We start from the raw sequence: 52,117 nt of genomic DNA, 5'->3' as shown, positions 1-52,117 counted from the left end.
TAACAAATAATAGCCTGAGGTCCCCAGGTAAACAAGATAGAGTTAATAAAATACTCCCCTGACGAGATATTGGCAAAAACTGTCTCGATCACGTGACATGACTATTATATGTAAGGAAGTTGGTCTAATTTCTCGTTAGGGTTAGGGTTTCAAATGCTTTTGTTAGGTATTGGGTTAGGGTCGGTTAAGGTTTGAGGTTGGGATCAGATAAGAGGGTTAGGGTTTCGAATAGTCATGCAGGGCCACATACCCCGGCAAACGCCACTAGAGAACGGGTTACAAAAGTCACGTGACAGTTGAGTTTAGAGTGATTAATCATTATCCAAATTCGATAGCAAATTTTCCGCTCTTTCTCTGAACCATCTTTTGCTTAACTTTAGTGTTACTGACAGTATGAGTGAAAAGCATAAACAAGGTTTTAGAATTAATTTAAGCGAGTAAGCAGCTATAGAATTACATCAAAAATCATACTATAAAAAACTTAAAACGTGCCTTGCCAATATAAATTGGTGTCTACGTCGCAGTCGCAAATTGAAAACTTTATACCGAAATTTCCATAATATTTGACGACTAGCGAAATATATGATTACAGATTAAGAGATTACCAGTCTTAAATTTAAAAGCGATGGAAGAAGCACTAAAATGCTTTACCATGTTTACATGAGAGGTACTGAAAATAACACCAAAAATATTGACTGGTATTTTTCTTGGTATTTAAAACAATACCAATTATCAGTTCTCTACTTGTATTGAATATCCTATAAAAATTATCAAAATTTAAGATTCGGTTTGCATAGCATGCATTTTATACAATAACAAATTCGCCCCAATTCCAATATAACATATTAATCATTAAACGGAGATCATAAACTGTGTTTACAATAACACTATCTTCTGAAAGTAAAATGATGTACTTTTCTTATAATTGCAGTCCTAACTTCGTGTCAGCAAAAATATCACTCAATTCAAAAATAAAAAGCAGCCTGGAATGGGCTCTGACAAATATTCATTATCTGACCATGTTCTAGATATAATGACTCAAGTACCAGTGTGAACCTGCACATCAGTAAACGTGTTAACTTTAGGGGGAGACATCCTAGCGGTGATGAGAGAGGCAATGTCTTCTTCATGGTCGGTGACACAAGTTTCGTGGTCTCCCTGAACACTGTCCACCATTATCCTCCCTGAGCATACCTTGCTCAGCCCGTAATCTTCTCCCACCTGAGTGTACTGTTCAACCTCAAATCACTGTGCTGGCAAGCACTTAGCGCGACCGTTGACTTTATATCCCCTTTAGTTTTACTGTATGTCCCCCCCCCCATCTCAACTTTTTTCTTTCATTTAGACTCATCAGAAGTCTTTCAGCAGGCATATTTTTAGTTCAAAACATTCTAAATACGCGCCAGCACTATATCTTATTTATAATTCAAAGAATTATGTTTGTCTGTAGAATGTATGTACGACCGCCCACGTGCAAATTAGGTAAAAAGCAAAAGGTTGCATAGTATTCATGGTAATACTAATACCTTCCTCCCTGTGGCCACGGGCTTTCTAGTCTTACTTATAATTCAAAGAATTATGTTTGTATGTCTGTATGTACGACCGCCCACGTGCAAATTAGGTAAACAAATAAAAGTTGCATAGTAACCATAGTAACGGTGTTGAACGTGCACGTGCAAAGATTGGCGAGCGACATTTTTTGGTAATTACGTTGTGTTCAGTGCGAGCTACAATTTAAATCGGCTGTATCTTCGGTGGGATAGATAATTTTTGATGCGATTAAAACTGACTGCCAAATAAATAAAAAAACTGCTAGCTTCATCCCTGTTACCAAGGGCTTTCTAGTATAATTATATACTTATAGTGTTAGTGCTAAATGCTAATGTTATACGGAATTTGGTAAAAACCCAAAATCTCCATATTCAGGTGCCTTAAAAACCAAGTTAAAATTCAGTTAGAGATCTGAAATTTTGCAGGGCGTCTAGACGTTGACCAAATCGACCTCAAAAAAGTTTCAAGTTGCAGGAGTATCGGGATTCTTCCCGATTCGGGAAGGGGGTTTTCTGGAACCCCTGTTTCACGACAGATTGTCGTGATATAGGGATATATTCATTATTCAGCATTCAGGGAGAATGCTTGCCAGTCAATATTAGTCCATATTCAAATCTCTGTACATTTAAAAGTATAAAAGATACAGACATTTCAGACCAAAGGTCTTGAAGATAATTGTCATCATGACCACTTGATGACGTTATCAAGGTAAGCACTTTTAAAGATTGACTTTTGACAACGTAACAAATTTTCAAATCGATTTCACACCATTAAGAAGTAATTTAATTCGAAAATTTGCACAAGTGGGGATACGCCCAAATCGATAGAAAATCACTAAAATCACAGAAAATTGTTATTTTCACGACTTTTTTTACAATGAAACTTTGCATCATTGCATGCTTAGCAAATAGCAACGAATCATAAACTACAAACATGCAAAAATTTACCTCCTTATAAATGAAGTTCTCAGTATTACATTTCTGAGGACACTGATATTAACCAAAAATAGATGATATTTTGCCAAAACTCATAATTGGGTAGGGTGAACCGTTGCCAGTGTCTCTCTTTCAAAGGAGAGATGATATCAATTTGAAATACCGTTCTAAAATGCAAAATGATACAGAAAATGAAATCGGTCGCTCTCTTTTCCCATTCATTTACAATTTTAATGAACTGAAGAACAGTACCTGACGCGGAGGCAGTACTCGGCAATACACTAGGTGTCGGGCCAAAAGCAACCCGAAGAGATTTCTACAGAGTGTGGTCGATGTAAGAAACCTAAACTCATTACAATTCGCAAGCCGTAAATGAATGGGAAAAAGGAGCGATCACCGAGTTCATTCTCGGCAGGGGTGTAGGAAGTGGGGGGGCAGGGGGGCCATCGCCCCCCCATGAAATCTGGGCAAGGGGCCAAAAAGGGCCAACTTTTTAATTTAGGTTTCTAAAAATTTTTGGGACAAATTTTTTTTCCCCCAAAAATTTTAAAGTCAAAAATTTTGTAAGTCAAACATTTTCAAAGTCAAAAATTTTTAAAGTTTTCTTGGAAACTACTTTTGTTCATGTTTCATGCTACCCTGATCATTCTGAGCCAAAAATATTTTGTTCGGTTTTCGAAGTTCGACATACGATTTTGGACTCGAGGGTTCCCCTTTGTAATGCGATCTCGGAAGGCAGGCCCCCGATTCGCAATACGAGCTCGGACGCGGGAGTTCTGTTTTCAGAGGTACGTATCGAGAATGACTCGGACCGAAAATTTTCTAAGTCAAAATTTTTCAAAGTTTTTCTGGAAACGACTTTTGTTCATGTTTCATGCTACCCTGATCATTCTGAGCCGAAAATATTTTTGTTCGGTTTTCGAAGTTCGATATACGATTTTGGACTCGAGGGTTTCCCTTTGTAATGCGATCTCGGAAGGCAGGCCTCCCCTTCGCAATATGAGCTCGGAAGCGGGAGCTCTGCTTTCAGAGGTACGTATCGAGAATGACTCCGACCGAAAATTTTTAAGTCAAAATTTTTCAAAGTTTTTCTGGAAACTACTTTTGTTCATGTTTCATGCTACCCTGATCATTATGAGCTGAAAATATTTTTTTCGGTTTTCGAAGTTCAATATACGATTTTGGACTCGAGGGTTCCCCTTTGTAATGCGATCTCGGAAGGCAGGCCTCCCCTTCGCAATACGAGCTCGGAAACGGGAGCTCTGCCTTCAGAGGTACGTATCGAGAACACCTCGGACCGAAAATTTTTTAAGTCGAAATTTTTCAAAGTTTTTCTGGAAGTTACTTTTGTTCATGTTTAATCCTACCCTGATCATTTTGGGCCGAAAATATATTTTTCGTTTTTTTTGAAGTCCGTACCTACATTCGGAAGGTTGTGGATGTGATACTGATCGGTTTCGTGTACTAATTATAGAAAACGTAATATTTGGCCCACAGATTTGAAGCAAAATACGCAATTTTGGTCCTCAGATTTAAAGGAAAATGCGCAATTTGACGCAAAGAAATGAAAAAATCGCGATTTGTCGTGAGGCCAGGATCTGAAAAATCGCGATTTGTTGCGGCAAACGTGAAAAATCGCGATACCGCACATGCTGCAATTTCCTTTTATCCTTACCCTCGAAATTCAGGCTTTGGCGCGAAGCGCCAACAAATTTAGGCGGTGGCGCGAAGCGCCAAAAAATATTTAGAATTTGGCCCCCCCATGAAGAAAATCATTCCTACACCCCTGATTCTCGGTATCATTGTGCATAACTTGAGAATGGTAATTCAAATTGATATCATTTCCTTTTGTTTTAAGGAAAGGGAGACTCTATCCAATTATGGGTTTTAACTTTTAGTAAAATATCAAGTTTTTTGGTATAATATCATGTTTTATGAGATTGTTTTATGAAATTGTTTTATGAGATTGTTTCACAATATCTGAAAATTTCGACAAAAATTAATAAGTACCTGATAACTATCAATAGCTTTGATGAGATGGACGGAACCAGAGAAGGTGCTCGTCGGAGAGTAGTTCATGGCTAAAATTATGAGTTTCGAGAAATACAGCATTTTGTACCCTGTATCCGCAGTCAGCATCCCAGGCATCTTTTCCTTCAGCACTGACATGGCAACCTAGGGATACGATGTAGACTAAGTTTTGCTGGATTATAAGACAAAAGCGAAGTTAACTCAAGCAATCGAATGCATTAGTATTTAACGACTTTACAAATTGCGTCATTTCAGAAATTATGAAATCAACTGGCGTCTGGCACACAAATACAAAAGAGTATTACCTTAACTTGAGCCTCAATGTCAGGAGAAAGAATTGACAGTTTCTCGTACAGTCCTTCAGGTTCCGAACCAAAAGCACGCCTAATGAATCCAAGCACAGTTTCAGTAGGCTTATCCAAACTTTCAGACCTCTTCGACTTGATATTTGCCTCCTTGTAGTCCTCAATCTGCCCATTTACCCAATTAGGAGATCCATCAATGAGGACAAGATACTCCATTAGCGATAGATCGTCTTCTTTAAATTGAAGTGCCATCTCGAACGCCAGAACGGCCCCAAACGAATACCCTCCTAATCGGAACTTGCCCTCTCCGCGATGTTTCTTAATCTCAGAGTTGTAGAAGGAAGATATAGATTCCAGAGATTCCAAGGGAGCCTTTTCAGTAAACTGCACCGCAATCACAGTTGAATCTAGATGCTTAGCTATATTTGCCAGAGGTTCTACGTCAAGGGTGATAGGGTGAATCAGGTAAAGAGGTACAGTACCAGCCACTGTTTTTAACACCACCAGAGACTCGGTTGCCTTTTCTTCCGTTTTGGTCTCTGTTTTACCAGAAGTATCCTCCCCACTTTGAAGTCTTGTGATGTCTGATAATGTGAGAGCTCTAATTTCTTTGCTCGAGAGTCTGATTTCAGCCCGCTCCAGGGCCTGTTTAACTTCCACTCCCATCAAGCTGTCCAGACCGAGGTCACCGAGGGAAATGTTGTGGTCGAGTTTACTTGGATCCGATGCTCCCATAATGTTGGCAACAACCACCACCAGATCACTGCCACCCTCAGCCTTTGCTTGGTTTTCTTTGTCAGCCAGGACTATAGAGGAGACTACTGGAGAGCTGAGCGTCATAGCGTGAGACATGGTGCTCAGACAATTCCATATTCTCTGGGGATAGGTTCCACCGATATTAGCATCGTTACCCACCATACTATGCGCCATCCCAACGTCTCCAATAGCTCCCCACTGTATAGCTAGTCCAGGATACCCACCCTTCATTCTCTCCTCGCATATCCTCTCCAGCACGCTGTTAGCAGCAGCGTAGTTGCTCTGCCCAGAGTTACCTCTACCACTGACTACACTGCTGAAACAGACGAAGTGTTGCAACTCAGGACAAACGTCACGTGACAGGGTGTCCAGATGTCGTGCTGTGTCTACTTTAGCCCGGTACACCTCCTCAAACTGCTGAACTGTAAGACTCTCCAACAGACCGTCCCTCAGGATCCCTGCCAGGTGGAATATGGCAGTGACCGGCTGAGAGGTAGCTCCCAACATCTCCGCTACACCCTGGACAGTGGTTGTGTCGTGTGTTGCTATAGTAACGTTAACTCCACTACCCCTGAGTCTGCTCACCACCCACTGCTGGTAGCTGGATTTAGCACCTGACCTACTTGTGACGGTCACGTTACGTGCCCCGTGTTCCGCCAACCATTGAACTAGCTCCAACCCGAACCCTCCTAGTCCACCGGTTACAATGTAACTTTTGTTGGGTTGACAGGAGAACTTAGGAAGCACGACTGCAGGAAGCTGACCCGCATCGTCGGTTGTGCTGATAACAACTTTTCCTATGTGTTTTCCTTGAGCCATGTATCTGAAGGCCTGCTCTAGCTGGTTGTTGAGGAAACAGGTTGTTGGGAGAGGTTTTACGACTCCTGACTTCATACCTGCCTCCAGCAACCCTCTTACCTGGAGATAGATGTACGGTTAATCATCTATCAGATTAGTTAATAGAATTTAACAATGGTGAAATCACAATGTAAGTGTCTGTAAAGGACTCGACGGAAACATTAGAAATTGGAACCTCTTCCCAGTCAGAGTTGTTGCCTTCAAACAGAGCGTCCAGTAGGATACCGTGGAACGAAACATTCTTCAGGAAAATAGCAAGGCCAATTGGATTGTTCTCGCTCATATCATACTTTCCAATCTCAAGGAATCTGCCGTGTCGACTGAGACATCGTACACTCGCCTGAAAAATCATGTGTCAGTCGTAAAATCTTCTTGATCTATTTTTTATAATTAAAGGTATCATTCAAGAGATGGATTAAGATATTACTTCTCAAACTATCCGACCTACTAAAATTCTTATATTATTTTTTATTACAGAAAACGAGAAGTCGATTATCGCGCATTTACTAGAGTGCGCGTGTATATCGTTCTGAAAAGACGATGATCTTTTATAGAATCGATAATCAGACAACTATCGTAATGATTTCTGATTATTGGCCGATCATCAGGTCTAAGGTTATAAATAATGCAGTATATAAAACGTCTGTTCACTCTGTATTCAAAAGCAGTACCAATCCCGATTGTCTACCGGGCTATTTTAAGTTTACTGTGTTGAACTAAAGCTTTTTAACTGCTAGAACCTCGGAAACAATACAACAAGTGACCAGCACAATTATTAAAAGAAATAAAACTACAAACCTGTAATTTATCTCCAGCCAGGGAGTTGAGAACCACGTTAACACCCTTAGACTTCGTCATGTTCATTATATCCTCCTCAAACTTAGCACTTCGGGAGTACAAAATGTGATCCCGCGACAACTGTGGAAACTTGGACATCAAGAAATCTATCTTCTGTTGCGATCCTACGGTTGTGAAGACTTCACATCCGAGACTGAGGGAGATGGAAATGGCTGCCTGTCCAACACCGCCACTACCACTGTGGATCAGTACACTCTCCCCTCGTCGGAGTCTCCCGCGAGTTATCAGGGAATAGTAAGCTGTGCAGTACACTACGGGGACGGAGGCGGCTTCTTCTAAACTCCAACTATCTGGTACCTGTGAGATATTGCTTGTAGTTTCCCGTTTAACTCGAGAAATATGAACGACTGTATTTCAACAACTAGAGAGAAATTTGTGGACAAGACAAGTCCATATTTAGAAAACAGCAAGTAGAAACTTTGATAACATAAACAACCAATGTCCAATAACCCACCTTCCAAGTAAAGTCCGGCTGAGTAACCACTCTAGTAGCGAGCGCTTTGACAGGGAGAATGCCCATGACACGTGATTTAGTTCCCTGCACGTGACCACTAAACTCAAGTCCCAGCACACAGTCGTTACTGCCCTGCATCTCCAGAGGCAAGGCGTCAGGCGGGAGCTTACCTGTTGCTATCATTATATCTCTGAAGTTCAGCGAGGCAAATGATACCTGGGAGAGAGTGGTCAAATGTTGTGAGGTTCAAAGGTGCTGAGTCCGTCATTTAATTTATATGAGTCCAAAGTAACTTAAAGTATGAAAAGTAATAACAAGTCGCGAAACAAGTTTTAAGAGAAAAAATATTAAATTTTAAATGTGACAGGGTTACCTCGCAGGTAATAGTATTCTGGGATTTGGGAGAGGCAGGAGCTTGTATCCAGGAGAGTGAGGACAAATCTCCCCGGGTAATCGTGTCTACATACGCTGAGCGTGACGTCACGTTATTATCTGATGACGTCACGTGAGCTTTTGATGACGTCACGTCGGAATGACGGTACGTTCCCCACACTCCGTTAACGAGAACATTGCTCACTAAATCATGTTCAACGACAGAGGCTAGTTCTTCTCTCGATAACTTCTCTGATGACAGACACGATCTGAAGATAGGGTGGTATTATTTCCAGACCTACTAAAGGAGAACCCGAGAAGCAAAACTTCTGGATAACAGACCACAGTCTGATGACAATTTCACTGAAAAACAATACTTCTTTAAATTATAATTTAATTCGCACCTTATCTTCTGGGCGCAATCCTCCTGTCTAAGAGCGTTGCACAACCCCTGAACTCCTGTAGAAGTGTTGCCTTGTAGCCAGATTCTGTCTACTGTGTCGTCTACTGCAGCTGACTGTAGTGTTTCTGACCAACTGAACGTTTCACTTGAAACTTGTATGTGCTTGCAGCGCAGTTCATCCTGGTGCAGTGGGGTTTATTGAAACGTTAGATGAACGTAAAGCTCCAAATATAGACGTTCGTTCAGTCGTGTGTTCAATTTAAAAAGTTGATTGCACTCATAATGGTTATCGTTATTGCAAGTTTGTTGTAATTAAAGTATAATTAACCTGCTGCTGTTTGCTTCTGATCAGAGAGAGCGTTGCAAACGAACAATCTCTACTGGCGACTATTTCTGCAGTTTCACTTGTCTCCAACTTATCTTCTGCGAGAGTCAACATGACCAAGAAACCTCCAGCTTTCAATGAGCCTAGAATATTATCCATCGCCTCCCTAGAGTTACACACGGTCGATGACGTCATGATGATATTATATTTGTCGGAGGTGGGCTGAGATAGTGCGTCCCACACGAAAGACTCCGTAAGGTGCTCGTAATCAGTGATTTCTTTTTCTCGTTCCGAGCTTACAGAGACGTTGTAGGTGCAGACGGGGCGGCCAGGATTTGAGTTCAGCACATTCTCCACGTAACTGTTATTTGTTAGCTGTTATTTCATAGAAATTATACCTTGATTCGAAGAAAACAAAAAGCTAATTTGTTATAGTTAGCTGTTATTTCTTAGAAATCATAGCAAATTTTGGAGAAAAGAAAAAGTATTTTCATTGTTTACATCGGATCAAGCCATTGTTCACCCGGCGTCAGCATATAATTTTGCAACTCAGCGCTTGCTATTACACATTACTACAACTGCCTGATATTAAACAGGAATAGAAAACTATGTACTGGTAATAAGATCAATAATCACTAGCTATAAAATCTTATTGCTATTTCAAAAACCTTTTCAAGTAAGAGACTCCTCCCGCTTCAAGAACAGAAAGAGCGTTCATTCCCAGTATGTTTTCTTGAGCAATATCAAGCATGTTACGAAGCGAAGAAGTTTCAATAAACTGCTGAGCACTGTCCACAGCCAGCGCGTGCGGGAACTTCGTCACGTCACCAGTGACGTCGCGTGAGCTGTTGGTGACGTCACGTTGCGCGGTCACGTGCTTGTAATAAGGAGCGAAATCGTAGGTCTCTAACATTACTGGCCTTAGGTCAGATCTACGCTGGGATAGCGTCGTGTGTAGACCTGCAAACGGTTTTATAAAATCATAGGGTCACTACAGATAAGCTAATTTGTTACCAAAAACTTGTTTTCAAACGACTTCAGTTCTCAAAATTTGGGATAAAACTAAGTTTTAGTTTCAATAATTATTGTTTGATCTAAACCGTATTATTCCAGTAAACGTACCAGAAATAAAAACACCACCAGCAGTGCACTGTTTGGTGTTGTGGTTCACAGTAAACTTCACGTCACATCCCACACCCGGCTGCTCGACAGGGTTTATCCTTAACTCTCGGATCCTAGTAGGAAGTCTGAGTGCTCGGCTCTTGTTACCGATCAGTTGAACCTGAAGTTGTGGGACTGTTATCAATCATTTGAAATAAGGTACACGAGAATTGTCTTTCAAGTTTCAAGAAGCTGAAATCATGTGACAAGAGAAGTACTAACATAATATTATATCAACCAGTACTATTAACCAGTACTACCAACCAGTACTACCAACTGACCTGTAACATGGTGTCGAGGAAACTGACCCAGTCCCCGGACCAGCTCAGTTCACCAGTCTCCCCTCCCTCTGTTGAGTGGAGTATTCCCTGATACAGGGGACCGTACTCGTAGCCCCGCAGTCTGAATTCCTGGGGGTGTAATGTGAAACTTAACTTGGATTGTTGCTTTAGCCAGTGTGGTTATGGCAATTATATGCTTCTCTGCATCTTTGAACAATTAACACATATAATATATTCTGTATTCTGATTGAATGAGGCAACTGAGGCTTTTCTGTGGGGTGTAGATGTTTTGTTGTTAGTTAGAAAGTTTGCTTGTTTACCGCCGACAATGATTGATAACTGCACCTCCTTTTCGATGTAAGGTTCTTTAATTCCGTTTTGTTTAGTAATAGTATGTACTCCTAAAAGCATAGCACTGTACATGTAGTACAGTCAACAATTTTTTCCATTTCACCCTTTTGTAAAAAGGCAATAGTAAAAGGTTACGAATGGTCGTTTTTGGAGAAAAACGTGGATTTTGGAGATAGCGGTAGGCGGGTCTGAATATAGTGTCATTCCTTCCGTTCGTTACCATGTCAACTAGCCGCGCGCGCGCGAGGATTGCTTGCGGAGATGTGGTGTATAGCTAGCCTGTGGTCAATGAATGCGCGGCGCGAGCGTATTTTAATGTATACTACATATGTAATGTATACAGTATAGTATTAGGTAATAAGCCCAATTTGTACGTGTCACACGTAGTGTACGAAACAACGGGCGCAATGCTTGTTAGTACTGGACCATCCCTTAATCAAGGATCAAAATAAGGATCAGTATTACCGTTGGGAATTGAACAACTTACCCAACTTTTTTGGATTCTCACGAAGTAGATTTATGATTTCAATCACTCTTAACTAATTCACTCTTGATCACTTCAAGCTTTTTATCCAACTATATTGTACTGGAGACCACTAAGAATCAAATAATAAAAAGGTTCCTTGCGAAAACTGCCGTTTTGAAAAATTTGCCAAAGCCCACGTCACTAAGGTTAATGGATGATGATTAATTACTATACACTCGACTGTCACGTGACTTTTTCAACCCGTTCTCTAGCTGGTCCTGAACGACTATTCGAAACCCTAACCCTCTAATCTGATCCCAACCCTAACCCTAACCCAATCCTTAGCAAAAGCATATGCTGAAACCCTAGCCCTAACGAGAAATTAGACTAACTTCCTTATACGGTCATATCACGTGATCGAGAGAGTGATTTAGCACGCTCGAAGGTTAATTTAGCGTAAATCAATTTTAAAGATTTCAATTCTGTAATGTCTCTTGGTAAGTATAATAAACTGCAAAACATTGTTTCATTCGGTAAAACTACTGTCTTATCTGTCAGTTCCTTGCACCCAAACCGGCCTTCTAGCCTTCTAGTCAAAGTTTGCATGAGGTACAGTTGCTCTTTGTTTCCAAGTCACTTGAAAGCCCTTCCCCAGGTAGCTTGCGTTGTACACATACGAAAAGTCCAATAACTAGTACTTGTATGTGGAATTGTAGAGATGCAATAACCAATAACCTCATCAAGTTGGAGATGATTGTTAGCTTTAGCTAGCTCTGTTTAGAGACAATTATAGAACTAAACGATCTCCTGAGTAAGAGGAAGACTGTACATGTTACCCTACCAGTGTGTTATGTAGGTACTAAGTGCAGGGTATTGATGTAGTCCTTCTTTATTTAAATTATTATTCACGCCACAATCCACAATCCGCAGTGCGCTGCAGCTTATACATTGTTATGTAAATATTTTATGTACTTTTACAGAGCCCTAATACTTGTGTGTGTCTGTGGGTAATTTACAAACGGCTTAAAACGGTAAGAGATATGGGCCTGGTATTTTTCGGTATAGTGATTTAGTGTCGACAAAACTCTTACGAAGTCGAATAGCTTAATTTATTTTTTAAATCGGCCGGTGGTAAGTGGTTTAATTGATGGTTTTGTACGGGCCCAACGTGATACTAAAGTGTCTCACTTTTTCTCTCCCCCATCTCTCCCTTTATACATAATGTAGATTCTGTAATTGCTCATAGTTTTAAAACTACTACAGTTAAAACTGTTTAAGTGTGAGATGTTCATCCTTTTATAATTTTGGGTTATGTGACATGTTCTTCTGTCACATGAAACGTATCTTGATCCCTTGAATATGCGTGTTTTCGACTTTATACTTTGGCATTAATCTGTGATAATGAAGACCCAGCCGTAGGCCTGGGTTACACTAGTAATTTATAATTAAGCCAGACCTTACTTGTGTACAAGTGTTGTGTGAGAGTGTTGTGTACGAGTTTTTCGGTACAATTGTTTAATTTCAATGATTAACGGTTATGAGATCCACTGCGTTCAAGATCATCCACTCTCCGTGTGGTCAGTCGTTACTACCTCTTCTTTCCCCCATTTCGTTTATTCCCAAATTCTTTTATTTGTAGAAACTATTTCTTTGTAGAACTACTCGATCGCGATGGAAGCGCTATATTAGTATGTTTTAATTTTGTTACTATGTGTCCGCCACGACAATAATAATTAATATGTACCGTACAACATTTTTTCTTATACGATTGTCAATCTTTCAGCAAAATGGACCAGAAAAATATATCAGAGGTGAAAAGTGTGATAAAGATTGAAGAGGGCAGCAATATCATTCCAGAATTGATAAAGATCGAAATGGAGGAAGGGAAAGGTGAATGTCTGGTCAAATCAGACGGACCTTACTGTCCAGACATTCAAACACAGTTTCCTTACAAAGGATTTTTCCTTGCAAATAATCAATACAACTATTCTCTTGGACTCGAAAACTTCTCATTTTCACAAGGCATCTACAACGACAATTTAAAAATTTGCAGAACTTCAGCGGACGCGAGAGCTGACGTTAACAGCATCAAAACTACATCAGTATGGACGGAGCTCGCCACCAAGCTAAGAGGAATTCCTGGTCAACGAGCTCGCAGAAATGTAACCCTTTACATATGTCCTGAATGTGCCTACACCGCAAAGCGAAAATATCACGTTGTTGTCCACCGTAGGATTCATACTGGAGAGAAACCTTATAAATGTCCTGAATGTTCCTACAGTGTGAGCCAAAAGTCAAATTTAAATTCCCATATGAAGATACATACCGGAGAAAAACCATACAAGTGTCCTGAATGTCCCTACAGGTCAAGAAGAAAATCATACCTTACTATTCACCATAGGCGTCATACCGGAGAAAAGCCTTATGAGTGCTCTGAATGCGACTTTAGTTCGGGCGAAAAATCACGATTGGTGAAACATATGAAACTCCACAGAGCTAGAGGAGAATTCGATATCAAGGCTTCTGTAGCCCAAGATATTAAACATACCATCCTTAAAAGTAAAAGTCAGGTCTCAACTCCAACTTCTACTTCAAAGCATCAGCTCGTCTCTGAAGGCCCTCTATTTGTGAAGCCAATAAATCTCGTAAAACCACTCACTCTGGTAGATCCTCCAACTTTTTTCAATCCCTTTATCTCAAAATCCAGTGCAATTCCAACTTCTTATCCCTCTCTATTTAGTTGCCTACCAGCGTTATCTACCATAACCGAGTTAACAGCTCCTCTTATCTTCTCACCTGGTGTGGCAACCTTCACATCTCCTCCCACCGCCTCACCTACCCACTCTACAACATTTCCTCCTCCCTACAATGGGTTTCAAATCTCCGGTCAGTGCAGTACTCTATATAGAGTTTAAACAACTATCATTGGAGAGGAGGCCGACAGTCATCTGGGATGTAGGACCAAGTGGGAAAGATAGATATGAGGTATAGTTTCTCTGTTTCTAAGTAAGTGTAATAAAGACTACACCAGACACCTAGCAGTACCAATAACAATCTTCATTTTAGGGTCCCATATAAATTTGGTATTTGTCATTAGCATCGATATTTCGATTATAGAATATAATTGTATGACAATTGTTTGAATCACTTTTGGTTTACAATATTATATATGCATGTTTAGTTTACTGTTTAGAAATGTTAATATTATTTAGACCGAACTAAGCGAACAATATTATGTATTATTATTGGTATAATATATTTTTTTTCATTTAAAAATGTTCGAAAAAATCAATATTATCAATTGACTATATCCCCTGGATTAACAGTACAGATCTAAAAATGAAAGTAGAAAATAAATGTACCTTGTAGATGCCATCTGGTTTAAGAATGAGCTGATCTCCTGAATCCCCCTCCTCGTTGTCTTTAGTAGTCGGTACTGCATCATCCAGTGAGTACTGTCCACTTACTACCAGACTGTCACCTGATGTCACTTCAAAGTTCCTGGAACCCGGACTCAGTGTCACCGTCATGGTAGTGGGCCCCAGAGTCGACAGAATGGTAGCCTGAAGAGGTCAGAGTCTTAATATAAACATAAACTACCAAGAACGGTAATATAAAAAGTGTATTTTCTTCTATTTAGCGTTTAACTCATATAATGATATAACTAACAATCGCTATTCAAATTTATATTTATAAATATAAATTTGAATAGCGATTGTTAGTTATGTTAAGTGAGCAACGAACCTGGTGCAGAGTAATGTGTTGGAGGGTTATAGGACACTTATCAACGGTAGAGTGAACAGCTGTAGCTATAGACCTCCAGGCGAGGTAGAGATAACCTGTAGCTGGGAGGAGGTTCCTGCTGTCAATCACGTGATCCTTCATTGTGTGGTAGGGGTTGGAGGAGTCGACTGTGTCTATCTTGTACGAGTACGAAACCTGGAGATGAACAATGCTAACATTTGATATACAGTTAAGGGAAATCATGTCCATTGTCCAAACTAAATACCATTATAAAACAATCGTTACTTCTGAGGAATATCCTGAGGAAATGTTCCAACTAAAATGACTCGGACGAACCTGAGAGCCACTTCCAGCACCACTTCCGTAGTCACTGAGCCCGGGCGTGTTGTACTGGACAGAGTGGTCCCAGTCCACCAGACCAGACATGGGAGGTAGATCTACCAGAGGGAGGGAGGGTGCCTCGTAAAACTTAGCAAACTTAGGGTTCACACCCAAGTTCCAGAGTTTTCCAATGCTGTTCAGGAAGAATTCTACACATTTAGGATCTTTTCGTTTCATGAGAGGGAGTATTGTGCAGGTAGGTAGGGCTCGTTTAAGTATGGATTGTAGGAGTCCACAAGCTGCTATCTCAACCACAATCGCATTATCAGGGATCTTGGCAAGGCTCTCGTGGAACCTGAACATATGGTTCAAGTTATTTCATAATTTACTTTTCAAAATTCTGGAACCTAGTCCATCATACTCGAGGTCAAAAATTGTTAATATTATGGCCATATTCTGAATATTCTAGGGAATTCTTTAGCGGCCATTGACACTTTATGTTCATGTTTTTAGCAATAAATAAGCATCCTGCATTTCTTTACTTCAATAATTCCATCTCTAATTTCCGGTTATCCTTTTATGCCAACCTAATAAATTCTAGCAAAATCTCTGGGGCTTAAATTAGCTCATTACTCTATTCTGAAGTTGCACCGAAGTATAAGCTGTTATAGGGCTACGAAAAATTAGAGCATATGGGCCGAAATAAACAAGGAGACATAAAGACTAGCGAAGGATGTAGATTTCGACTCATCAAACTTAAATGATAAAAATGAGTACAGAGGCTTGATTTAAACTATCTTCAGTACAGTATTTAGTGGAGAAAATCACTAAAATATCAAAGTTAACTAACAAACAACAAACAACACTAAAACACGTACAAAAGTTAACTAGGTCACTAAAACACGTACCAAACGGGGCTGACAAGATTATTAGACAGATAAGTAGCATCGCAGTATTTTGCTTTGTCCCACTCAGATTCTTTTCTTGAGGTACACACCCAACCTGTAAATAATATGATAAATGTATTTTACTTTTTCACGTTTAAAAAATTTTAAAGTCAAATACGCTTTCCGATGTCATGTTTCTTGTGAACTGATATCAAAAATCTCCCAACTCTTTGATTAGAATTGTGAAAAACAACTGGTAGTGCAGAAAACAGCCAAAGTACGAAAACAAATGCGTCAATATGTCGACAGTGCAATTCTGCAACCATCGGAATTATATCTTGCTTTTGAACAATAATAATAGAAACACAGACGGATCAGCTCGGATCACGATTCAGCACCCGACTTAAACTTTTTAATGTGCGGCAAAAACACCGCAATTCAGCTGAGCAATTCGCCAAATTTGCAACTTATTGTTTTATTAACTTCCAAGCCCCAAGGTGTCTTACACTGGTTCTTCTCAGTTCTCACAATTCAAGATTTATTTACTTGGAATTAACCTCATGGAGGGATCTACAATAATACATGGGTAGTTAAGCTGGCGATGCGCACAATTGAAGTAGAGAATTCAATATCATAACTTTATAACTTTACAACGTAAGATTCCAAAACATTGTGTGTATAAGCAATTATTAAAGACAAAGTGCCTCAATTTCAATCGTATGAAGGATTCCGTCATTGTGATCCAGCTTGACCAGTTATCCATTTGCCAAGACTCACTCTCGCTTTTATCAAATACCTAGTACCTAATAAAAGTCCGTAGAGTGCACTGTGGCGCACGTGACAATCGATAAGGCGTGCAGAACTTGAAAACTGCGCGCGCATATTAGGACGTGTCGCCGTCAATCTGTATTTGGTTTGGTTGTAGGTCACTTAATATGTTGCGCGGTTTTGTATTATAAAGAAAATATATAATATACATATTTTTTTTCTTGATTTTTCAGCGTTATTATATTTTCCGATGTTTTTAATGTTACGTCATGAAAAACATTTGACCCTAACCATAGTTGTGCAGTAAAGTTTGGTCACAGGTCCGGGTCGTTCATCGTTGGTGAACTGCTATTTCGAAAACAAGTTCCCCTCGGCCCCTAACAGAACTTATCTTATTTGTTGATAAAGTTATAGTAAAGAACTAATAAGTAAAAAGGAACTCATAACTATGTTCCAACTCTGAAAGTTGACCTCCCCATATCAGCTGATCTTGACAGGAGCAGACGCGACTCTGAAACCCTACAATCAGAAATAAGGATGTAATATACTCATTAAACTGATCAACCCTTCAACATTATAATCAATGCCATAATCCATATTTGTACGTTTATCTTCTTGAGATTTGCTTTTGTTTCTGAAAAGGAAGTGCTACTACCGCGTTTTTGCAAGGGTTCCTCTGTTAAATACTATGGCAATTTTCTCAGGCACATGGTTAAACGTCTGCTGTCACAAGTTAAAATAATAATCCGCTATTTTTGCCTCATTTTGTGACCATCTTCTGGCATGACACGGGAAAGTGAAACACTTAGCTTTTTATATGTTTTTATAAGCCGAACATTCTCGACCATCCCACTGTTTAACAGTTAGTTAGTTGGTAATATATATATATGTTTACTGAGTATTTATATAATGAATAATGGCTGTTGCCGAGCCTTTAGTCTAGACCATGTCATTCCCATAGGGACAGGATGTTTTGTATATTATCACCAGCAGACCGATGCTATTATCTTCGTATTTGACAGGGATGCTATCTTTAGGTGTTCAGGTACACATCATGATTACGTGGTATTATATGGTATGCACATCGAGCCGTTACAGTTCATATGGCGTAATGGCGTTACAATGGGTTTATTAGAAAGTGGCCCTACTGACGAGCTCATTATCGAATCATTACCTCTGGCATAACCTTACAATTTGTAGGCCCCTGAAATGTTTTTGTGTACCCATTGCTCATGAATGCTCAGTGGTAATTTGCCTTATGTTTCTGTTTAAGCATCGATTACAGCTTGTTTGTGCTTTTACTGACCAGCTTTTGATATCAAACAATATGTAATTCGTCACACAAAATCTCCTTTATTTGATCATGATGGAATTGCATACCTAAGATTCTTTTCTAGATGTTCTTCAGGCCTCTAGACGGTAATCCTACCGCAACCCAAGTTTTAAACCACATATTTGCAAACCTATCGTACGTTGTTATTTGCCGACGCCAGTAAACCTCTAATGATCTGTCAGATCACCTTAGGATGACAATTTTATTCTAATTTTATAAATTTAGACCCATTCTTGACATTAGCTTTCCCCTGTAATCATGGTGAAGACGTCTTGAATAAAGACTAAATCAAGCTCAGAGTGATCGGTCGAATGACTTTTATAATGGTCTTGATAAAGCGCAATGCTTTTCTATGAACCTAATTGTAGAATAGAGAATTCTAGACTATTCGCTAGGATATTCGCTGAGCAAGCAGTTAGTAGGGGAGACATGTTGGTCATCGCAGACAGTCTGTGAAATACAGCTTTATTATTTTCTTTGGCTAAAAGAATTGCCGAAATGTGTGCACCCACAAATTGACTTATAATAAGTGAAACGCTTTCTTCTAAACTTCTAATCTTCTAATCTTATAATCTCTTAATCTTATAATTATCTAATTTTCTAATCTTCTAATCTTTTAAACAATTTTCTCGGTTGCTACAGAGTTTTAGTTCGTCAAACAAGGTAAAATTGTCTGAGAAACATAAGTAACCATTGTTATTCCTGGAATTCACCACAATTGAGTGAAACAATGCCGCCCAATCTTTCAATCAGTCAATTATTGTTGCCTTAAATGTCGCTTTGTTAGCCTCCTCTTCTCGTTTTAGATCAGTTGTTACTGAAATTCAGCAGTTGTTCTCATTGATGAGTTCTTCTGCTTACTATTTCTAGTTGTTAATTTAAAGACTTAGGCTTACAAAAGTTTGCTCCTGAGTAACTCGTGTTTAAACTTGGTGTCAACGAGACGACTTACTCTAGTATATATTAAGGTTGCTGTTTTGGGGACAAATGCACATCATGATTACATGACCACACGAGTCGTGACGTGTAGGGTATAACCTTAGCCATTAAAGTATACACATACAATATGTTGTGGGCTCTTATCGCCCTGTTGTTGTTATCAATTGTGCTGCTCTTCTTATCTAGCTTCTTCAGTTCAAAGTAGGCTAGCATATTAGCATCAAAGGTTAAGGGTTTCTAGTATGGCCTTTCAAGTAACAAAGGATTTATTATGATCGTAATTGCACAGTTGTTAGTTTCCTAAAGTTTCTGTTCAAGGATCAGCTAGAACTCATTTGTTTGTTCATTATCCAGCTTTTGTCATCAAAATGATTATAATATTTGGATCTAGACTCTAAATTACGTGATATCAAGACTCTCTATTAACCATGACAAGATCACATGAGTCAATGACGCACCAAATGCGATAGTCTTATTATTACTAATTTCGGGGAGTAAAGAACTATCCTAATTATTATTGTAATTATTATCCTAAGCATCACTCTCCATAGGCATGGTGCCTACTGCCCGGGTACCACAATGGTGACCGGGTACCACAATGGTGCCGTGTAATGGTGCCGGGTACCACAATCCACAATTTGACCGCATATTTATAAGAACTTCAAAGCACCTAACGTCCGCAAAAAGTTGTCATTTTGGGAAGCCAGCACAGTGTTCCTGACTCTAATTTATATAAATAGGAATAAAATAAAACATAATATATGGTAATGATGTGACAAACGGGTACACCAACGCAAAATGAAAATTCCAGAGGTAAATTCAGCCCGTTCTTCTCATTAGTTCCTTCCTACTGTTACCTCCAGTATATTAATAAGTTTAACTAAAGAGTTTAGTGAGCTGTTTGTCAGTGCACGATATTTGTCTTGTGTAGTACTGTAATAGGTGGGATATCCGATATTGATGGGAAAATTTATATTCCTAAATTTGTCAACGTATTTTGACAGATTGATGGAATGTCGATTTTATCTATTTTTCCCCTGTTCGATTACGAAAATCAGGGTACAGAGATTTTCCAAATTGTCTCATTTGATTAGTTTTTCCCCCCAATTATGTAATGGTATTTGTGCGTTGTTTAAGAATTATTTTCTCTAGTGAGTAACCCCCATCATCCGTTAATGCAATGCTCTTTGATTTCTTGATTGAAGTCACGATTTTATAAATTTTAATCAATCTAATACCGTTATTACTTTATTATATTACTTAATATAAAATTCATCCTTTCGTTACTCCTTACCAAAGACTAATGCATGACAAATCTCCGCAATTCATAATTGGATATTGGTTTTCCGTTTTCCTCTGAGTAACTTTATAACCATTCCTCTGACTTACTTTATAATCTTACTAGCTCCATTATGTTTGACCACATGGCCAACGTGTCTGCAGAACTAGACGAGATCCCAACCATCGTATCACATCTAGACAAGCTCATCTCGATGAACCTGCTAACAGGCCTGTTGTTTGGAGTTCCAGCTAACATTCTCTCCATCTACTACTTCAACGTGCTGTGTAAAAGTAGGGACCTGCCCACCCAGCTCTACAGACGGATCTGTGTAGTGGATCTGCTCACCTGTCTGACTCACCTCCCTGTCATGTTAAGCATGTGGTGGGGACGTGATCCCCTCCTCTTTGGCAACATTCACTTCTGTATTGCCTGGAGGATCGTCTTCAGAGCCCTGCAGTTGTTAGCTATCTTCCTGGTCCTGCTGCTTGCTTTATCCAGAGCTATTGTCATTTGCTTTCCTTTCACGACTCCAACTAAGGAGCCCGTAGTGTGGGCTTTCAGAGGTTATGTGCTATTCCTGGTGTTGCAGTATGCGATCTTGAGCTCCAAGCAAATACACGTGTATGACACTTTTGACGCCTATTGCTACGAGGACTTGGGCATCAAGAAGATTTACGGCAAAATTGATGATCAGTTGTATGAACTGGAGATTGGGATTCCATCGTTTATCATCATAGTGAGCTTTATAAGTTCTGTTTATAAACTGGGAAAGACTAATATAATCGCTACGACTGGAAGACAATCAAACAAGAAACAGGCTTCTGTAACAATCACTATAGTAACTGGAATATTCCTCATTTGTAACCTGCCGCAGTGTATCAACATGCTCCTTTGGATCGTAGACTATGAAAACATGCACAATTACTCACACCCCCGGTATCAGAACATCTTCATGAAGTTCTACACTTGGAACATCTCAGCAGTCCAGATGGTGGTCCTGAACGCCTACCTCAGCCCCATGGTGTACTACAGCAGGATGCAGGGCTACAGAGACTGGGTCCAGAGCGGGTTCAGCAAAGGTCAGCCTATCATTCAGCACTACTCTAACACCAGTTTAGATGCTAGAAGTCGAGTTGGAAGTATCGACCCGAGCAAAACATCTCCTACTCCTAGAGCTTCTTCCGTAAATATTTATAAGATAAGATGCTCTCCTGTCTGAGAGCGGAGTGACTTCAAACAATGGAAATAACTGGATAAAAACACGAATATTGTTATTTATTTATCGAACGTACCTTGAGATCTGAGTTTCGGGTGAGGAATGACTGGTTTCAAGCATTCTTCCAATTGTGGTCCAACAGGAGCGAGACAAGGAGAATGGAAAGCTACACCACATGAATTGACATTTTTAGCAAACACTCCATCATCTGCCAGCTTTTGGACAAGGTCTGAAACTTTTTGTTTGTCTCCAGAAATCGTTACCGAGTCCTGCAAATTAATTCAATGTACATATAACTTGGTTTCAACGCCAACTTTTCATTTTGATTCGAAAATATTGTAATATTCTTAGCATGATAGATCAAAACATTTTATTTTAGGAACCTGTACTCTGTACAGTGTACATAACTTACCTTTTTAGTATAAATATTATGTATTCCAAACTTGTACCCCAATAAATTTACCACAATATCAACAAAACGCTAGCGGTACTAAAACTCACCTCAGCATTGTGACAAGCAGGAACAACTCCAGAAGGACAAGCACTTGCTGCTTCACTCCAAGTCAAGCCTACAGCTGCCATTCCTCCTTCTTTTAATCCTGCATCTTTAATACACTTTCCTGCGTGCATAATGTTAAAGCTCCTTTTTAATAAGCATTAAAATATCCAATAAACTGATGATCTAACAATCTGATGATTTTAACAATTAGGAGATGTTTCCTTGTGAGAGCTTGTTCACATTACTAAAGTAAGAAGTACCTCTGAAGTAACTAGCTAAGATGGTTTGTCCGGCATCCAAACAGCCGTCAGCGTACCCACACACCAGTTCCCCTACACTGTGCCCCAAAAGCCCATCAGGCTTCAACCCAAACTCGCACAGCAGGTCCACCAGACCTATCTGACTGCGCACAGCCCGACAAATGCGTTCTCTGCACTCTGCAGCTCGGCTGCGGGGGAGGTGAGCAGGTGGTGTAGGTCTATTGTACATCCTGGAACAGAGGCTAGCGCTCCGGAACACTCTTCTATTGACCTGAAGTATTATTTGTAAAATCTCAATAACTTTACCAAATAGCCAGTAAATTGACCTTGCTATTTGAACACCATTAATAAGTATTTTACCAGTTCACATTTTACGTACCGTCTAAATGTTTCGTATTTGAGCATGTCTTTTCCCATCTCGTGCCACTGTGCCCCCATACCAGTCATTACGAACCACAAGGGCCGTTTCTCTGCTGCAGGGCTACTCTCAGCTACTATTGGTTCTTTCTTTACTCCGTTTAAAATAACAAATCCTCTTGTAACATTTGTTGCAGCAGAACCCTGAATAAATCAAACTTATTGTCTACATAGGATTCTCTAAACTGCACTAGACTGCCAAGTGTGAAATAAGCTGTTCTTTTTTCACAGAAACATAGATAAAAGCTCGCTAACCTGAGATATCATGTGAAGGTAGCTGAGTTTGTCATGGGTAACGTGCTCATCTCTAATCTGACACAGCGCTGACTGGGTTTGTTCTGGTCTCCGATTATAATACGGAACAAGGATGGGAATCTCCGAGTTTACAGGTCGTGGCTCATCTCCCGATACTCCCTGGGGTTTTGCGAGTTAGATTCAGCCTTTTATTAACTTAACTATTCATATTTTTATTAACTTTTTATTAACTTAACTATTAATATAATACTAGACTAAGAATTCTCGGAAACTTAAAATATTCTCAGAGATTTCAAAACTTCAAATTCTATGAATTTGAAATGTTTCCCGTAATCAAGTTATTAACCTGTAAAATGACATGAGCATTAGCTCCACCGAATCCAAATGAGTTAATTCCGATGATATCCCCCGATCGTAGCTCTAAATGCGATGTGACAGGTACAACAGTTCCATCAACGAGTGGCTTCAACTAGGAAAAGTGCATATTTAATATTTAAACATTCGATAAACTTTAACTATTTGATATTGACACGTTAATTAAACCTGCTCCGCCAGGATAGAAACCCTATTTTACTCCACCTGTCTCGTTTCAAAATTTAATGACCAAGTTCATGGCTAAATCCCAAAAATGAACGAATCCCTTAATTAAATAAAAGAAACCTTAGAGTTGGGTTTGTTGAAGTTGATGTTGGCTGGTATCTTCTTGTAGTGGTATGACAGGAGTATCTTAGTAAGGGCTGCCACCCCACTACTAGGCTCACTGTGGCCCATGTTGCTCTTAACACTGCCAACATAAAGAGGGGCGTCAGAGGATCGGGCCCCATTATCCAGGAAATACTTCTCAACTCCCAACATCTCTTGTGTATCACCAGCCTGGGATGGAAAACAACATAGTTTATATGTATCTACTTTCGGTGCGTGCAATACTCAAAATATTTTGAAATTCGGCAGAAAGACAAGAATTTCAAGTAAAGAATGTCACCTGAGTTCCAGTCCCGTGCATTTCAAGATAGTACACATCGTCAGGCGAAACCCCAGCTGCCTCGTACAGGTCGCTCAGCAACTCAGCCTGTATCTCATGGTTCGGATACGTTATCCCAGTACTCTTGTAACTACACAGGTTTAGAATGTAAATATTATTATAACTTATAAGAATCAATTATTTGACATAGGGAGGGTGTGGTTCTCCCTTGAAAATTGGTTAGAACTACATGAGCATAAGTTCAGGGCAGTAAAAAAGAGCCCACGATTCAGGATAAGGACTAAGGACGGTGAAAAATTGCCCTAAATTCAGGTTAAGGACTGACCCATCAGTGTTTGTTCGGGTGCCAAGAATTCTCGCATAGGCTCTTCTGGAGAGATTTTCCCTACATAAAACTACTGCAGAAACTGTCTCAGCTCTAACATATCCGTTAGCTCCTTCATCAAATACCTGAAACGGGTGAGTCAGTCTATGAAAAAGGAAAGTTAGTTAGGACATCACAAAAACCCCCTACTCAACGACCAGCATATCTGTCAATAAATTTCCATAGCGTAAGTATTCGTATTAAAACTTTGAAACTGGCTTGTTCCCAAGTCTGAACCATATGGCACATACCTTACAAGAGCCATCGTGGGAAAGCATAGAAAGTCTGTGGAAGTCTAGGGAACAATTAGGTTTTAACAGAAGGTTAACCCCCGCCACCAGAGCCATGTCACACTCTCCAAGCTGGATACTTTTGAAAGCAGCATCCAGAGCGAACATGGAGGAACTGCAGGCAGTGTCCAGAGTATAACTGGGTCCTCTGAAGTCGAAAGTGAAGGCTACTCTGTTAGCAAGCATGCACCGGCAGCAGCCGAGTAAACCATATCCTGTTTGGGCGTCAGCGTTTGATGACCACGCATCGTAAGCTTCAGAGGAGGATCCGCCTACATACACACCTATCTTCTTACCTTTTAGCTCGCTCGGGTGGTATCCTGGAATAAAATAGTCGGGTAGTTATCCTAACAGAATAGTACTATGTATGGGGGCTATCATAATCAGGGAATCATTAACCAGATATTAATTTGGCTACCAATTTGGAATCATCCTATAACATCTCGTGTAATTAGGGTTTGAAGTCAGGGTTTAAAATTTACTGGAGGGGCTTCGTAGTCACACCTTGATATATTTGTAATGCTATTAGAAACCCCATAATATGATAATTATAAATTCAAATATGTAGATAATCCTTATTTCTAACCTGAGTCAAGTATTGCTTCGTAAGCAACTTCCAGTAAAATTCTGAGCTGAGGATCCATCTGATGGGCCTGCTTGGCACTGACCCCGAAGAAGGAGGCATCAAAGGAATCTATGTCGTGGAGAAGTCCAGCTCTCTCCGGCAGACCAAATATTCCAGCAGGCCACCTTCTCGGCTCATCAGTGATCATGTCCGTTCCTGCGAAACAATGGGTTTATCATTTAGTTAAACGAACAATGCCCGGTGTAAGCCTAGTGAGCCAGTATGTAGTAGGTACATGATTCGTTTGATAACTACTAAATGCCAACATTTTTTGAAATGCGCCAAATTAAAATAGTTTATTAATGGTATGTGAATCATAACTGCTTCGGAAGCAATGAAACATCTTCATTGGATGATCAATGTGCATTCATGCATTGTACAATTTAAATTGTGCACATTTAAGAACTTACCAGCAACAAGGTTGTCCCAAAACTCATCCACATTGTTAGAATTAGGAAAGCGGCCCGAAAGCCCTGAGATTACTATGCCTTTACCCTCACTCATTGCATCATCTGATCATTAACTGTAATCGAGTAATTGTCATGTACAAAGTTTCAACAACTACACTAGCAGAACAAAGGAGCAGATGATTGAACTGCCAGCCTACTTCCAGAAAGTAGGCTGCAGCTGAAGGGTATAGTAACATAGTAAATACAAAAGCAAATAACTTAAGAATTATGAACTTTTGGAAGACGCAGAAATGTATAGTAAAGTTTACAACAATGTACATGGTGAACAGTACGACAATTATACAACACAGCGGAAAAGTAGTACATATGAAACTAGCTGCCAATCGACGTGTTTTAAGGCTAAAAACTAAGAGATTGGACGGTCTAACGCATGATTATCAAGAAAATAGCCTGTTTGAAGAGTTCGTATGCATTTACAGGTATAAATCATGCCGCTCAGGCTTGCTGCATCAGAGGCTGCTGTTTTCAGGAGCGATCCGGCGTGCAGCACTACGTGCCTGTCTCTTGCCCGGCGTGGAGGGCACCAGTCATTAACGATTACCGGCGTGTTACAGTAAATTGAGCCGGGGTGTACCTATAACTAAATACGTGATATTTCCTTACACTCATTTATGTTATTATTATTCTTGATCGATAGTGTATGTTTATGTACAGATGGAATGAAAATTGCTATTTCATAGACATTTTCCAATAGATAAGTCTGTTACAGCATTTTTAGATCTCTTCTAATATTTTCTTTAGTCCCGCAAGTAAATTCGTTTGTGATTCATTCATATTTATATAAAAATCCGTGTGTTGCCAAGAGAAAGGAATAAATATCTCATGAATTTGTTTTTATTTTATTTTATTTTTTTATTAACGGTTTTTACGTAACTTTTAAAACTTTAAAAAAAAAACTCATTAATTTAATTTCTACGTACTATATGTAAATAAATTATGACAATTATGTTAGTTATAGAATTTGTTTGTTTTTTAATGACGAAGGCTGTGAAATTTTCACAGTTCTGATAATGAGGAAATCAGAAAGAATGTTTAAAACTAGTGATGATGTTTATGTTATTATTCTTAATCTAATCTAATCTTCATTGCAGGTGTCACCGCATTAAAATTTCTACGTGTGTATGAAATTTGGAACAAGTACCTGCTTTCCTCCCGAGCATGTAAATAATATTATACATTCAAAGGACATAATAATCAGACACTCTTGGAAATTACCCCTTATACGACAATCCCGACATCGTATAAGCTGGGCATTTTGAATCCTCGAAACTGGAAGAGTTTATTATTTATGATTCATTACTTTAGTAAGTATAGCACTTACGAAAAAATGTAAGCATTGTAGATGTAAATACTGTATATGTTAAACCAGTACGTTATGTTACTATTTATAGTAACATTCTGTACGAGGGAGTGGCCAGGGGTGGAGTTGACACACGCTGCAACCCCTTTTGATCGCGTTCACGAGAGGTGTGCAACGTCGAGCAAGGGTGGAGGACGAAAGTTTTTTGAATATTTAAACACAGCTTCTTTGTGCTTCAAATGTAATTTTTTCCATCACTCTATGAAAAAAATGAGTTAAAGTGGACAGTGGTCGGGAGTGTGCAAGACGGTTATTTCCCCCAAACTTTTTAATGTTAACTACAAAATTATTGTGCCCAGCTTGAACTTTGCTCAAATTTAACAATATAGACTAAAGATTTAATAACAATATGTTGACCTCAGAAATAAATATTGTATAAGTAACAAAATGAGTAGACATCCTGGTCCTAGGGTGAACAAATTTCTCTAATAATGCAATCGCCTCGATCTAACCCACCCCTTTAAAAAATAAGATCTCGATCCGTCGCAGGCGAACACCGAATAAGAAACTTTAACATTGGTTATTGAAACTAAAGAAAGTCACTAATGACAATGAAAATGAGTATCGGGATAAAATTGAATTGATGAAAAGGACCGTGATCTTATAAACAATCCGGTCGGAAAGTGTCAAGATCAATGATATTAGTACTGGTAATTAATTCTGGTCCGTCCAGAACGACTGAGGTACACAGTGTAGACTGTAGCTGAGATAAAAATAGCAGACTAAAGCAAAGAACTTGGAGAACATGTCGCAACAACTCAATAACAACGTTACATTTGCAACGAAGCAGGAGGTTTCAGTGTATTACACTTAAAATGTACTTGCAGTGTACAGCTACAAACTGGAAATGTAAGCGCGCAATGTGGTTACTATTTCAGCTGCAATGGTCGTGTGCACGTGGTATTCAGTGTCACGTGATGCGCGCTAAAATGGCCGCGTGCTGTTGTAACGACCTACTCAAGGGACTATGAGTTTTGGGGGCCAGCATGAAGCAAGCAGCAACTGCCAACTAGCAATAAGAGGAAAAGACATAATAGCTTGTAGCAATCGTGACGTATCGACCAAAGGACCAACCATCCGAGCTTGTTACAACAACGTATGTCGTATTAAAGGATTAAGTATCAGAGCGTGTAACAATCACGTTACTAAATATAGAAAGTGCCTTGTCGCACCACAATCGATTGGCGATTGCTTCAATCCCCGGACCTCGTTGGTTGATCGCTGATGTACTATTAACTATGTAGGATGCTTGTTCGTCAGATTGATGAGGTGATTGTAACGTGATGATTGTAACAAGCTCGTAATCGTATGATTCAAATATTAACTCGAAAATTCCACAACTAGAGAAGCGCAAACATACCAACAAAAGCTTCATAGAGCAAATAGAACATTCACGGAAACACCAGCAGGAAAATTCGCATAAAAACTAGGGCAATGAAATAAAACACTCTGATTTCAGGAGCCGCTGTAATACTACGATCACGAGAGTTTTTATCTGTTATCGCGTTGTTTTTCAATGCAGTCAACTTCGACTCTGAAAGGTATTTGACCTGTTAGAGTATATAGTAGGAGTAGTTGAGCAACAAATACAATATTTTATGGGACGCAGAAAATATAACTGTATTTGACCAACTACGCTATGAAAAGAAAATTACCTTTCGCTGATTAATATAAATGTTAAATGGGAAAGCTTAAAGATGATTACGTCAATGGTCAAGGTGCAATCTAATCGGGTTTATCTCGAACATGCTTATCTCACCTACGCTGATAGGCTGTATATGATCATGTGGAACAGTTGATCTTAGATTAGTACTACTAGTACTTAGTAGTAAACTACTAATAGTAGACCCATGGGCTGTGGGCATGATACAACTGATACAATTACAGCTGAATGATATTTGTCGCGGCGAGATGCTTTGAGTTAGAGATTTAATTACTATTAGCCAAGACTTAGAAAAATGATTTGATGAATTCGTAACAAAAAGATAAAGGACTAAAAGTCAATACGTATAAAAATTGTATCGCAATGTCATAAAAGATTAAAAACCCCGATCAATGAATATTATCCATAACCACATATATATAGTCTAAAGTTGGTTGCCAAATGCTATCGCCTGTGCCAAATGTCGAGCATCCCTCAACATGTTGCATGTAACGTCTGCTTGTTCTTATCTCTTCTTATCTCTTCGTCATCGTTGCCGATCTAGTAACTAGCACGCAAATAACTGGATGAAGAGAGGGTAATTTTTAGGAATATTACCTTCTTAACCGCCAACCGGTATATTTCCGTTTATTTACCAGTGCAGAATCACCAGTGGTACTACTACTTCTGTTTGAGCAATATCATCCGCTATAATTTTCATAAACATGACCGAATAGAGATAATTCGGCAGAATGACACTGACAGGCTGAGCGCCGCCCAGTATAGATTGAATTATATCGCAGAAATCACGGACCAGACTCTTAGGCTATAATCTTGGTCGGGTGACACTGACACGATCCGCTTATGTCTCATAGAATCCAAAAAGGACAAGATAGGAGTCTGTACTGGGCATAGGCGGACATTATGAACTGCGTCAAGACCAAACCGTTTAAAGCATACCTATATTGCTTCATAAGTTGCTTCATAAGTTGTACATAAATATGATTATGACTAGTGACTACTAGGCAAATTTTGTTGTATCGGAAAAGTCTCTACGACCTTCCTGGGCCGAAATACCCAGTAAGTCATTTTTTATCTGCAAAGTCAAAAAATCACATTTTCTCCCATAACTTCAAAGAGAAGCATTTTAGGGTGTTTTGTTGTTAATAACTTATATATAAACTAGAGAGCCTGTGGTCACAGGGAGGAAGCTAATAGTATTCTTTGGTTGTCAGTTTTTATAGCATCAACAAATATCCATCACAACCGAAGATACAGCCAATTAAATATAGTTCGCACTGAACACCACGTAATAACAAAAAACGATTAAAATGCCCCTCTCAAATCCTTGCACTTGCACGTACACATTTTAACAACGTTACCATGGTTACTTTGCAACTACCTATTTCTCATCTATTTGCACGTGGGCGGTCGTACAACATAAATATTGTTGCGGTTATTTTGCACCCTTCGTAAAGTCACTAGCACATTCCTATCAAAATTTTAGAAAAATCAGTAAATATGAAAAACGAATAATGTGCCTTAATTTGTTGTTTGGCTTTGAGGTCCAATAGATCTGAAGAAAAATTAGTAATCACATTTTTGAGGACATCAAAAACTGCGCCAGAATTCAGAGAACAATTTCATGTCAAGCATCAAAACAATCCGATCTTCCCTGACTGACTTTTTGGTTAAAATAAGCCCGAAAAGTGAAAAGGACAATTTCAGCTTTTTGACTTTAAAAATTTATAAAAACGCAGCCTTTTTAGAAACGATATCAAGATTTTACACACATACAAAGTCACGTGTATATTATGTCAAGAATTATATAATATAGGGGAAACGAGTAGAACAGCACACGATAGATTTTCAGAGCATCGAAGAGCAGTCAACAGGCCTTTAACCTATCTTACTATATATAAAGCGAGACGTTTCCGTGCCATTTTACTGACACCACGGCATCAACTTTAACGCAACTTGCCGTAAAAACCGTAAAAGATATACAACTGAAACTTTTTTGACTGGGTCAAATAATTTTATGGCCTCCAAATCAGCATGAAAAAATAAAAATTGGCCAAGGAATAATGATTTTAGAGCCCAAAATTTGGACCCCCAAGTGGTGTCAAAAACGCGAATTAAATAGGTAATAATTATTTTAGTCTCTTGAGTCTTGACACCACTTTAGCAGTTTAGGGTTATACGGGTTCCTGCTAGTCCTGATAAGGGGTTGGCTGCTCATTATTCAGAGTTTCGCAATAACTTAGAACCAGAAATTTCTTTCGATATTTTAGAAATATACTTATATAGCACCATTAAACGAAAAGTGACAGAAGCTTACTACATTAATTTATTTAAACCTAGTATCAATAATAAAGAAGAGTGCGAGAAGCTTAAGGGATTTCTTTTACAACATATTCAAAGACACATTTAAACAAATAGCACACGACCCTTATGTTAAGTAGATATTATGTACTTGGACAGAGTGTTAAACGTGTGTACATCACCATTTTCAATGTAATATAATATAATACCATTTGATGTAACCTGTATTCAGTGTGTGTAATTCCAATTTAGCATTTTAACTAGTATAGAAGCATTTATAATTATTACTAACATTTATACCAATTTTAGCCTGAAGATGGCGTTGACGCCGAAAGTTTGCCCTTACTCCTAACTTCCTTGTTTCACTTGTCCTTGTCTCTTCCAACCGGATATTATCCAACTATCAGTATTTCAATTATGAGACTAATAAACAGCGAACTACTCTGTAATTCGATATTTTACACACACCTTGAAATAGATGTGAATAGACGGCGAGCAAACTTTTAACCCGATACCGCAAGAAATTATTAACTTATAGCCTCTCCATGAAACAAATTGTGTTTTTCCGAAAATGCCACTTTAACCAGAACATGCTCGATTACAAAAATAGGTATTCTCAAAATAGTTTTTTGTGTGGAAACGGTGCGCTAGAGGGTCACTGAACTGCCTATGAGGTCATTTGGGTTGGACAGCACAAACCACTGTTTTGGTGTATGCCCCCTTAAGACTATAAGTATAAGACGTATTGGTGAATAAAACGAAATTTAGGCAACGTATTTTGATGTAAATTATTTGTAATTTGGTGATTTCTTCCATTTAGTATTATAATTAAGATTTGAAATGGTCGTAGGAGATTTGTAAATGGATAACCTAAATAGACCGACAGCTATCATACATTGTGAAAACTCCGGGATCGGGAAAGCCAGGAAACTGCAAAATATAATGAGAGGATGGCTAGTAACCGCACTATGTTGCGACAGCACTACAAGTATCGGTTCGCAATATTGTGCTGTCCCAACAAAGTAGGATTCAGGCACTTCATCGCTATTCGATTACATTTACAAGCACAAAAAATCTGATCTTATAGTTATGGGGATGACCATGAGTCACACATAGTCAAAACAGTGACAATAGGTGCCATGACAATCATGCCTTATATCTTTATATGTTGTAGTTAAAAGACTAAAAATACCAAACTCTGTCCGCAGCGAAGAGTCCACATTGATTAGATTCACTGTTCGAACGTACCATAAATATTTAATATGACACTTCTCTAGCTCAACTCCACTGTCACTGTAACACGAATCAAGTACCTAACCATTTAGACCTTCTTGGAGTTGGAGTGACCAGTTTGGACTGTTATGAACTTGAAGATGGAGCTAGGAGTAGGACTAACATATTCATACTGATGATATTGATAATATCATGTGTATTCTAAGATTGAAATACTTTAGTAATACTCTTCAATTAAGTTTGGATAATTTTAAATAATTCTAAAACGTCGATCAGCTTAATTGAATGAGAAATTCCGTGTCGCAATATAGTGCTGTCGTAACTATTAATAATTGATAATATATCATATGTGATAGTCGTGCGATTTGCGCACTATTTTGTGACTCTGAGTCTGATCACATGTCGGAGGATATATCGTTTTTCGCAATAAAATAGTTTGTTTTCGCCAAATATTGCAGTTGATGATATTTCATGGTTCGTCAAGCTGTAATTAAGAAAATATACTTGCCTATATTCCTCAATTAAAGTTATTAAAAACACATTCTGCTACCACTCGTAATTATAAATCTACTTATTATGAAATTTTTGCGATTTAACAGTAGCCTAGCCGACACATGTGTCCACTGTCACTGTCAGTGTCACTGTCATATTTGCACACCGAATATCAATAGATATATTCCCATGAGATTACTCAGGTTCAGACTGTGCGTCCCGATTGTAAATATCAAGAAAATAACTATGGGACAGAATTAATTATTTTCACAATTTTTATTGCAAAACATTTGAGAGATAGAATGTATTGATGGAGCAGAAGAAGAAGAAGTAGGAACACCATCACGTTTGGGACCTAGTTATTAGTATAATTACGTACACATAGTGTACAGGTGCCCTGTACTTTGACAAACCTTACCTACCCAGTACCTTGTTAAAAGGCAGTTACATTGTACAATATAACTTGCACAGGATATATGAATATATAGGTCGACCTATTCTCAGTGACAGTATTGTTATACTTATAGAGTCACCGGTAAGTTTCTTTCAAATAATAACAATGCAACTTAATATATCAATATGTTTGCTTGTGTGATGGCTTTCATGGGAGGCTTGTTTTAGCCATTTTGGCTGAAAGTCATCGATTTTGTAGCACGCTTCTATAAGTATATTTTGGCAACAACATTAATATTATCATTCGCCAATTATCCAATCGCCATGCTCAGAGTCAGTAAATGCTAGTAAACACTAAACTGATAGGCATACAAAGAGCAGTGGCGAAACGAAGGGCCCCGCCGACCGGGGTTAGGGGATCTTACTCTTAGGGGAGGGGGGGGGCGCCAAATCGTCGTTTGAATGTGTGACAATTTTGAACAGCTTAACTGAGGTACTAGCAAAACTGCGCGATTTGCTCTAGAAACACACTTTTACTGGTGTAAAATCTTCTTAAAAGGGGCGTCGAAAAGGGAGGGGCCCTTTTTCGGCGGGGGGGGGGGGGGGCCAACAGGCAACGTTACGCCACTGACAATTGACAAAGAGGCCAGGTCGTTCAAAATAATTGGCAATTGTAGGCCGGCCGGGTTGATATGACCATACAATTCAGTTTCGTGTGTGAACTGAAATAATGACCGGACCCCCTGAATCCTGATCCTCGCTGTTCGATCAAGCCTAAATATAAAAATTCCATAATTGAATAACTAACTATAGACATAGTAGCTGTATTTATAGTCAAGAATTTTAGAGTTAGAGCACAACATAAATTATATAACATTTATTGCCGTTACCTAGTTATTGATTAGTCCGCTATTTCAAATGCATATATGATGGTGTGCAACTAGGAGGAGTGTTCATAATGATAAAATACCTAAATAATGAATATTCCTGATAATATTTTACTGTAACGTAAATATTTTAACCACACTTTCACTCTTGCTTCGTGTTCCAGCACTTTCAATGTCGTTGCTAGGATGCTGGAGTGTTGTCAAGTATCAGTTTTATTAGCACTGTCTTTTTATGAGATTTGGCGACGTAATTAAATGATATTTTCTAATTTAATGATATATTTTGAGCTCCAATTACATTAAATCACTTTCTTGATATTAATATTTGTTGGTTTTAAAGTAATCTGTAACCGTTTTGTCACCGTTTAACCACAGTTGGCTGTTACTGTTAATAATAGTATATGAATATCGGTATGAACAAGTTAAATGTTGCTCTTTTGAATACCTCCAACATTATAATTAATTAAACTTTAAGAGCTAACTGCTAAACTGTCAAAACTAAGCCGAATGATTCAACTACTTTAGTTCGTAAAATCACAACTTCGTTTTTTGTCCCAATACTACGTTAGCATTGCCATTAGCGACGGACAATTTTTCCAATTTCTTGTTATTTTCATTGTTCTTCATACTAGCACTCGAAGAGACAAGTTGTCCAGACGTTGAAGTATCATCAGAAATTTTTTCTGATTCGGAACCTATCACAATAGCGGACTCGCTATCCGATGATTCTGGAGGAGGCGGTTTGATGACTTGTCTCCTTTTCTTAGGACATTTCTTACGTCTGTTTCCTGCGACCTTAGTAACTTTCTTAGTTTTTGGGGCCATTGTTCCTAATCTGTAACCAACGACTGGCTGATTAGCTGGAGTCATTGGAAGTGAGCCTATCTTTGACTTGTCGACAAACGGAGCGAAGGATGCGGGAAGTGTTGCTCCGTTATGCTTCAATCCTTCGATGATAAGTCGAGTAACATCGTCCGACGGTTTTACATTCCTAGCTCCGCAGCCGCCTGGAATTGGAATACTTTAATAATAATTTTCCGTACACGGCATATGATTAGATTTGGACACATAAATCATCACACTTTTGGGGGAAATATGCTGGCAAAAGTGGCCCTCACCGTCCGAGGATTCAGTGCAGCTAGCATCAGATAGCAAAAAACTAGAATTCGCTGTCTTCTGTCCAGGCTTCATCACTCAATTATTTTCCAGCTTCAAATTTAAACGATCTTTTTTAAACGGAATTAAAAACTCGATAACAAACACAGGATATCGAATGGTTATGGAATGGCTTCCCTTTGTACAACTACAGGTATTTCAAGGGCAAAGTTAGCAGCTGCATATAGACATGTGTAAGCCAATCCTAGCATCTAGTTAAAAATAAAATTATACTTAAAGTTGTATGCGGTCATAAAATGTGAAAAAGTAACGTTAATGCTAATAATGTTATTTACAGTGAATTTATAAGAGTCACGAGAGAATTATAAATCTATAATAAGTCAGCTCTCATCCAGAAAGATAATATGAAACCAAAGTGTTTTGCACCTGTGCTGGCACTCAGAAAAGGTTGAATAATGGGTCTGACGAGAAAGGTAAGCACGCCAGCGCGGTTTTATTCAATTTAAACAATATTGTTGACCAATCCCATAATAAGCCCTGATCAAAATAGGGGTGATGATTAATCACTCTACACTCGACTGTCACGTGACTTTTTCAACCCGTTCTCTATAATTATAGCTGGCCCTGAACGACTATTCTAAACCCCAATCCTCTAATCTCAATCTGATCCTTACCCGAACCCAATCCCTAACAAAAGCATAATCATATGCTGAAAGTGAAACCCTAACCATAACGAGAAATCAGACCAACTTCCTTATACGGTCATATCACGTTATCGAGACAGTTTTTTCGCCAATAATAATATCTCGCCAGGGGAGCATTTTAACCCTATGTCATGGTATGGGGTGATTCGGAATGGGGTGATTCGGTATGGGGTGATTCGGAATCAGCGTCCGAAAATACATTGTTTCTGGATGGTTCCAGCTAACTGTCGGGGGCCCTTTTAGAAAAATCTCGAATATCAAGTTTAGAGTGAGTTCTATATTTAATTAGAGTGAGTTATATATTAGCGCGCTCGTCAAAATAGAGCGAGGGAAATATGTGACAATCTCATGCAACTTTGTACTCCGATTCGTGCGCAACTTAATTAAACTTTGTGATAGCTGGGTGGCCGTACATACCATGTGATGCTTGATCCTGGTAAAACAAGAATTGTTAAAGTTTTACCTTAGTTCCCAAAAATTTGTGTGCCATTATATTGAGCACAATTTATTTGAGCCCGAAAAATTTGGGCAGAAAATTTGAATTCATTTGGGCGACCGAAAATTTGGGCACAAATTCTTCAAAAATGAACGATTTTCCACTAAAATTTCAGTTAGATATTTGCCTTAGTTCATTATTATTCCTTATTATTCCAGTCATTTTGCTTTCAATTTTAAGCAGAATTGGAAAACTAAAATTTTAAATATTATTTCACTTGGATCGGGGGGGATCATACACTTAGTACCGGACATGACGGTGGTGGGTGGGTCATTTTTTCTCCCAAAAACACAGTTAGTACATGGTACTAACTGGTGGGTCTACTGCCCATTTTCCAGGAAAACAATTAGTACATGGTACTAAGGGGTTAATTTTTTGGGTGTCCAACCCCAAAAAAAACCATTTTACCTCAAATTTCAATTTTGGGAATGGGTTTTGAGGTTTTTTTGAGTTTTTTTTTGGGTTTTTTGTAATTTTAAAATTTTTTGTGTAACTTTTTAGCTAATTCGACGACATTGAAAACAAAACCCCTACTAAATAGTGGGTATAATTTTCCCATTTCCAATGTTTAATGAGCTGTTTAAAGCAATTTATGGGTGGGTATCTTATTCTATATACCAAAAAACAGTTAGTACCACGATTTTTCGACAGTTAGTACCGCAAAAGGCGGCAAAAGGGGTGGGTGTCTTACGTATTATCCAAAAAAACAGTTAGTACCGCAAAGGGGGTGGGTGGGTCTAGTGAAAAATATCCAAAACTACACTTAGTCGACGTGATGTCCGGCACTTGGTACCTGATCCCCCCCCCCCCCCCCCCCCGCTTGGATATGAAGAAAAAGCCATCTTTCTATAGATTTCAGGGCCACAGGCCAAATGCCAAAAGTTTGGTTAGCAAAAAATTTAGCAGACGGAAAAGATTTATAAATCAAGAGGCTTGCATATAATGAACATATTGACACGGGTGCAGAGTTGAGTCTGTACGGAACCTAGTAGTTTCAGATCCTTGTTTAACTTGCCGTACAGCAAGGTCATCCTCTACTTTAGCCCGGCGAGGCACATAACTCCCTCTACAACTCCATGACAAATGCTTCATATATACTAGCCGAGTTCACAAGAATATATCCTTGTGTTTGAGAAGAGCTCGTTAGAACTGCTTCCTTTCCCTTCAGTATCCCACAGTCTCTCGAGGTTCGTAACTGCCAGAGAACTCTCTTAAACAATTACTAGACTCGGTGATTATAAATCAAGAGGCTTGCATATAATGAACATATTGACACGGGTGCAGAGTTGAGTCTGTACGGAACCTAGTAGTTTCAGATCCTTGTTTAACTTGCCGTACAGCAATTATTATGCAATTAATTTGGTCTGCAAAAAATTTGGGCGAGAGGCCCGCTCAAATTTTTTGTCGCCCAAATTTTTGGGAATTAAGGTAATCTATAAATAAACATGGGCTTGTGCAGTTGACCAATCACTAATTGCTAATGCTAATACTAATACTCAAATAGCAATCCTACCCAATTTAAATGATATGTATTCATCGATTGGTTGATCGGACATTAAAATGTTAAACACTTTTGATTTAATATTTCTACCCACTTTAAATTAGAAATTGAATTATCTTTTATTTAAACTTTAAGAAAGTGAAATTATCGTTATAAATAAATCACGAATCGCCATGTAGGTAATTAAAAAGTTAGTTTAGAAACCTATAATTTTGCAACATGAATTTAAGATCTGTTACTTGGCGAATTTAATATTTGCAACGAACTGATCACTGAAGCAAACTCATGTGCTTGATATATCTAACTATCTAATCGAATTCTTTATCTTAGGATTAAGAATCCTTTCAATAATTTATGTATTATTTTCAATTTTGTGAATAGGGATATTCAACGTTCTCAAGCCAAGCGTGATGAATTTAAATTTAATCAACCATCGTTACCTCACGATCGTCAATAAGCTGCACGATCGTCAATAAGCTGCATTCAATCAATATCTTAAATTATCATAGTCACTATATCTTGTTCAAATCAAATTCTAACAATAGATAAAGATTGCATAGTACAAAATAATTCCAGGCGGTGACATTAAAAACATTAAAAATGAAAAACAGATTCTGATTTAAATGTGTTTAACTTTACCGCGTCCGTAACACGCAGGGCCTGCTGCAGTCTGTACTGGATAATAAGATCGAATTTGCAGGTAGATTAAAAAAAGTTTAATTCTTAATATCACTTAATATTAACTCTTAATAGTAAAAATTCAGTTTATGACACGAGGTGATCACATACTTTGTATCATGCTGTTTGCTAAGATGTGTTTGATATGAGAAGTTCTACTTCTTTCTGCCAGCTGTTTTGTTTCTTGTTGATAATTATGGCGAATGCTATCAAGGTTCGTAAAATTTTTAAAAGTTTGTCTTCGGGGTAGTGCAGAGACCAAACTCTTTAAACTGTTGGGGGGGGGGGGGGGGGGGGTCCAACCCGATTTTTCCGATTCCGATTTTGGCCTCATTCATCATTAACCCTTATATCGGGAAAATCGGGAAAATTTAAATCTTTCCTCTGAGGTTTCTAGGCGATATAGGTAGCTATTTCTGTACTTAAATATGACAAGAAATTGATTGGTGGTGGTCCCAGAACCCCAAACCAAATAGTAACAATGGCTTTATGTTATATTGCATTTTGAAACTTCAATTGAGCTGTGCACACTGTAATGGTTAATTTTTAATATTTTGTTTTAAATTGATTCTAAGATCAAAGAACAATCTTCAGCAGAAATTGTAATTGTTATCAAGAGACACAAATATTCAAGTGAAACATCAGTGTAAAGTAAAAATCATGTATATCGAATTAGAAAATATATAATAAGTCAATACAGAACAATCAACAATGGATTAAAATATTTGATTATAAGGTTGAAAAAGAGATTTAATAATCAAAATCCCGTACTGCCGTTACTGGCTGTAAAAATCTACAGTAAATAAAGTTCAAAGTTAAACAATTTAAACAAGAACATAATAAACAATCAAAAAAAGTCAGTCAAACAACCAATTTAATAACTTAAAAAACCAATTTAACAACATAAAATCTAATAAGATACTTAAAAATCTAAATATTTAAAAACCAAATCTAATATGCCACTGTACTGGCATGGAACAACAAATTGATGAATCATTAAAAAAGGTGTGGTCAGAGCAATATATACATGATACAGATTACAGTACCATTTCATTTAATGTAGTAAAAAAGCTGACCACCATAATCACATGCTGATGCGATGTCTGATCACGGCAATCTGGGTTTAGTCAAAAAGTGTCAGTACTGAAATCATTCTATAAATGAAAAATTAAACACACGATCACCGTCCGATTGATCTGAACCGCAGCCCTGAGAGACTGGATTGTTGAGCTCATCTACAGTAGTCTTAAGTCTAATCACGAGAAGGTTGCTGACTTCTGTGACAGCCTCTGGCACACTTATCTTTTCAGCCGATGGGAGATTTCCGAATGAGAATAGAAGTTTATCTTGCCTCCATTTGCATAGCTCTGCCTCTACAAGAGCTTCCAACTTATAATCGTCATCAAGGACGTGAGGACCAAACTTTTCTATGGCAGTAATGCCGAGTGAAAAGACTGTTGCATAAGAAAGTCCAGAGTGCTTCTTTGCAAGTTTTGAAACTTTCAAACTTTCTTGTAGTCTTCTCAGGCTCCGGTGTGGGTTTCAACACAGGTCTGTTCTGCGGCTTTCGCCGATACTGAAATCGATTAAGATTTTCGGGGTACCCATGAATTGCCCCTTTCATAAATAAATGGAGTTTCTTACTGGGTTTTTTTGTAAAACGCCGTTTGAAAACATCATCAATAACAGTTTTGGATAGGGTCATATCAAAATTGGCAAAAACTTTGCTTATATCTGAATACGTGGGGTCTTTATCGAGTTTAGCAAGGAAATTAGCTGTTTTAACGATAGCCATAAAGTCTTTCGCTGTTTGTATTCTTGTTTGTCCTTCCTCTTTATGTAAAGGATTTGTCACAGCTTTAAGTTTTTGGCGCTGTGACAAATCCTTTACATTTTTCTTGTTCAGCTGCACATTTGCCTCTGAATCTGAGTCTGATGATATCGTAGCAATTCTTTTCTTCTTTCTAGGATTAAGCTTGGATTTTCCGGATGCACTGCCAACATCTGGTGCCTTCTTCTCGGATAAATCTTTAGGTTTCTTGTTGGTGCTTTGTTCAACTTTTCCTTTCTTTATGAGACGGCCACGGAGTTTTATCTTCAGTTTGTTGCCCTTATTCTGGGGCTGTTTTCTGGTTGCTATTTTGTTTGATCGGGCTGTTTTCTGACTGGTAATACCAGGTGGTGAAGGTGTCTCCACCATATCAGTATATTTTGGCATGAGACCTGGAAGAAGATATAGTGAAAAGAATTCTGAGATTAACAGAAAAGCAGAGGCCAACGCCCTGCACAAACTGATCAATTACAATGAACAAGAAATTTCAAAACTAATTTGAGAAAAAATAACCACACAAAATGTACAAAATTGAGACGATAAATAAAGAATAAAGCAAAACTTTATATTGAATGGAAGAAACAATTTTCGACACTGGATTATACAATACTGATGCACATTAGATAATAATTTAAACTTGCCATGGACCGTTATGTGTTGCCATATAGTTTACTATATATGTACCTACAGACATGTTTATTAAAGCCAAGCATGTACCACCGATCACGCTACAAACGTACTTGACTATACATTTAAGGCCACAGGGGGGGGGTCCGAGGTCAATTTTGAGATTTTGAGATATGTTGTAGAGCTCGATCTAAATTTTCAAATGCTTTTGTCCTTACTGAAAACAAACTTTCCTATTTGAAGATATCGCGCGTTGAATTTTGAGGTTTACCTGTAATTCTATTGTAAATGAAAACTTTAAATGAAATCGTGTTCAAAATCTATCTTCTTTTACAGTTTACGACTTAGAACCTTGTAACTTGGCAAAAATGTTTTTCAAGGTATTTTGAGTTTTTGTTATGTAACGATTTTTGATATCTTGCTCCAAAGCTGAGATATGAGGTTAACCATAAGTACGGGTTACAAAATTTAAAACGGTTAACCTCATAAAAAGAGTTAGGAGCAAAATTACAACAATCGTTACATAACAAACTTTTAAATTTATGTCAGGAACGTATGTTCCAAATTTGAGGTGAATTGGATAAAAGCTCTAGGAGAAGATAGATTTTAAAGTCTAAAATTCGAGGTTTTCAGGAGAGGCAAAAAACTGTTTTTTATAGGCTATCCACTCCGATAATCGTAACCGATAATTATATCCGATAATTCGTTAAAAAAAGTTATCTGTTTATCTAGATAAAACATATTGTTATCGGTATAAAAATTCACTAGATATTACCGAAAATACTTCCACAATACCGTAAAATTGTAAAGAAATATCAGTGTTTTTGCCTTCCTAAGTAATCCAAGAAACAGTCCCAAACGTCTTCTAGTATGATAGAAGAGGTAGTTTACTTAGATGTGAGCTTAAGAGGTTTATTTACATTTGTATACCTTTGGAACTGTAGAACTGTATGAACTGTTGAAATCCAGAGAAGGTTATTGACATTGTTCTCTTGAGAGTGCTGGCGTTTTACCTTATAATCATTCTGGAGACGGGAACGAGCATGTTACTGTTAACGAGAGTCAAAAATACCGGCAGGGCACTCAATTGAATTCCGTAAGTGTTCTGGGCGTGAAACATTGTCTTCAGGAGTAGGAATCTGTTGCTCCAAGTTATCAACAGGATAAGAAAACGGTTCACTGAATCACTTTAAATGCTTTACTGTTTCGAGGAGAATTGGTATTTGGTGCACTACTGTTCTCAGGAGAAGGAAACCGTTCATGGTCTACTGTTTTGAAGAGAACTGGTGCACTACTGTTCTTAGGAGAAGAGAACCGTTGGTCTACTGTTTTGAAGAGAACTGGTAGTACACTACTGTTCTCAGGAGAAGGAAACCCTTGGTCAGATAATGTTTTGAAGAGAACAGGTGCACTACTGTTCTCAGGAGAAGGAAACCCTTGGTCTACTGTTTTGAAGAGAACTGGTGCACTACTGTTCTCAGGAGAAGGAAACCGTTCATGGTCTACTGTTTTGAAGAGAACTGGTGCACTACTGTTCTCAGGAGAAGAAACCGTTGGTCTACTGTTTTGAAGAGAACTGGTAGTACACTACTGTTCTTAGGCGAAGAAAACCGTTGGTCTACTGTTTTGAAGAAAACTGGTGCACTTCTGCTCCCCGGAGAAGAAAACTGATGCTCTAATATTTTCAAAAGAAAGGAAGTGGTACTTTAGCAAGATTACTGGTAAACAGTAATAAAAGTCGACAATTAGTTTTTGCGAAATTTGGAAAACATTTAGGCTTTGGCCTTCAGCAGAAAAATTATCGGTTTTATCGGTTTTATCTAGATAAAACCTAAATCTTTATCTGTTTATCTAGATAAAAGATTTCATACCGATAATGGATAGCCTAGTTTTTTATGTTTTGTGATTTTTGAGTATTTTGCCTTTATTTGTATATTTCTCAAAGTTTAACTGCTGATATAACACAAAAACTATAAAAACAAAACTAATAGTAGTTTTCAGTTGTAATGGCATCAATATTTCTGCCCTCCATCATCGATTCATCAAAAAAATGAGGTTAACTTTAGTCACTAAACACATGGTATGGCTTGTATTTGTAGTTCCATATGTTATATACTGTAGTTTTTGATACACTTAAGGAGATTAAATCCCTGAAACACCATTTCCTGCAAGTACTGCATATTAATGATGCAAATTTGAGGTTAACTGATATTCAAATGTGAGGTTAACCGCTATTAAGGTTCCATTAAAGTTGCTGTATTACAAATTGAAATAAGTTGGTTAACCTCATTTTATCGTATGTTAATGGTCAATATTGCTTGCAAGGAATAGTTGTTTCAAATCATATTTTTCTCGTGATCAATCTTCCCAGCAAATATATAACTTACTAATGTCTTGAGTTCGATTAAAAATTAGACAATTATGTATGTTTTATAGTGGTCACAATTTACCTGGTTAACCTCATTTTTTAGATTTTCTGTAGATTTGAAGTAATACATTAGTACGAGATACGTTTTGAAATTAAAATGCACTGAACTTACTTTATGAATGATGATAACTTTCATCTCAGTCCTTCTCGATATCAATGAAATAAGAGGTTAACCTCGTTTTTACCCACTTTGGGTCCTTCATTTTCAACCAATTGCGAAACAGAATTAGGATTCATTATTTGTTGATCGAAACAACAAAATATCTTGGCATGAAATCAATTCTAGGCATCAATTTCGTTACCCTCAATATTGCATAGCCAATTTCGGAAGAATTGGTTAACCTCATTTATTAAAAAAAGTAAAATAGCTACAGACAAATGAGTGGTGGCAAAGTATCCGCCACAAAAATATATATTAATTCAAAGCATAATATTTTTTTGCATTTTTTGAGGCCTCGACCCCCCCCCCCCCCCTGTGGCCTTAAGGTGCAGTATACTAAGTATAGTGATATTATGGTATGTTTAAAGACCGGACCACAAAATATAACCCGGTACCCAGTGTTGTACTACTACTAATACATAATAACAAGTAACAGGGATAGAATCAATGAGCAGAAACAATCGATCTCACAAGAGACCAAAGCACTCGGGTCTGGGAGTACATGATAACTCCAACTAGTAGTGAGCATACTAGCCCCTGCATCATGCATGCAGTGGGAAATGGGAATACACATAAAACATACTATTGGAATGTACAATTGGTTCGTTTTCATATAGCATACATAGCATATGTAGGGGTTCTGGTTAAATTATATCACTTCTGAGAGGTTTTAGAGATCGATTCAGTAAATTTCTCAATTTTCCTATTTTTCCGATTCCGATTTTGGCCTCATCAACCCTCATATCGGAAATCGGGTTGGACGCCCCCCCCCCCCCCCCCCCAACTGTTTCAGTATCATTATCAAAACAAATACGATGTGATGTCTTCCACCACACTAATATGAGTGCAGACCACAGTTCACATAACATGGTCCAGTATTACTCCCCGCATCCCCCATTAAATCCGTACTGAACCGGGGTGGTGGTGTTTGATGCACCATGACAAGTAACACAAGTTTACAAGTTCTTTAAATTGTTCGCACAGTTGTTATGGGGCCAGTAATGTCATAATTTAATCTTTTTGTTACACTTCTTTTTTCATGTTTTGATTTGATTAACTGGAAAAATATTTTGCTTTGATTAAATATAGACGTGGATTCTGATGCATGGTGGGGAGGTCAGGTATATCGTTTTGACACGTGACAGCAATAAACCAATCATCTACCACTATTGACCAGTCAAACCCCGTCCCCCAGATCACTGCACGTGCCAAAAATATGCTTCACCTCCCACTAGAATACACTGTCAGGAAACAGCACTATGTAAATAAGTTCGCTCTCCAATCAACAGGAAGTTAGGAATCAATGATAGGTGAAGTTAGCTGATATTCAATTCTCGACTTCAGGACCGTTGTAACCTGAAGGCGATAAAGGAGCGAAGTCACAGGCTGGAGGACAGTGCCAAGAAACAGAACGAGTACCAGGAGAGAAAACTTTCTAAATATATTCTCGGAATCGAGAAGGTAGCTCGTCGTATTTTCCTTTCGGAATAAATAATTCAGGCTCCGGCATTACGTGTTTGATATTGCTGCTTGATTCTATGAGTTCTTTATGGCGACAAAGGCTTAAAATGTTTTAACTGTTCCTGATGGAGAAGACTAGCGAAGTGACTGTCTCCATTTTGTTCATAGATAAAATGAATAATTTCTTGGATAAATACCAAACTGCGGTTATTCCTTTATTTGAGACTGATCACTCTCACTTCTCAGGAGCATGAAGGGAACATGACGTTGTTGAGGCAGCAGGAGAAGGAGCTGAAGAGGACGGAAGGGAAACTGACAAGACAGCTGCACAGACTGAACCGGCAGAGAGTTGATGGAGACTACGTGTCGCTCCCTCCTATATCTATGTCTGAAGTAAGCTCAGAAAACAATCATGCTTATCTATAGTATAGAACTGAGAAGATGTATTTTTAATTTTTCCGTTAGTGCATGGTTTAATAAAACTAATTTCTGATTGTCCGAAGGATGAAAGTTACGAGCTATTCGGACAAAGAAAAAGAAAAGTAATGTCAAGAAAAGCAGACTCATCTTGGTTCGATGATCAAACAAGCCGGGAATCTGTTATAATCCGTCTACTTAACTTTCCCAGCGAAACTGAGTAAGTGACAGCAGGAATAATAGCATACTATCGTCTTGCTAAGATACGTTCACTTCCAAAGTCTACAAGTTGTGGTACCTTGACTATCAATTTTCTTACTCCTTTTGTTTGAAGCCACCCAAATTATAGGTTGATGAATGGTTTCATTGGGTTTTATTACAGGAAGGGAGAAAATGTTCAACATGAGGACGAAGGCATGCCATTACGTAAGGTGTTAACAAAATTAGCTAAAATTCACATTTTGATCAAATACATAAGATACAGAATTATTTCAGATAAAAGACTAAATTCCAGCCAACCACTTTGGCTTCAAGACTAAGTACTTAAAATAACGTTTGTCCATTAAGAAATTCAATTTTAAAAACAACTCATTACAGAGAATGCAAGGTCTACTAGCACGGTGAGAGTAAGCAGGATAAAGCTGCCACCATTAATATTAACTAATGTTAACGAAGAGGACTGATTAATCTTGGCGTGATGTTTAGTTGTTTTGAAATCTAGTATATATTCGGTCTTTTTGTGCTTCATTAGCTAACATAAAATAAATAACAATCTTTCAATTTAGCTCAAATGAGTAACAGTTCAAAGCAGACATTACTTCCTTACGATTTTTCCTCGATGTATTAAAACTAAAGGATTCAAACACATCTCCTTCACAATTCTCTTTTATGTTCATCCGAAAGTCGCCACGACTGTAGCTTCAGTTTGAATTTTTCCTGAATTAGAGTTCGTTCCAGTTACCACTCACTAGCTCTTCAGCTGCTTTTTAAGTGTGAGATACGCCTTTTGCACAATGGTATCATCATTTCTGTACTGAAGAGCTGCTTTGTAATACTGTAGAGCTTTTCCTGCGTTACCGGCTTTCTGATGTTCCCTGGTGTTTTTCGATATAAAATTACTGATAAAATATCTGAAATTATTTTGATAACGTTATTTTGCAAACGAAGGTAGCGTTTAACTGTGCAGCTTGATTTTAATATGTTGAAAGATAAATTGAATTATTGATTCTGAGTATAAGTCATAAAGTTTAAGTTTAAAGTATTCCAAAATACTTTTATTCCAAATCAATTTCGATAAACTTACAGTCCACGTTCAAGATATCGATTGTATTTTTCGTCCTCAGTAGGACTGCACATACATTTGCATTTCGTCACTTTGTATCCTTTTGCCAACGCAGCTTGTAAACGGCCGCACGTACAGTTCACTGAATTGAAAATGAAATTATTCAAATGTAGTACAGAATTTTAGGTTCTTAAATTTTAAATTGTAATTGAAGTTCAAGATAAAGGTAGCTGACCTTTGTTCTGTAAAACAAACTGAAGATATAAAACTCTGTAGCCTGTAAAAACCTGAGTTGGAGGATTTAGATGAGGCCGGTTGTTTGTTCTCTTTGTCGACTTTTGAACTTCTTTTTGACTTTTCCTCTTTTCTCGGCTGTGACTTGGACTGATCTTGTTGCCGAGGGTCAAGTTGATGAAGGTTTGGAGTTCTAACTTCAGATTCTGTGGCCTGTGTTTTGAGTTTCTCAGTTAAGAGGTTTTTGGGCTCCAAGGGTGGTCTCCGATTGATCTCCGTAGTCTTTTCAATTTGCTGATTAGCTGGCTGATCCGAGCTGTGAGGCGAGTTGAACTTTAAGCTCTTGACTAAGCCTTCTAGATCATCAACCTTTTCTTCCACTTCTACGACTTCTACGACTTCTTCCTCTTCATCCTCTTCTTCCTCTTCTTCCTCTTCGTCATATTCTTCATCGTCATCAACATCGGCCGCTTGCTCCTCTTTGGATTCTTGTTCGTGTTCTTCATCTGCTTCTTGCTCTTCTTGACCATCATAATAATCATCCTCATCTTCAGAATCGTCCAAACAAGGCGGCTTGTTCAGGTTGTCATACCTGGAATTCTCCAGATCATCTTCAACTTCATCGTCACTATATGCAGACTTCTTTTTAGGAGTGTTCTGGATATGGTTAGCGATTATCTGACCCACTGGATTACTGAGCGATTTCCTAGGTGTAACCACGTTCTTCTTGATGGACCTTCTTGGCCTGACCGGGCTTTTGAAGGTAGGACTACTTGGGCTTTTGAAGGTAGGACTACTTGGGCTTTTGAAGGTAGGACTACTTGGGATTTCACGAGATTCTTGGGTCGGACTGTCGACATAATCGAATATCTTCATCTGTCTGTTTTTGTAATCAGTCAATGAAAGTTTCTTCGCTTCTTTAGTCTCCTTGACTTGAACTTCGTTTTCATCATCATCATCGTCAATTGTTATGACCTCTGCTGTCCTGCCCTCCGATTCTTTGAAATAAGGAGACTCTCTAGCTCTTATCTCGACCCTCTCGATATCTTTACGAACAGCCTCAACTTCCGCCTCCTTATTATTCCACATACTGTGCCCTCTAGTAGGCTCCCAAGGTGCTCTCATTCCCCCACCTAGTGGCACAGCAGTAGCTCCTGGGTTAGGGTTGTGTGTGTTGCGATTAGGGGCTGTGTAGTTAGGGAACGGAACTGGTCCAGCTGCCGCTGCTTCAGCAGCCATGTGCCTTTTCGCTTGTTGTACCTGCAAATACATCCATTAAATGGAGTCGAACTGTATCGGATACCTGTAATTAATTTATCATACACGGTAATCGAGTGATTTAAACAGTGTGTGACAACTTCGTGAAAATCGCGGCAACGTTCAGGTGTTCTCTAGACTTTCGTTTTGATCAGTTACAGTAGCCTGCTGTCGAATGAGATTAGAGCCTGCGACCATACTGAGAACCCTATCCAGGAACCCAGTACTTACTTCAGACCACAATTAAAGCAATTTGGCAAGCAGGTGAGTTCGCCATCTGGTCATGCTGTACAGCATGACCAGAATCGTTAAATCATTTCTCCGCTAGGATTAGCGCTCGGATCCGATAGGTTTTACGTTTCCTATCGGGTCCGAGAGCGAATCCTATCGCCTCTCGGAACTTACACATCCTATCGCCGCTCAGCTGTATCCTAGGGGTCAGGGGAGCCGGATCGGCGTAAGGATTGATAAAATCCGAGATATCCTATCTGATTGAAATCGCAGAAATCGTCCTTCTGAAAAGCTGTACCTCCCCTGAAGCTAGAAAAACTAGCTGGAGTCGTGACTCATCAGTCATTATACACTTGGTGATTCGATGTGATCCTATTCTTATCCAGGTGTTTCCTATTTTCACAAATCACAACCGACATGACATGTATGGCTGAACTCATAAAGTCATAACGTAATTATATCATATATCATATTAACATGTGATAAGGTCGACGCGCGCGATGCGATGAGCTAATAATTTAAATAAATTTAAGATTTTGAATTTCGCGCGAATCAACAATTAAGAGGTTAGGCGTTCGCGCGCTACATAATGCAGTGATTTTGACAGTGTTATTGTGACAGTGTTATTGTGACAGTTCAAGTGTTATTGTGACAGTTCAAGAACAATTCTTGTTGATCCTTCAAAAGAGTTCAAGTCTGATGACACAAATTTTTATTGATCTGAGATACATTTTATAGGGGGCGGTAAGTTTGAACAACTAATTCTGACCGTATTAAACAGAAGGGATCTTACCCTGTCCTCTACGAACTGGCGCTCCTCGGGAGTATTTTCCACTACTTCCTCATGTGAAAAGAGTAAATCATGGTCACTGCAGGCAATGGCACCTAGCAAAACAATACGTTAAAACTTAAAACTATAACCAAATTAAGCTGTTTAATTGGGAATGTTGTTAAACTTTTTTTAAACCAACTAGTTTATGCCTTGACTCATTGAAACTCACTAATGTAGGATAGTTAGATTTCAGTGGACGAACTTACCCATTTCCTCGATAGCCTTCAAGTCACTCTTAACTTGGTCAGAATGATTCCTGGCAGCTCCGTGCAGTTCCTCAAGTTGAGTACAGGTTTCACTCACCGAAGTGTTCCCCAGCTCAAATAACTGTGAGATCTCTTGGTTCGTAAAGTACCTGCACGTTTTAAAATTAATTGTTATTGTATACAATCCCTTGAATAACATTTACTGGCAAAAGTATATTGGACACCAAGTTTAAAAGCTTGGAAAATCTTATAAGGGGGTTGGAAGGCCTTCTTAGAAACTAAAGCCTGTTCCCTGCTCTTAAAAACAACATTTTTGAATTGAGGTGACAAGTAGCATACCTGATTGGATCTAATGATTCTCCAGTGGCCTGCCGGGTGATGCTGTTTTTAAACACTTGTTTCCTGTAAATTTTCTCCTCGATAGTTCCACTGGTAAGAAGCCTGTAGACAATGACTGGTTTTGTTTGTCCTATCCTATAAGACCTGTCTACAGCCTGGGCATCAGTAGCTGGATTCCAGCTAGGATCATCTGCAAACGTTATATCAGTTAGTTTTATGTAAGAGCAGCTGTTATAGTACACAGTAAATATTAGCTTTATCATTAAGTACAGAATGGCAGTCAAACATCGTCCCATTGCTTGAGTTTCCTACAGTTTCAGTGATAATTTACCGTTCAATTTCGAAAGAATGCTGCTAAAAGCGATCACACAACACCCAAACTTACAAAAAGGACGACAGAAATGACAATAACTTACAGATGATAACCCTATCAGCGGAGGTAAGGTTGAGCCCAACACCTCCAACTTGAGTTGTCAGTAATAAAACAGTGTATCTCATGTCAGTGTTGAATGAGTCGATTATTGCCTGTCTGTCACCTGGCTTGTTGATGGAACCATCTATCCGCAAATATTGCATACCCTGCAGTTAAATATATAAGAGGAATATTACGGTATAATAAGTAATGACGAACTGAAAATTCGATAAATATCTAATTGAACGGACGTGAAATGAATTTATTCGAAAAGCAAAACGTTAGAATTTACATGTGAAGATATTTATCTATTATTTAATACCTTGTCAGCTATCATCGACTGGATATAATTCAGGATCTTGAGAGAGGTTGAAAATAAAAGTGTTCTATGTCCATCTGCAGCCAGAAGATCCAGCAATCCTAGAGCAAACTCTAGTTTACAGCTTTCTCTTTGAAGAATGTCATCCGTTGGATCTTTAGGAAGCTCAACTGTTGAAAGGAGTTTCTGATGATCCTCAGGTCTGAAATAATTGAGTTAACAGATTTATTAACATCACGAGTATTAACTCGAAAGTCAAAGTCACAAGAAAGTACAACACAACTAGACTAATTTCCTTTCTCTAACTTTTAAAACTTACTTCATGCTCATACTTTCTGCATCCATAACTTCTCGTAGAGCCTCAAACTTGGTAGCAAGTCTGGGATGATCACATATCTTCTTTAAAACAGTAAGTGCAGCGAGTGGGGATTTAGAAGAGTTCATTGCATCCCGAACTGAATCGAGAGTCAAAAAAGCTTTGTAGAGGTTGAGTTGCACATTTGACAGCTGGAGCCAGACACACAGCTCGTTCTTTTTTCCAAGCTTGCTTACTCCGCTGGAGGCATCATTGCCGTTTTTCTTGATTTCAGCCTTTGTCCGACGCAAGAAATAGGGGTCAATCACCTTTCTGAGATTTTCTGCAAGTTTAGCTCCAAGTTTAGCTTCCCCTTTGGAGGCATCTTTTTCTCTACCTCTTTCGATAGGTGTTATATAGTTCATCTTAAAAGTTGTCATGGTTCCCAAAAGTTTACCTCTGGACACGAAGTCGAACAAAGCCCAAAGTTCTTTTAAATTATTCTGAATAGGTGTACCAGAAATAAGGAGCCTATGATTACACGGCACATTTCTCATAGCTTTACTGGTTTTGGTGGGATTTTTGATTTTGTGACCCTCATCCAGCACAAGATAGTCCCACTTGAACGAGGTGTTAACCAAGAACTCTACATTTTTCTCGATAATCCCGTAAGTCGTCAAGATAACACCCCCTCTTTTGATGACTTTCTTAACATTTCTTTCTCTTTCATTCTTTGAGCCATGAAACAATTCAACACGGATTTCTGGAGCCCATTTTTTGAATTCTACCTGCCAGTTATTGATAAGTGACAGAGGCATACACAGCATGGCTGTCGAAATTTCCTCCATCAGAAACAGGGCTTGCAAGTAAGCTATTGTTTGAATCGTTTTACCAAGACCCATATCATCTCCAAGAATGCCACCATGCTCAGCTCGATAAAGCTCCCACATCCATTTCACACCTTCCCTCTGGTATTGATACAATTTGTCGTGGATATCATTTGTAAGGAAAAGGCCATCACCAATATCCGTGTAGAGATTTTCGTTCTCAGCTTCCTCTTTCAAAAACGTTTCCAGTTTCTGTATTCTAGTACCCAGTTTCTCATTCTTATAAATTTGAGCAGCCTTTTTGTAATAACTGAGAGCCTTTTCAATTTTTGACTCTTTCTGAGCATATTTCCCTTTGACTATCAACTCATTGTAC

The 52,117-nt window shown here is 38.5% G+C and overlaps 3 protein-coding genes across 4 annotated transcripts in view; 1 reads left to right on the top strand and 2 right to left on the bottom strand.

Annotated features, from left to right (window-relative positions):
- Window positions 1-416: 416 nt before the first annotated feature.
- On the bottom strand, window positions 417-25,813 carry LOC134812012 (fatty acid synthase-like). Its single transcript, XM_063819186.1, is given in 29 exon segments — window positions 417-1,221; window positions 4,497-4,661; window positions 4,823-6,496; window positions 6,612-6,776; window positions 7,235-7,591; window positions 7,749-7,964; window positions 8,122-8,389; window positions 8,525-8,703; window positions 8,852-9,209; window positions 9,517-9,808; window positions 9,971-10,130; window positions 10,291-10,419; window positions 14,470-14,670; window positions 14,852-15,046; window positions 15,188-15,527; window positions 16,081-16,174; window positions 21,674-21,866; window positions 22,099-22,217; window positions 22,357-22,500; window positions 22,503-22,627; window positions 22,736-22,917; window positions 23,029-23,187; window positions 23,375-23,497; window positions 23,689-23,901; window positions 24,011-24,140; window positions 24,336-24,460; window positions 24,626-24,984; window positions 25,251-25,445; window positions 25,700-25,813. Coding segments are annotated over 29 exon segments (7,137 nt in total). The 5' UTR covers window positions 25,794-25,813; the 3' UTR covers window positions 417-1,038.
- A 12,854-nt stretch (window positions 25,814-38,667) lies between these two features.
- Window positions 38,668-46,673, top strand: LOC134826481 (uncharacterized). Of its 2 annotated transcripts, none has more exons than XM_063838861.1 (6): window positions 38,668-38,797; window positions 44,974-45,090; window positions 45,337-45,483; window positions 45,594-45,727; window positions 45,890-45,933; window positions 46,105-46,673. In XM_063838861.1, exons 1-6 carry the CDS (start codon window positions 38,729-38,731, stop codon window positions 46,188-46,190), a joined length of 597 nt encoding a protein of 198 aa, XP_063694931.1. In that variant the 5' UTR covers window positions 38,668-38,728; the 3' UTR covers window positions 46,191-46,673. The 2 variants fall into 2 exon arrangements, with proteins under 2 accessions (XP_063694931.1, XP_063694932.1); XM_063838862.1 differs by having other exon boundaries at window positions 45,890-45,938.
- The window catches only part of LOC134826480 (DNA excision repair protein ERCC-6-like), a 7,917-nt gene continuing 1,725 nt past the window's right edge, over window positions 45,926-52,117 (bottom strand). The window contains exons 1-9 of the mRNA XM_063838860.1: window positions 50,939-52,117; window positions 50,623-50,821; window positions 50,305-50,467; window positions 49,889-50,078; window positions 49,550-49,698; window positions 49,305-49,396; window positions 47,077-48,283; window positions 46,811-46,931; window positions 45,926-46,601 (exon numbers count right to left, since the gene is read on the bottom strand). The exon at window positions 50,939-52,117 is cut by the window's right edge and continues 1,725 nt beyond it. Coding sequence (XP_063694930.1) covers window positions 46,475-46,601; window positions 46,811-46,931; window positions 47,077-48,283; window positions 49,305-49,396; window positions 49,550-49,698; window positions 49,889-50,078; window positions 50,305-50,467; window positions 50,623-50,821; window positions 50,939-52,117 — 3,427 coding nt within the window. The 3' untranslated portion in view covers window positions 45,926-46,474. The remainder of the gene's footprint in view (window positions 46,602-46,810; window positions 46,932-47,076; window positions 48,284-49,304; window positions 49,397-49,549; window positions 49,699-49,888; window positions 50,079-50,304; window positions 50,468-50,622; window positions 50,822-50,938) is intronic.

This window comes from Bolinopsis microptera, chromosome 2 (assembly GCF_026151205.1).
Source record: "Bolinopsis microptera isolate Bmic1 chromosome 2, MBARI_Bmic_1.0, whole genome shotgun sequence".
NCBI classification, from domain to species: domain Eukaryota; kingdom Metazoa; phylum Ctenophora; class Tentaculata; order Lobata; family Bolinopsidae; genus Bolinopsis; species Bolinopsis microptera.
This window is presented reverse-complemented; position numbering and strand designations above follow the sequence as displayed.

Excerpts from the sequence above, each read along its gene's own strand:
- LOC134826481 (XM_063838861.1), top strand. The coding sequence starts at position 38,729 with ATGAGAAGTTCTACTTCTTTCTGCCAGCTGTTTTGTTTCTTGTTGATA. Across the intron at positions 45,728-45,889 it reads AACTTTCCCAGCGAAACTGA|GAAGGGAGAAAATGTTCAAC; the intron begins GTAAGTGACAGC and ends GTTTTATTACAG. Across the intron at positions 45,934-46,104 it reads GGACGAAGGCATGCCATTAC|AGAATGCAAGGTCTACTAGC; the intron begins GTAAGGTGTTAA and ends AACTCATTACAG.